The sequence below is a fragment of the Trachinotus anak genome, unplaced genomic scaffold (assembly GCF_046630095.1).
Source record: "Trachinotus anak isolate AG129_WGS33_773 ecotype Australia unplaced genomic scaffold, CSIRO_AGI_Tana_v1 ptg000031l, whole genome shotgun sequence".
NCBI classification, from domain to species: domain Eukaryota; kingdom Metazoa; phylum Chordata; class Actinopteri; order Carangiformes; family Carangidae; genus Trachinotus; species Trachinotus anak.
In genome coordinates, this window is record NW_027273882.1 from 8349084 (window position 1) to 8420193 (window position 71110).

The 71110-nt window shown below is 43.5% G+C and overlaps 4 protein-coding genes and 1 long non-coding RNA gene across 13 annotated transcripts in view; 2 read left to right on the forward strand and 3 right to left on the reverse strand.

The window, feature by feature from the left end:
* Positions 1-15979, reverse strand: part of hivep2a (HIVEP zinc finger 2a) — a 102827-nt gene extending 86848 nt beyond the window's left edge. For 4 of the 5 annotated variants that reach the window (XM_071467240.1, XM_071467242.1, XM_071467237.1 and 1 more), the window contains exons 1-2: positions 15503-15979; positions 5158-5215 (exon numbers count right to left, since the gene is read on the reverse strand). The gene's annotated coding sequence lies outside the window, so the exon portion shown is untranslated. Of the gene's footprint in view, positions 1-5157; positions 5216-15053; positions 15318-15502 lie in introns of those variants that run through there. The other variant, XM_071467238.1, reaches the window with a different exon arrangement.
* Positions 15980-29446: 13467 nt separating this feature from the next.
* aig1 (androgen-induced 1 (H. sapiens)) lies at positions 29447-47618 on the forward strand. The gene is made up of 6 exons (XM_071467368.1): positions 29447-29740; positions 33500-33655; positions 36935-37036; positions 45610-45725; positions 45886-46052; positions 47117-47618. Exons 1-6 carry the CDS (start codon positions 29600-29602, stop codon positions 47134-47136), a joined length of 702 nt encoding a protein of 233 aa, XP_071323469.1. The 5' UTR covers positions 29447-29599; the 3' UTR covers positions 47137-47618.
* Positions 47619-50630: 3012 nt separating this feature from the next.
* adat2 (adenosine deaminase tRNA specific 2) lies at positions 50631-53117 on the reverse strand. Of its 2 annotated transcripts, XM_071467369.1 has the most exons (6): positions 52788-53106; positions 52254-52358; positions 51678-51828; positions 51490-51596; positions 51166-51238; positions 50631-50754 (listed from the first exon to the last, which is right to left on the reverse strand). In XM_071467369.1, exons 1-6 carry the CDS (start codon positions 52881-52883, stop codon positions 50726-50728), a joined length of 561 nt encoding a protein of 186 aa, XP_071323470.1. In that variant the 5' UTR covers positions 52884-53106; the 3' UTR covers positions 50631-50725. The 2 variants fall into 2 exon arrangements, with proteins under 2 accessions (XP_071323470.1, XP_071323472.1); XM_071467371.1 differs by lacking the exon at positions 52254-52358 and having other exon boundaries at positions 52788-53117.
* Positions 53118-53526: 409 nt separating this feature from the next.
* pex3 (peroxisomal biogenesis factor 3) lies at positions 53527-60627 on the forward strand. Of its 4 annotated transcripts, none has more exons than XM_071467366.1 (13): positions 53527-53761; positions 54719-54850; positions 54955-55036; positions 55299-55342; positions 55554-55675; positions 56270-56336; positions 56432-56486; positions 56812-56950; positions 57030-57100; positions 57182-57304; positions 57693-57789; positions 58482-58598; positions 58733-60627. In XM_071467366.1, exons 1-12 carry the CDS (start codon positions 53689-53691, stop codon positions 58563-58565), a joined length of 1089 nt encoding a protein of 362 aa, XP_071323467.1. In that variant the 5' UTR covers positions 53527-53688; the 3' UTR covers positions 58566-58598; positions 58733-60627. The 4 variants fall into 4 exon arrangements, with proteins under 4 accessions (XP_071323467.1, XP_071323466.1, XP_071323465.1 ...); XM_071467365.1 differs by having other exon boundaries at positions 58736-60627; XM_071467367.1 differs by adding an exon at positions 54184-54322 and having other exon boundaries at positions 53539-53761; positions 58482-60627.
* Positions 60628-70594: 9967 nt separating this feature from the next.
* LOC139612135 (uncharacterized) overlaps positions 70595-71110 on the reverse strand; it is a 1207-nt gene continuing 691 nt past the window's right edge. The window contains exon 2 of the long non-coding RNA XR_011686445.1: positions 70595-71110. This exon is cut by the window's right edge and continues 188 nt beyond it. This is a non-coding gene — a long non-coding RNA (uncharacterized lncRNA).

Consider the following 71110-nt stretch of genomic DNA (forward strand, 5'->3'; position numbering starts at 1 on the left):
CATTATGAACATGTTTGCATGATGGCCTCACAGAACTGTTAGCACACAGCTGTAGACTCTGTTATTACTGTTTATTACTGTGGTTTATTACTGTTGTTGTGACCGTGTGGAAACTGTGGCTGACTAGAGAAGCAGGTAAACCACTAAGCACTGGAAACAACACTCATCAAACAACCCTGTGCAGAGAACACAGACACGGATCGATACAAAGCAGACACACAAAACCATGTACACACTCTTACCACTGACAAAGAAACATGCACTGACCAATGCACACACAGAACCACTTGTGCAGAATGTGCACTCCCTCAGACACACACACGCAGACTTACACACACACATATAGAGCATGTACAGGAAGTGTGCAGGCTGCAGAAGCAACAAAGCTGTCATTTGCATGACGAATGATGCGGAAGCGAAACCAAAGCTCCTTATTGTGCTGCACGGTACTCTGACACGGTTCTTCACTCTCTCTGTCTCTGCCTGTGTCTTGCACACGCACACGTACACGCACACACACACACACACACACACACACACACACACGTTTGTCTGTCTTGGGAGGACACTCACCCATTCGTTCCCTGGCCTCTCACTCTGACCTCTAACCTGAACCCTAAAACTAAGACTTAACCCTCTCACACACACACATACACACACAAACACACACACACACACACACACACTGCTTTCCCTGCGATTTGAATGAACAAACAAAGAGGCCACTGGACTTCTGGGTACCTGGAGGAAGTGGGAACCAAACTAACTGCAGTTGTCGCAGCAACAGTCATATCCCATAATGCTATTCAAATTCTGCTGCTCTGTTATCTCTCTCTCACACACACACATACACACACACACACATGAAACACACACATGTTTAGAGGGAGGGGGAGGGGGTAGGGGAGAGAAGATGCTCACCCAAAGGCCATTCATTTGTACACAGCTGTTCGTCAATACACATGATCATCATCATTTGCCCCGTGTGTGTGTGTGTGTGTGTGTGTGCCCGCGTGTGTGTGTACAACAACTCTCTCTCCATGTGATGCTGTCAAGGGCACAGCTTGCATCTGCCGTACCAAGCCGTGGTCACCATGGAAACAGAACATACACTTCTTCCACTTTACCTCCAGCCTTTTTTTTGTTTTACACACACTGTGTGTGTGAGAGTGTGTATGTGTGTGTCTGTGTGTCAGTGTGTGTCAAATGTGAGTCAGTCACTTCCTGGTTGGTTTTAGCCAATGAGTGAACAGACACTGATGTCAGGCTCTCATTGGTTTTCTGTCCACTACTGTTTTTTTTTATTTTCAGTGTACTTCTCAATGTACCAACTCTGTGGTTACCATGGCGCCCGCATCCATTTGGTCCCCCATCACTCTCTCTCTCTCTCTGTCTCTTTTCTCTTTTTTCCTTTTTGTTATTTCACTTCATTCACTGGCATTTTCAGCTGTTTTTTTTAGTTGGCCTTTAAATCTGGTTGCTGCTCAGCTGTTGGGCTGTTTCTGTTTCCCTCTCTCTTGATTTATTTATCCATCTAACAAAACTGTCCTTCGGTCTCTTTTGCATGTGCAGAGTGATGATGAATTAAAAAAAACCTGAATAAATGAGCTGAGGATGGCGACTGCTTCGCTGAATGGTGTGATGAGTAGAGAGTGTGACTCTTACACTGTGGCCTTCACAGTCACAGGACTCAACCCTGTTTATACCAACGTGACATCTACAGTCCAGTAAAAACACAGCAGATTTCAGGTAAACACTCAGAGAAACCAAATCCTGTAAGGTTGGATGGTGGGTCCAGGTGGGCGGGGCTTGGGGCGTGAGTGAGAGCAGTGACCGCTTTGTTGTGACATCACAAAGTTCCAGAAGTCCTGACGGCTGGTTTTAAGGCTCAGTTTCTGAATACAGGCTGTGTGCATTTCTCTGTGGACTGAGGCTTTGATACTTTCACAGTATTAATATAGAACCTAGGCCTGCTTTATAATCACAAACACATGGACATCTACCTTTAGACTGTGTGGAGCTTTAATGTTGGTTTTTACTTGAATTTGTCACAGATCTGGAGCTTTCCTGCTGCATGTGATCTGTGTAAAAGTGCCCAGAAACACTAACTCCCTAAAGAAATATAGTCGGAGTGATTACGTTAATTTGACATTGTCTACATGTCTTTGTCTTTTCTTTAAGTACATTCATATATAAATCGTCAGCTATGATGTGTTTCTACTGCTGGAAATGAAAACTAAGAAGAAGAAGAAGTGGAGGCAGATAGGTGGATGGATACGACTCTTCAGCCTTATCTGTCCCAGTAGCCAAGCGCAGTATTGGAACAAAAGAGTCCATGTCATAATCATCATAATGACAGAGATGTGAAGAAGTGTCCAGCTACACAGAGGGAAGCTCCTCAGACTCTGTTTTCACCCATGAAGCTCTGTATTTGTAAAACCCTCCTCATGAGAAGGGAGAGAAGGTCGCACAACAGCCTTCATCACATGTTCCCTGTATCAATACTCATCTTCATCACACTGATCAATCACCAATGTTCCAATATTTCTACTCTCTCTCTCTCTCTCTGCTACAGTTTGGAGCAGCCGTTGACATTTGTCGTATTTGATGCCCTCATAACCAACCCAACACACACACACACACGTGCGCACACACACACGCACAAAATGTGGATTTTACAGCATGTGCACAGTTTGCAAGCACTGACGCACATCCTGTGTGTGTGTGTGTGTGTGTGTGTGTGTGTGTGTTTTACTGAGATGACACTACATGAAGTCTGAAGGCCCACACATTTGTGCTTTCAGGTGCAGATAGTAATCTCTGCTTTGCATGATCTATTTCTGTGTGCTGTCGGACTCAACCACACACACACACACACACACACACACACACACATACGGAGTGGTGGGTGAGAACACTTACAGAGGAGGGAGTGATGTGAGAGTGAGGGGGGAGATAGTTTGGATGACACAGTTCATCTCCTCCTTGATATGAAGCCGTCTGTGGCACAGGAAGAGGAAGTGACACACGCACACACACGCACACACACACACACACACACACACTGTATCTGGTTATGGAGGACTGTCTCTCACAGGGATCCGGCACCATTCTTCCACTTACTGTCTTGCTCTGTTATTCAGAGTACAAACTTGGTCCCTCCTCACCTTCTTTTCAAAACACTGAGCCCTCGTGACCTTTGACCTCCCCATCAGTGCTTGTAGTAATGATGATGTACATAGAGGATGAAGCTTATTGTGCAGCTTTTTGGATGTGAAACACGACCTAAACACCTGAACTTTTACTTCACTGTTTTGTTGCCGAGATTTTCATGTGATTCAGGTGATTTCATTAAAATCACTGCAGTTGCTCGACAGTCCGTCCGGTAAATACAACAAGGTGCTGACATAAAATATGTACTTTTGAATAATCAAGTATTTTTAAAAGCAAGTATTGCAGTACTTTGACTCAATTTAAAGTCTGACTGAACAACTTTCCCTTGTATTGGAGTCATACTGTATCTGAGCTTTTAACATGGACAGGATCTGCTCACAACAACACCTTTTCTTCTTGTAACTAGAAACTGAGCAATTATTCATTTTAATTTTGTTTCCTGTCCTCGTTGTTAAAGTAGTGAGCAGTGCTGTGTGTACTGTCACATTCAGTGTCTCCTCTCTCTGCTTTACATCACAGTCTCTTCATCTATTCACTGAAAAAGAAATTATTATAGGTGGGGCTGCACAAGAATCGCAACACGGCCAAGAGCAGTGTCCAAATCACAGGAGCTGCAATTTTTCAAGAGTAAAATGTATCAGAGCACTGTTGTGCAGAGACGCCCCGGCCCACATCATATTCTCCAGATGTAAAGGAACATGTCTGTTTGGTACAAGCCCTGACAAAAATCACATCATCATCATTTTTTCATGTTTTTTCAGTGAAATGAAAAACATTTTTTCCAACTGAAATCATGAGTCATAACACAATATGATTTATTTTAATGATAAATGACGTCTGCTGACGCCGTCACTGCAGAGTCAGACTCCTGCACGTACAGAAACTTTACATGTCGTCAGGCAGCGGGACCGTTAAAGTGAGCTTTTTCATTTACACTCCCGGCTGAGGTGACACCTCCTGTAACGAAGCTGGCTGGTTGCCGCGGCAACCAGCCAGGAAAAAACAGCAAGAGTAATTCTGGTTAAATGAATACAGCTCAACTCTCTGCTTGTCCGACCGTCTGTTTCTCTGTGTGAGCCTCTCTCTCCCTCCCTCTCTCTCTCTCTCATGACAAAGGCATCAGCCATTTTAAATCATAACGGTTATTTTTACAAAGAAAGTCTCTTCCCACCATTTTCTCCTTGTTTCTCAGGCACTCTCACTTCCTGTCAGGAGATTTCACCTTAAATGACGACATAAACTACATTTGTTTCATCTGTTTAAATTGACCATATGGTGAATTTTCTCTATATTGAAACCATAGTTTAAACAAACTTTCCCTCCATTTTAATAGGATTGACTTTAGATTATTTTACTAATATTAACATATTGAATCTGATTTAAAACATTTTGTCAGCTGTTTCCACAGGAATCATGTCAAATATGTTAATTAATATTCTGTGTAGCTTTCACCTTGTCCACCTACTGACTACTACATCCATCCTCATACTCAACCTCACAGCAACAACTTTTGGTGCATAAATCACTTCACCTTCACTGATTTTACCTGCTGTAATCAAGACTTAAAGCTCCACCCAGTCTACAGGTAGATGTCCATGTGTTTGTGATTATAAAGCAGGTCTAGGTTCTATATTAATACTGTGAAAGTATCGAAGCCTCAGTCCACAGAGAAATGCACACAGCCTGTATTCAGACACTGAGCCTTAAAACCAGCCGTCAGGACTTCTGGAACTTTGTGATGTCACTACAAAGCAGTCAGAAGGGAGGCTCAGATCCTCTCTTCTAATTGGCTGACTGACCTGTTGTTACTACAGCTCCAGACAGAAGCCTGAGAGGAGATGTACCTTCTGAGTGTCTTTATTTCAATTCTTTCTGCCTGTGTTAAGCTCATTTTTGACTGTAAGCTACATCCACCACACACACACACACACACACACACACACACACACACACACACACTGTTATCAGTCTTACTGATCCTACCTGGTGTAAATGTTTGCTCCCTGGTCCAGTTTAGCAAGTCCACAGCTGGTCACAGCCCCTGGGGGACAAAGAGATGGACAGCATTATGAGGACGTGTGTGTGTATAAATCCACCTGCTGGAAACACACTGTGTAATATTATGAGACCATGTGTTAAACTGTGCAAAAAAACATAATGAACCACCATGACAATGCATGATAGTGCAGGGTGGTGTGGGGGGTCCCACCCCATGGCCCAGAGCTATACGTGGACACCCTTGTTTATATTTGTTTTGCCTCTGGTTCAAATTAAGAGAAACCTTAAAGCAATAGTCAACATTTAGGGAAACATGCATATTTGTTTGTTAGCCACACAGTTAGATGAGATCCTATATGTCTGGTTAGCTTAGCTTAATTCAAAGACAGGAAACAAGGGAAACAGGTTCCCTGGCTCTGCCTGAAGCTAACAAACCAGCACCAGTAAAGCTAGCTAAATACCATTATACTGTGTTTTTTAATTCACACAAAACTGAAGTGCCCCTGTGCACGTAGCCAGCTGCACGGTGTGGAAAACCTCTACTCGCCTGCGCAGAGCCGTGACCTCAACCCCATCCAACACCTCTGGGATAAAGTGGATCTCTGACTGTGAGCCAGAGCTAATCACCCAGCATCAGTGTCGGGCCTCACTAATGCCCTAATGCCCCGTGTCTGAATGGGACAGCCTGCAGACAGGCTCCAAAGCCTGGTGGGAAAGGTGCATTGTTTGTCCGCATACTTTTGGCCATGTAGTGCAATAAAATGAAAGCACAAATTGTGAGCAGATTCTGAAAAGTTTTAAAGGTCAAAAAGGTCATGAGACTCTGGCAGCATATAAATGTCAACATAATATTAAATCTATCGGGAAAATGTAAAAACAGCCATGTTGTGTTTGTGAGATCTCCCCGACAACAGCGGTGACACGCTGATCCGGTGGTTTGTAATCATAAATTTCTAAAAACACTCTCCACTCCCCAAAGTCTCAGTTGTTTTCTTAGTGTTTGACACTGACATTTCAAACCCTTCGATGAATCCAACAATAAACAAATAAAAACAGATGACAGGCTGTTTTAGCGTTTCGGATCACGCGTGTCGTCCGTTTGTCATCTTGATTTTCAGTTTTCTTTTGTCACTTTTTACTTTTGAGCATTTTCTTTTTTTAAGCCCGTTGGGGTTTCTGTTCTGTCTCACTTGCTGAGACTGGATTTCTTTTCATCTGCTGATATTTTTCAAAGTGTTTTTATCTTTTGTATGGATATGCAAATAAGTCAACCTACACCAACAGCAGTAAGTGTGTTTTCATTGTACCACTGCTAACACTCAGCCTGGGCAGAAAAGCCAGAGAGCAGCAAACCAACCTGGGTCAGTTGGTTCATCATAGGGATGTATGTATGTTTGAGGTTTACTATTTTATATTGATTTTAATACAAAAACACTGATTTCACTACTTTTAGCTCCTCAATTAATTTTAAAAAGCTAAATCAATAAAATTTTGTACTACAAAATTATTCATAATTTTATCTTACTTACAATAATTTATAATTTTATAATGCAATTATTATACAATTTTCTTTATCATTTATTTAAAACTTATTTATCTTATACATTATATATAGATTTACATTGAATTTTGACATATTCTCATTGAGAAAGCACCACAGATGCATTTTGAGATGTCACTTACTGTAAATAAATAAATCCCCCTCAGATACACTTACCCTTCTCCTCCAGACGTCATCATTCTGCTCATTCCAGGAATCAATTAACAATGAGGTCTTGTAATGTTGTTTTTTTTGTTTACCTGCTTTACCCAAACCTGCCTCAGGCACGTCATGTAGACTTCCTACATTTCCCAAAATGCCTTTGGACATCCCCGAGAGAAATGCCAGCACTTGGCAGGGTTTTACGTGCACACAGAGAAGGTGAAGCATGAAAGTGAGAGTTTCACACAACTCAAAACTCAACAACCAAGTTGTATCATTGCAGCGAGATCTGGTTCTGGTTTCATGTCTGTGGGGGCGACACTGAAAATTTCTCGCCGTATGAGTGTGAGCAGTCGTTCAAAAGATAGCGGCTGTAGGGTGACTGATATCAAACGCTGATGGTTACTGGAGATTTACATTAGTGAAACTTTTTTTAAATCGTACTAAACTGAAGCTGTGGGATAATGAAGTCATGTCATCTATATTTGATCAGTTTTCTATCTATGAATGAGCAACGAACCCGAACGATGACATGGTTTGATAATAACTTGATATTTAAGAGCTAAAGTCATAAGGATTGAAAGTCAAAGACCAGGAAGTAAAGATTTGTTATTTGTCTACCTGAATGCTTTGTAAATTGTTCTTTGATAATGTGAGATTTCTTTTCTTTAAGGATATTCCAGGATCATTTTGTTAAATAAACGTGTCTGTTTTCTCACCAGCAGCCGAATCTCTGTGCTTGTTGGGTTACTAAGTGTTTAGCATGATACAAATATGGAAATCAAGGGGAAACTACAAGCAGAGCTCTGTCAAAGGTGTGTTTACAAGTTAGATCTCATCTATTTCACACTTAAACAAATAGAAATCAAAGACACTGGGTTTTTCCAAGCAGTTAGCAAAGTAGCTATACAGCTAACATTAGCTTAAACAGCAGGACCCTGTTTCTTCTCTTCAGGGTCATATTGCAATTTTTTTTTTTTTTTTGGGTCAAAAATCCAAAGTGAGTCTTGTGGCTAACTTGCCAGCTAATGTGATACAGTGTCAGAGGCTAGCTGCTTCACTCTGCTTCCACCTTTTGTGCTAAGCTAGGATAACATGTCCTGTGCCTATAAAGTTAAAGACAGCACCAAGCATACTGTATGTGCATTTAACCTACAGACCGTTTCATCAAAAGGGAAAATGATCAAATATAGAGCCAGCAAGCAGAACCCAGCCCTAACTAGCAGGCTACAGGCTAGCTGCTGTGTCAGTTTATTTCTGATGCAAACCAGAGAGTTTCTGCTGCTGCTTCACATGATCAGCTTTCCACTGAACATCAGAGAGGGTTACATCTGCGAGCAGCTACAGGGAAATGCACTGTATCTCTGATGCTGTAATTCAACTAAAATCAATTTACACAACAAAATAAAGACAAGCTGAGTGGCTGCAGGTCAACGCTGTCTCAGCAGTAATCAGCATGATCGCAGACTGGATGCTCAAAGGCAGCGTATTGTCTGACTGAACGAAGCCACGTTTATTAACAGCAGCAGAGTCACCAGGAGGTGGTTGTGGTGGATAATCGTGTACAAAGTGCACAACTGTACAACTTTTACTGCAACATCAGCTATTTTGGCGAAATATAAAATCAACACGTCTGTTAACATTTTACTGATTTGTTCTGGATCAACATATTGCAACTTGCCAAATACATCATAAATCAAACGTTGCAGTTCATTTGGTCTAGGTTCTATATTAATACTGTGAAAGTATCAAAGCCTCAGTCCACAGAGAAATGCACACAGCCTGTATTCAGAAACTGAGCCTTAAAACCAGCCGTCAGGACTTCTGCAACTTTGTGATGTCACAACAAAGCAGTCCCAAGCCACGCCCACCTGAACCCACATGCAATCTTACAGGATTTGGAGTGTTTACCTGAAATCTGCTATATTTTTACTGGATCAGTCAGAAAACAGTCAGCCAATCAGAGGAGAGGCTCAGATCCTCTCCTCTGATTGGCTGACTGACCTGTTGTTACTAGAGCTCCAGAGAGAAGCCTGAGAGAGGAGATGTGAAACTACACTGAGATGGTTTTTGGTTCTTAAACCACAGATATATCTTCTGATGGAGATCAACACTTCAGATAAAACACAGGAGAAGAGTAAAATATGGAGCTTTAAATATTCCAGGAATTAAATGTACAAGAAGAATCAGAGTTAGACGAAGGCCACAGGCTTTTACTGCTCTCACACCTTTAACATATCATCAAGGGAAACATCACCTTTCACAGTGTTATTCAAATGGTATGAGAGTTTTTCTGTGGTGTTCAGAGCTGCTCACAGCTCAGCTCGGTACAAGCAGCCCCACCCGTAGGGAGAACCACTATATGTAGTGTTCTCTGCGTACAGTACACTGATACCGCACAGGATTTATAATCCATCCACAGTATATTGGCCGTGTACAGGGAAGGGGAAAGAGGATAATGGCAGCTGGGATTTTCTGATTACAAAACACTGATTTAGCTCCACTGTCTGATGCATAAATGTATGAAGTGAAGCTAATTACCAGCTGATGAGAAAGTAGGCCAGTTTGGATAAAGGTCTCTCTCTCTCCCTATCTCTCCATCATCATCCTCTTGTCCATTTAAAAAGCCACACACACACACACACACACACACAGCCCACCTGACAGCCCATCCAGTCCCCCCTTTGAGTAAAGAGAGGTCCAGTTACAATATCAGCCTCTTTCCCTATCGCACAAACAAACACACACATAAACACACACACACGCTTTCTAGGCAGACAAACGCAGGAGAATTATCATGTTTCCCCTCTCGTAAAAAAACTGCCGAGTTTGCTCGTGTGGAGCGACAGACCTGTCAATCAAAAGCGAGGGGATGGAAACTGTCCTCAGCTCTCACACACACACGCTCACACACACACACACACTCTCACACACACACACACACACACGCTCACACACACACACACACACACACGCTCACACACACACACACACACACACGCTCACACGCACTCTCACACACACACACACACACGCTCACACACACACACACACACTCACACACACACACACACACTCACACACACACACACACACACTCACACACACACACACACACACACACACACACGCTCACACACACACACACACACACACACACTCACACACACACACACGCTCACACACTCACACACACACACACACACACACTCACACACACACACACACACTCACACACACACACACACACACTCACACACACACACACACACACACACACACACACACACACACTCACACACACACACACCGAGCCACTGCTTCAGATGAAAAGTGTGTCAGCAGCTGACAGAACAGACACACTCCTCTGTTGGTGCAGCTTGGAAACCTCTCATCCTTTCTCCGCCCCTCTTCCTGCTCTCTGTTGCCCCTCATCTTCCTCTTTTCCTCCTCCTCCCTCATCTTCCTCCCATCTCCTTTTTTCTGCATTTGTTTCCTCTCCTTTCCTCTTCCCTCCTCACCTCCTTTCCTCTCCTCTTATTTGCTTTCTTCACCTCTTTTCTCCTGTTTTTGTTTCCTTACTTGACTCCTTTTCTTTTGTCCTCTCTTCCTCTCCTTTTGTTTCCTCTCTTCTCCTTGATCCCTCTCCCTTGTTTCCTTTCCTCTCCTTGTTTCCTTTCCTTTTCCCTCCTCCTGTTTCCTCTCTTCTCCTTTCCTTTTCCTTGTTTCCTCTAATCTCCCACCTTTTTCTTCTTTCTTTTTTCCTCGTGTTCTCCTCTAGCTCCTTTCTCCTCTTCTTTCCTCCTCTTACTTCCTCGTCTCCTTCAACCTTCTCTCATCTTCCTTCCTCCTCCTCTTCCCTCATCCCCTCTCTCCTTTTCCTCTTCTTCTTCTACTGTAGGTTACTCTCACCTGCTCTCTACTTCTCTTCTTCTTCCCTTCAACTCCTCCTCTCTTCCGGGTGTAATAGTGTGTGTGTGTGTATATGTGTGTGCGTATGTGTGTGTGTCTTAATAATTTAGCCATCGCTGTCAGGACCTCGGTCACCGGAGCGCTCTCAGGTTCCTCTACAGCTCTCAGGTGATCACACACACACACACACACATATCAAAAGCAGTGAGACAAACTGTGTGTCGCTCAGTGTGAAGCTTGAAATCCTCTTTAAATGCTCTGAATTCACTGCTGTGTGGAGGAATCCTGGAGAATCATTACTCACCGTGTCACTGTGTATTTGTGTCTGTTCCAGTAACAACCTGGGTGAGACAGAAACTGCTGCAGAGCAACGTCTCTTCTGTTAAATCTTGTAGGTTAAAGGTCACACTCTTCATACCTGATGAACCTTTCTTTTCTCACTAACTCACAGACTGTACACATATTTTATTTTGTTGATAAAATGTCAAAGATTTCAACAAACTAAGAGACCAAATCTGTCCATAAATGAATCAATTAATTAATTATGTGACAAACCATCAAAAAAGAAACCTAAGTATTCCAATTAATCTGAAGGGAGATGGCAGGAGTGAACAGATGTGAAGGTTTGTGAAGCTGTAATGAGTGTGTGTGTGCGTGTGTGTGTGTGCGTGAGTGTGTGTGTGAGTGTGTGTGTGAGTGTGTCACTTCATCACACCATGCCATACATCTGAAGTCATTTCAAATTCTCCAGCTATGATGTGTGTGTGTTAATTGGCAGCAAATGCAACCATATCACATCTGCAGTGAGCTAACACACACACACACACACACACACGTTTGTTTCTGAATACAGGCTGTGTGCATTTCTCTGTGGACTGAGGCTTTGATACTTTCACAGTATTAATATAGAACCTAGACCTGCTTTATAATCACAAACACATGGACATCTACCTTTAGACTGGAGGGAGCTTTAACATCTCGATAACGTTCAATATTATCAAATATTGGCCAAAGTCTCTTTAGGACAAAAGCACTGACCATGTTAATGTAATATTTCATGGACTCCTCTCACATTCACATTCGACCCGGGGCTGAAGCAGAGATAATGGTTAAAATATCAGAATAAACAATGTTATCACATGACGACAACAACTAAGCCACCTCCATCCTCTGAGAAAGACCATGAGATCTGGTTGAGAGCTTTGTAAATGGACTAAACCTTTTGTAAAACTAATGTAATGTGATATCTGAGTGCTGTTTGAGAGGTGTTATAAACTGGACCACTGTTCCTGACAAACAACATCCCACAAACAGTCATTTAGAAATGCCAAACCATCCTGTTCTGTTTCTGTTTCCTACACCAGTGATCATCTCGCGACAGCTTGTCTGGTCCCAGTCCCCAGGTTGGAAACCACTGACTTGCTCTAATATATTAGTGGTAGCTGTTAAAGCAGCAGCTTGTTGATGTTTTTTTTCCTTCCACTCTCCTTTCTGCTCTTTTGCCCTCCGTCTATTTTCAACCACAACCTCTGTTTCCCTTTCACACAGGTCGATACACGTTGCAGCTTTGGATCTGCTGCAGCAGTGATTTCTGTCCGTGATGAAATAAATCCTCAAGGAGTGTTAGGACTCAAATAACGTCAGGAATCGTTTCAGCGCGACAGGCAGATACTTGTACAACTGTAGTGTTCTTCACACACACATGCATGCACACACATAGAGTCCCCACAAGGCCTAGGTAATAAATTAATTGAACGTTTAGAGCAGAAAATCAACTCACACCTCGTGCACATTCTCTATACGCCTATCCACCCTGGTAACAGTGTGTGTGTGTGTGTGCGTGGACACTCGCTCCTACGCAGTACACCACAACGGCCATCTGAGGTGGCAGTGAGACAGATGGTACGTAGGTCGGCCCCGTGCACACGCTCTCTCACACACGTGCACGCACACACACTCATGAGCGTGCGTCTCTGTGACCTCACCATCACCACCACAGACAGACAGTCAGGGCAGGTTTGCCGTTGCTGTTTTCCTTCTGCGGCTTCATTTCATCTGTGCTCGTTTTCTCTTTAAGTCATTGTTTCTCTCGTTTCTGCAGCTGAAGCTCAGCTCTTCACTGTTTCTAAAAATACGATCTTTACAGTGTCAATCCTTGTTTAAAATTAGCTGCTTTCCCTCCGAACAAAGACTGTGAAACAACATCGATGTGACAGTAAAGTTTGTGAAAAAATAAACCCAATTTATTTCCTGCTGCAATCATATTTATTTATCTATACTGAACAAGCGCTTCTGTCTTTACTCCCATTTTTTCTATAAACACACACACGCAGATACACCATGGTGAGATCCTGAGGCCCATCATCACCTGCAGCTGTCATGTTGCAGCATCATGCACACAGCCCCTGGAAGATGAAAACATCCCCACTGTTTCATGACCTGCGTTGTCACCAGTCATGTGACCCACTGAGCACGTGTGAGACGATCTGGATCTGTGTGTACGACAGCGTGAACCACTTCCTGTCAATATCCAGCAACTTCACACTGAAGAGGAGCAGTCCAGCAATCAACAGCCTGATCAGCTCTGTACAGAGGGGGGTCACAGCAGATACCGACTCGTCTCCTGATCCACAACCCCCCCCCTCACACATCTGTCCCTCTGTTCAGTTTCTAATAAAAGTCTTTCTTCAAAATAAAACTGCACATTTTCAACTGGCCTTTTAATGTGACCAGCCTGAGGCACATCTGTGTAATCAACATCTGGATGTACCACACCTGTCAGGGGGATGATGATCTTAGCTGTGTCACAGTTCAGGGGTCTCATCCTTCAGAGGCTGCGACTAGACTGTCCCATCTCAAAGGCTCCTTTAAATGTGTCCTTCTTTTCCTGGGCCATGAAGGATCCAACAGGTGGATCCTTCATGGCCCAACATATCCCAAGATTCATTGCACGTCAATAATACAAATTATATGTCAGCAAACACCACCGACAGAGAGCCTGAGGGTTATACTTTTACATGTAAGTATTGTGTTTCAGCTCAGTTCAACAGCTAACAGTACAACTTATAAAACTAAAGGCCTTCAACCCTCAAGTTTCTATGAAAAGAAAAAGATTTGTGTTGTCCAGGTTGCTAGGTTTCAGCAGCTGTGCTTTGTGACGCAACTGTAACGGTGGGTGCAGCTGGTGACACAAAGCAAAAATCCTCCGTAGACCAGACCATTTCATTTCAGTTCAGCCTTCCCGGTGCAGGACGGCTACGAAGGGCCACACCTTCGTAGACCACATCCTCCGAAGGATGCGGCCTGAAGTGAATAACACAGCTCTTCACAAAGAACAAAATGCTCACTAACATGGGTTTAATGCTCACAGATCTTTAAATTCAACTCATGGAAAATGGGAGTTAAAAACAAAAGCGCTGCGTTTACATCTCTGCTCAGCGTATTTACTTACTCCAAGCACTGGTGCAGAAGTTGATGCTTGATCTTCAGCTTCCTGTGACAGATTAAACATCAAAGACACAAACTGAGAACCACACACTCATGTTGGCAGCAGCTGGGCAGCACCGTGTCCCTTCAGACCTGCAGCTCACATCCACCCTGATGTAGATCCTCCCTACACCTCCTGTTGCATACAGCAGTGTTTGAGTCTGACCTTTGACCCCTGACCTCTCTGTGCAAGGGTGGAGAAAGAGTGAGAGCTGCCCTCCAGAGATCACAGGATTATGACTCACTGTAAATCTCTTCTCTGAAAATGCAGTGAAGGAACACTGAGATATTTTCCAGCACAAGAGGCTTGTTAAAGAGAGAGCGAGAGAGAGGGAGAGAGAGAGGGAGAGCGGGAAGGGCCGGGCCGTGAGTCGGAGTCTCCCCGGCCGGGGCCCCTCTCTAGACGGCAACACGTCATGGAACATTCCCGGAACCAGCCAGCGCACCACCCACCATCTCTCTCTCTCTCTCTCTCTCTCTCTCTCTCTCTCTCACACACACATACACACACACACACACACACACACACACACACACAAAGAGGAAACAAACGATGAGCATATGAGATAAAGTGAAAAAGAACTCGCCTTTAAAACAGTTTTCATCTTTGGAGACAAACTGTACAACAACAACAGCAGCGGCAGCAGCGGCGGCAGCAGCGGCGGCGGCACACCGCTGTAGCGACGGGCCTGTTTCCTCTGAGGAATGCCACCCTGCTCACACTGTAGCAGCAACAAGGAAATACCACAGCGAGTGCGCTCAGGTCACAACTGAGACTCACTTTCTGAGCAGCCCCCGGCGCGGGGCGCGCACTGCACGGTTGTCATGGAGATCGTTTTCAGGGGCTTTGCAGGTGAACTTCCTCCGCCGAGGTGCGGGCCGCTGGGCTGGTTGGTCGCTGCAGCAACAATCACACCATCACAGCCTCATCCCCCGTCTCTCTCCCTCCCTCTCGTCCTCCCTCTGTCTCTCCCCGGCCCTGCAGCCACCCTGGCCGTGCAGGCTACTGCAAATTCCTCAGGATATTACGCAACCCGGGTAATCTGCATGCAATGCAATGCGTGCCCGGGGTATTCCCCCTGCATAGCCTTGCCCTTATAAGCTAAACAAAAGATCAAGTGCCATGAAAACAGCCCATATTGTCCGACATGGCGCAGAAAAGCCCACTGTCACTGTGATATGTGTGAGAATATGTCCGGGGAGGTTTCGCTTTTCCCTCCCTGCTCTTACCTTCAGCCTGCGCTCCGGCTGCGCGTCTCCGTCTCCGTGAGAAAATGACAACAAGCAAACCCCGGTGACAGGAGATCCGATTCCGGGCGGGCTTGACACCCGCTGGCTGTCCGTTAGAAACAGCCGGGAGGCGGTTGTTAGAAATCCACACGAGCCGAGCAGCAGCAGCCGTGGAAGCGTCGCGGCGCGGCGGCCAACGGCGGAAAAGTTACGCGTAAAAATGGAAGGAATCCTTTCCGACCGGGTTTGTGCCGCCGGAGCTCCACTGCTGCAGTCAGACAGGCAGTAAATGTGTGCGTCTCACTGTGCTGTGAGTGTGTATGTGTGCGTGTGTGAGGGTGAAATCAGGAGACACATACACACGCACACACACATTCATACGCACACGGGGGTTATTCCAAGCGCCACTTCCCAGAATAGCAGCATAGAGGAGCGGGAGAGAGAGAGAGAGTGAGAGAGACGGAGTGGCAGAGAGAGAGAGAGAGAGGGCGTGTGTGTGTGTGTGTGTGTGTGTGTGTGTGTGTGAGCGCGCGCGCGCGTGTGCGCGCGTGTGCTTGTGTGACGTCGTCGGATCCCCCAGCGCGCAACCAGGGCAGAGGGAGGGGAGGGGAGGAGGAGCAGTGGCCGAGGAGGAGGCTCTGTCTGCAGGCACGGAGAGAGCAGGATTCCCCGGTCACCTCTGGAGCGACCTGTCTGTCTGACTGACTGAATGTCTTACTGCCTTGTTGTTGCCTGTCTGTCGGTGTATTCAGCTATGCGTTAAGACCGGAAGTGAATGCATGTAGGCCTGCTGCTGCATTGCAAAACGGGCATCATATCATATCATATCATATCATATCATATTTGAAATTATATTAGTATTGTATTATATATTATATTATATATTATCATATGAAAAATCTTAGTACTAGTATAAATAAAAGTCTTTAGCATCATTATTATTGTTAAATAATAATCTGTCCAGTATAACATGAACCGAACTCTTCATTACAACCTTGAAATCCACACTAGTATTAACCTTTTAGCCACCACCCAGACTCTTGCAGATATTTTGAACTTAAAGGATTCATTAGTGTTTGACTGACAGACACTTTGAAGGTAGAGAGCAGGGCCGGATGAATCTGCTGAGGGGCCCCAGGGTGATAAATCATTTTGACACAAGGACCGTCCTGATGACAGGGTATTCAGAATTACCTTAAAGGCCTTTATGATGCCAGATGATATCGTGGTTTATCATTCCTTAAAGCTCTTACCTGAAAGCTGCTCTACTTTTACTGGATCACTCAGAAAACAGTCAACAGCCAATCAGAAGAGGGGCTCACTTTAAATCTCACTTTATACAGTTTGGGACCTTCGAGAATCGTGGAACATTTGGTAAAGAGACCTGATATTTTTAAGGGTGGAATTGCACTTGGACTGTTTTTACAACAAGGTTCTTTTTGAAAATGACCACAACAACCAAAAAGGTCACGTCCTGTGTATCACCACATATTTTACATGTTCATATTCATTTAACTTATATCAGTGCTAGAGCACCAAGGTGGTTCTACATGGACCAGTATCTGAATGGTGGGAAAGTGAATGGTAAAAACCAAATATATGAACTATGGTTTCAGTAGCGTTTATTCATGACTGTAGTTGGACTGTTGCCTTTGTGAGCAACAAACACAACGGTAGGACTCCAGCTTTTCTGCCTGCTGCCACATTTTGAGGTGGATCCTCAGTATTCAAAGAACACACCCACTCCAGTCCGAGTCCTTTCATCTGTGAAACACATTTAGGAGTACAGAGGACCTCATCTAGGCGGCCCTCCTGCTAACTAATTATATCAGGCTTGATGAAGTCCTTTTGTCCTCTGCACAGGTTTTTAGCGACAGGTGGCAGGTTTAATAACTGACTGGACACAGCGTCCTGTACCTGAGGCATCACAGGTTTGATTCCTCCAACAGGAACAGCATCGACCTGCCTGAAATGTGAAATGCAGCGTGACGTAACCATCCACTGTGATAATAAACCAGTCAGACTTCTGCACAGCCTTTAGATGTCAGCCTACCTTAAATAGCTCTCATTGTACCTGGGAACAGATAATGACACATAATGGTCTGATAATTGTCTCAATGCCATCTGCCCATTTACAGCGCTGTTAGAAGAGAGAAGAAGAAGGTGGAAGAAGACAGTGCTCAGCAGCCATTGATGGAGCAATTAGAAATACGGTGACCTTTTGTTGTTGAGTTTTCACAGATGTCACGGTTTTGAACATAATTTAGTTTTATCTCAAAGGGTCTTAATGCGGTGTTAGTCTCAGGAGAAGAACCAGCAAACATCCCGGGTCAGATTTGAACCACTTCACCTGAGCTCATGAAGCCTCCAGGAGGAACGTGTCATTTCTTCATCATGTGTTTCTCGATGTTCCAGCGCGCACTGTTTGCCAGGAGGAGTGGTGTGATTTCGCAGGGTGTGAATCCCACCTTCCTCTCACAGCTCTGATACCAGTTGATCTGACAGTTTATCTGTAATTCCAGCTCTTTAAAATCCCTTCAGCTCCCAACACATGATCTGAGTGTCAACAACACAGCTGAAATTTATACGATTCATAACCAAGATCTGTTGAATACCATCCAACCATTTTCAACCACTTTAGCCAAGGGGGGGGGGGGGGGGGGGGGGTCATGGTGGCAGCAGGCCAAGCAAGGTAGTCCGGACGTCCCTCTCCCCAGCCATGTTTTCCAGCTCCCCAGGCCAGAAGAGACATATGATCCCTCCTACGTGTTCTGGGTCTACCCAACAGTCTCCTACCAGTTGGACGAGCCCAGAAGACCTCCACTGGGCGGCACCCAGGACAAATCCTAATCAGACTCCCAGACCACCTCAACTGGCTCCTTACGACGTGAAGGAGCTCCCTCCGGATGCCTGAGCTCCTCACTCTATTTCAGGCTGAGCTCTGACACCATACGGAGGAAACTCAATTTGGTTGCTTGTATCCATGATCTAATTCTTTCAGTCACTCCTCAAAGATTGACTGGTAAATTGAAAGTTTAGCCCTCTGGCTTTGCTCTCTCTTCACCACCAACAATCCAGCACAACTCCCACTTTACTGCCCTGATCCACCTGCCGATCTCCCGCTCCAGCCTGCCCTCACTTAAGACCCCGAGAAACTTAAACTCCTTCACTTGGAGCAACAACTCACCCCCAACACTGTTAAACATAAAAATAGTTTGTAGAAAGAAATACAGCAAAAGTTATTTGGAAAGCTTTAGGTAGCGTTCCCTCAGAGTTTCCTGAATCTCTATATCAAAGGTCACAAGTGCAAAGTCAGCATGACACACAGTCAAAGATTAAGTCGGAAAAATACCAGAAAATTTATTGCAAATCTACTCACAATAACGAGTGCAGCTGCAAGGTTTTATCCACGCTTGTTGTTATTTCTCTTTTGGTTTTTTTATGCACATCAGGAGGTAGAGATAAGATCATGTATGGATGTATTATAAGAACTGGATACCCGACTCCAAGATGGTGCCTGGTCATTGAAATGAAAATTGCTCATCCAGGCCTTGAGCCAAAAAAGTTTTCCCTGGTCTGCTTCCAAGTTGTGCAGCACAGTGCACATGAGTGTTAGTGTTTCTTTCCCCTGGCCCTGGCCTGCACTTTAGAGAGGGATGATGACATGCACATAAAAACGGCTTTTCTAGTCTCTGGGAAACTTCAGCAAATGTAAAACCTTCATGGTTTAAAAATTTGGAAGATGAAGAGTAATAATAGGCGTTATTTGTAGAGGCATCCTGTCACCAGTTAAACAGATGACTTTCATAGTATTATATAGTATATATATAGTATATAGTACTATTTATAGTAGTCTATGGGGTGAAATGCTTTTTGAATGTGTTCGAACCACAGGTGGCCGAGTGACGGCGTCAGACCCAGCTCTCTTACTGTGATACACCCCTGAAAAGATGTCTCATATCTTAAAGGAGCTATTTGTAAGTTTTCCTATTGCTGCATAGCCAACGTTAGCATGGACAGCCATTTACTTACCTGTGTAGAGGAAAAGTTGCAAGTTCAGCATCAAACTTCATTCCTGGAAAGCAACCCTCGTTTTTCTTAAATTTCTATCACTTCTACTGAAGTTAGCATGCTAACCAGCTAGCCCGAGCCCAGTCGGACTGTCACTTTCCAATACCACTGGCCACTGTAGCGTCCAGTCTGCCCTGAAGAAGCAGCACTGGTCAGAAAACGTCTTATAATGCTAATGCTAACAGTAGCTGTGTAGCAATAGCAAAACTTAGAAATGACTGCTCATCATCTAAAAATATGTTAATGACTAAAAGGGATAAGGGATAGACAGATAGATAGATAGATAGATAGATAGATAGATAGACAGATAGAAGTGGTCAGATCTCTGACCTCCAGCAGCAACACGTCTCAGTGAAAGTCTTCTCTCTTGGCCCATATACTTGCTTATCTCTGGTGTGTGTGCGTGTTTGTGTGTATGTGTATGTGTATGTGTGTGTGTGTGTGTGTGTGTGTGTGTGTGTGTGTGTGTGTTTGTTTGTCTGTGTGTGTGTGTGTGCTGGCCAGTGTGATAAGTGGATTAAGGCCTGCCATCTCCCATAAGAGGCTCATCGGGATGTGATCTCATCACCGGTGACCCCGGAGTCCCCATGGCGACGCCGTGGCAACACAGCACCATGGCGACAGAGAGCTGCTGCTGCAGCTTCTAATGCAGAAATTTGCATCTGCTTTTAATAGGAAGCCGAGCAGGAAGGTGTAAGCAGGAGACTGCACACTGACTCTCTCTTCAGATGTGTACACTGCAGATACTGTATAGAAGTAAGTAAATATCTACAGGCTCCCACTCAACAAAGCTGCACACTCTTGAACGTCATTATTCCACCTCTGAAAAATGATTTTAGCTTCACGAATGGAACTATTTTACCAGTAAATGTCTTCAGATGACTCATAACTTTAATAGTTTGCTTGAAATCGCTTTCAGTCCAGCTGTCATTTTGATGAGGTAGGTGTTAGAGTTTTTTTATACATGCCATTTCACTTTTATGAAACTCCATGGATTTCTTCTTGTTAAATGTTGTTCAGTGTGTTATTAACGTTAAAGTGTCTCTTTGGATAGTTAAGATAAAAATAAGTGCAGTGAGAAAACATCATCCATCATATAAAATCCATCCATTGTTTGGTTGAAATTCTAATGAGAAATGTTAACAGACACTTTGGTTGAGACACAGGATCTGGACCAGAGGCTTCCTGACACTGGGATCCTGGCCCGAGCACCGGTCAGTCATGACTGTATACTCAGCAGAGGAAGTAGATTTTCTGTGACACGAGGTCAGAGGTCATCTGTCAGCAGGTTACTATGACCCAGAGTCAGGTTTTGTTGCTAGGCGACATCTAGTGGTCGTAGTGATGATGACAGGAGCAAAGGGAAAAGTGCGGTGACGTAGTTTATAGAGCAACAAAGTCCACATCGGGAGGAGGTTGGGGTGGATGGATGAATATGACAGAGGAGAGCGGTGTTCGATTCCCAAATCACCATCTTTTCCTGAACCTAACCAAGACATGACTGTTATTATAGTAACCATGACGACAAAGGTAGGTATGCCATTCTCTCCCAAGGTCTGGCTGCCATGGAAACACTATTTGAAGAGACAATCATATGGGTTGTGTCAGAGGGTTGTTGGTTGTTGAGGTTGGAGATCTTGGATTTCTCTGCCACAGACGAGGTTCAGCCTTGTGACTGAGCGTAATTTCATAGCTTCATTGACTGATTTTTGGCCACAGTGGGGAAGACACAAAGACACAAAGACACAAAGACACAAAGACACAGAGTTCGGAAATATTATCTCTCTACTAAGCCGTCAGGGTTAGCAAACAGCGTCCTTACACATCAGCAGACACAGAGCAACATTAGCACTGATTTAGGAGCTGTGTTTCCATCCACCTCATGAATGTGAGTCCAGTGTTCACTCTCTTTTTTAGCTGTTTTTGTTCTCCAACATCAGCTGCCTGTCGCTGCCAGAAACACAGACGTTGAGATGTTGCCCCATAAAACCAAAACAAGAGCTAAACGAGGCTAAAGAGCTCAGTAGAGCTGCAGATTTGTTGATCTCTGTGGGTTTTGCACTTTGAGCAACACTGCACACAGTCATTTGATTTAATTTGTTGATTTATGACTCTTTGAGGAGAACAAACTCGTTACGTGGATGACTCAAAGATAATGGTAGCTGTCCACAGCTCCTTAGCATTAGCAGCCACAGAGCTCTCTATGACACAGCCGTGATTTTGTTGCCAATCCTCTCACCAGACTGGGTGTCGGGTAAAGTAACAAGTGTGGCCACAATCCCAGGATGTGAGTCATGTGTTGCACTCTGATGTACTGGTCTAAGTCCCAGACTGGAACCCTAAATCCTCTCTATTCATGGTTTGCATTGACTGTAGAGTTTAAAGAAAAACAACCATGAACAAGGAACCTGCCGAGTAGTTACGGGAAGTTATGAATAATCCATTACATAAGAGAGGTGGACACACACACACACACACACACACACACAGCTGGGCAGTGGCCTCAGGCTCTTGTCCCAGAGTCAAACTGTAACGCTCTGCAAGACAAAGCACTCCTGTGACAGCTGACTGATTACTAATGCTTATTCATACACACTCACACTCTCACACACACACACACACAGACCGCTCCTCTTAGCTACCACTCCTAGTTTCCCACAGATTGACAAGTGAGCAAGCTATGTTCACCTGACACACACTTTTTTAGACACACACACACACACACACACACACACACACACACTATTGTTGCGTATCTTTCCATCTTCTGGTCTTTGATTCTCTTCCCGCAGCCACATTAATCCCTGTCACTGTGTCTTTCCCCCTCCATTACACACACAAATACAGAAACACACACAAATACAGACACACACACACACACACACACACACACACACACACACACACACACACACACACACTGTCATCAGTGTGTTGAGGTGTGGCCAAACTGTTACATAAAGGCTTCAGGGTAAAGGTCAAACTACCTGGGAGATAACAGTCTCAAGAGGACATCTTCAGAGGGAGTGTGTGTGTGTGTGTGTGTGTGTGTGTGTGTGTGTGTGTGTGTGTGAGAAAAAGAGAGAGAAACACACAGGTACACTCAGTACAACCATCAGCCTCGTCATTAGACGGCTTTTTGGGGCTAAACATCGCCCCTTACTGGTCAGCATCAGTACTGACACTGAATATCATGAACTAGATCATCATATGAACAGTTAACGTTCCCACTCAGGATCTGTTTCATTGGTCTCCTCTCCACTGCAGCTACCTTTACAGTAAGAGCCTTATTTTAGATCATTGCTATACAAATTTTGGTTGTGTTTGTTAAGTTTTTTAAGATCTGTGCCTTCAACCCTTCACATAAAGGCTGTAAAGGGAATTCAGTTTGACGTGTTCACAGCTTGGAAAAATGACCTCAACAGCAAAATGTCTTTGCAGAGACAGTTGATGAAATATAATATATAAAATACATTATTTGATGCTTTTATATCCTGAACCTTTTCAGACTTCATGGCCTCAGCTCATTTCAGCAGCACCGTAAATATTTTGCATTGTTGTGGATTGATACTGTAGAAACTGTGGTAAAGAAATGGTGCAGTAATTAAGGAAGCTGAGGCGGGGAGGGTACATCTGACTGATTGTTTATGTGAGTGTCCTGCACATTTCTGGTGCCCAGCACATATGGGCTTACAAGACACTGAACCATGATGGCAACATGACAAATCACCATTTATGCTTCCACCTTTTCCAAAAAGTGACAAATCAAGTCATTCAGTTGTATTTATACACTGTCCCCTGTCTCAACTGCCAAGCTTCTCCTGTAAACCTCCTCAAAACAAAAGTCTCCTCATTAAAAAGCCAACTCAACACTTGACGGTCAAAACAGATCAGGATTCTTCAACCGGGTCTTGTCAAACAAATATTTCCCTGAGTTGGTATACAGAGGGCAATGGAATACAAAATGAAGTTCATCCTCAGGAACCCTGAGCTCACACAACACACACAAACATAGATCTCCAGGATCACCTTTATATCTGCCAGAGGTAAAGTACCAGCTCTTATCTGAGCACACAGAGACCTTTGCATTCTCCGCCACTTTCATTTGATACAGTAGATGGTTCTGTGCAGTTTCACCTTTAATAAGGATGTGATGTCTAAGCTTTGGTTTCTCACATATTCTTCTTTATAAACCTTTAATAATTATTTAGTAAAACTGTTAATTATTATATTGTGTAACATGTACGGTTACTTTCTCTCTCTGTCTCTGCATCAGTCATCACACTGTAGTGTACTGGAGGAGGAGGAGGAGGAGGAAATGTGTTGCTGCCAACTGTTCAGAGACCCCACAGAGATAGCAGTGTGTGTAAGTGTGTGTGAGTGTGTGCGTCCCTCTGTGAAGTGGGAAACTGACATCCTGGTATAGAGGGGCTTATTTCCACAATGGGAAACTTTTCACACATGCCATCACACACACACACATGCACACACACACACATGCACACACACACACATGCACACACACACATGCACGCACTCCATTGCATTTTCCACCATACTCTTCCAAACCCCTTTCTCTCACTGTCTCTCACAACGACCAGGCCAGAGGTCACTAGAGGTTATTAGTTTGAACTGCTCAAGGAACTGTTGTCACTCACTCAGCAACCACAGCTGAGGTGCCCTTTAGCAAGGCACTCAATCCCTTAAACATCTCCAGTGGAGCTGCTACGTTAGTAACGACAGAAGCAGCGTGCACTGAAAGATGTTTTCAACATAGTTCATCACAATAGTCTCTATGGTCTCTTTCAACCAAGAAGACAATGTAATCTAATCTTAACTGAGCAGTTTAAGTTGCCTGAGGGTAACCAAACCAGATCAGACCAGAGAGTGAACCTCAGGTATGAGGACTGGTTTTGTCACTGATTGGTTAGGAAAAGAAAACAGGCCATTAGTGAGGCAGAGCTGGAGGTACCACGATGGAGATTCACCCTGCTGAGACCAAATGGGGTGTGTTCAGCCGTCTTTGTCAAACCAGTCTGACCACTGTCCTCACCAGATGGTGGAGGTCCTGCACCATTTCATGGTTGGCAAACAGTCATACATTTAAAAGGATTCATTTTTACTGGTTATGACTTGTGCAGGGACCAAACTAAATGTTTTTAGTAGGTTTAAATACAATATTCTGTATGTGTGTGAGATTAAAGGTATAACCCAGGCTTGTACACTAAAACTGGTTTAATCACAACAGTTCCTAACTACACAGTAAAGATTATAGTTGAAGTCATTCACATGTAGGTGATAGCAAAATGAAATTTCTGACCCAACATAAGCCTTGGTCCTCGGTCTGAGTCTGGCCTATATACTTCCACATCTGGGCAGATTCTCTGTGTGTTTGCCAACACTGGTCCAGATGTGGAAGTAATATCTAGAAGTAATAGTAGGGCCAGATGCGGGTTGTGGAACCGGGCACATACTGGGCCAGAGGTAAACAAACATGTGGCCCTACTGTGGGCCTGATTTATATGTGTTTGCTGTCTTTCCAGTAAGCAACAGCATGCAACATGCCGTGTGTTCGGTGACCCTTTTTACATAGGCAAGCACCAACTCAGCAATTCAGCTATGTACTACTCTAACCATGAAAATATTGACCAGACTGAAACTTACCTTGTGCTGTCTGTCTTTCCTGCTCTCTGTCTGGACATCCTCACCTTTCTCCTTCCTGTCTGAACAAGTTCTAGGATTATTCTTCTGAACTGACACTAAGCATATCAAATGTGCAGTATAGAGGAAAAATATCTAAAATCTCTTCTATGTTAATCTTCAACATATTTACCATTAACTGACAATGACACATTGACAATGTAGAATCCTGTATTTTCCCACCTCAGTGTTGTTAATCTTCCTGGTTCCTCCTCTGGACTGTAGCTGAAGCTCAGAGATGCAGGAACTTCAGTCTGAAGAGCCGTAACTTTTATTTACTGACAAACAGCCTAAAGTGAACAAATATTACGCTGCTACATTCACAGCTGCACTGCTAACTGCTAACTAACAAGCTAACTCTCTGCTGCCTCACCCCTCTCTCTCTCTCTCTCTCTCACACACACACACATAACCTCTGTCCTGATCTCTTCCTGAAAGCAGCTGTTCTCCTCCTGTAACAATATTCTGTCTCAAACTTCTCAAACTCACAGCAGATCTCACACACAGATGACAAATCTGTGTCATTTGTTCGTTTTCTTGCTGCTGCTGCCTCTTAACAGTTAATGCGCAGGTTCAGTTTCTACACACGTCTGCCTGGGTGTAATATCATTCAGCTGATGTCAGTACAGTAGAAGCTGAGCCAAGGACAGCTTGCCGAGCACACTTTGGTTCTAGCTGATCACCAGTCAGATCACAGGATTATCCTCAATGCGCATGCGCAGGCTTCCAAATTAAGCTGCTCTCCTCTTTGTTTGCCAGCTCCAGCCTTTGTTAACGGGACACGGTCAGTGGTGCAGGTACAGGTACAGCGGCTGGAGGGTAACCTGGATCGCTTCAACTTCAGTATCAATCTATCTGATGTCTATTTTTAGCTTTAACTGGGCGAGCACTGCTTGTCTTGCTGCCCTGACGGCATACCACTGACGTGAACGCTGCACCACAGATATGACTTAAACCTACCTAATGAAGATGAAAATAGGTGATGGTGCAGGGGTCATGCATTTGAATCGCAGAAACATATATCTAACATTTCTATATAACTGAGAGGACACTGAGGTGTAGCAGTGTGTGTCTCCTTTTAGTCAAACAGATGGTTCTGGACCCCTGGGGAACAACATGCATGTAACACTGAAATAGTACTAAACTCATTAGGGCAGAGAGGACTTGTATCTATAGAGGCTTTTTGTCACTCTGGCAAAAATCTGGCTGTAATTTGTTGTCATCTGCAAGAGTGGTCATGTGTGTAGACATCAGAAGTGGTGATCCCCTCTCCCCAGCTGACAGATGTTACACCATGAGGAAGTTACACCCAGCCAAACAAGATCCGAAACTGGTCGGTTTCACCTGCAATAACTCTTTTTAGCCACTTGGGGGCAGTGGAAACAAATTGTGAACACGACACTGACATCGCATCAGTTCTAGGTTGATGTGGCAAATATTTGTATATTTACACATCCAGCAGTTATAAACCAATGTTCTAATTGATTAGGAGTTATATTTATATTTATGTCCCTCTGGTTTGCTCCCTCACTTTTAGCTCTGTGTTTGGTCTCCACCAGCCCCTGAGGAAAACATCTGGCTCTTTCGATGATAAATGCTCCACTATGTTCACCAGCTGCTCTCTGACTGTGTCTGTCTGCTGTTTGCTGCAGAGCAGGTGCAGGACAGTGGGTTGTCAGAGCTGTTTCTCTGAAAAGAGCTGCCTGAGTATTGATTATAGCTGCTTTAAAAATATTTAAAGGGAGACTTATATACGCACCAGTTTACACTCCACTGTATTTTGGACTTGCATGTAGAGGTGACAGATTGGTTACACTCTGTCACAGGTTTGATTCCAGTAGAGGCCATGTATGTAAACACATAGAAACACAATCATGTGAAGGCTGTGTACTCAGTGTGTCACGTTAACGTTCACAACAGACTTGTGTAAGGTGCATCTGTGCATGTGTCTCTCCATCCATCCATAAAGCTGGAAGTGCAGAAACAGCACTACACTTCTGCCTGAGTAGCTACTCAGCGTTGCCGTGGCAACAGCATCACCTCTTCTCTCGCCTGCTGAGGCTCTTTTTATAATGTCTCTCGGCATCCTCTCCTTCTCTCAGTTTAATTCACTTCCTTTTAGTTTGAATGGCTGCTTTCTTGGCACAAACCAGGCGACATGATAAAACGACATCATTCTATTCAGAACAGTTTGGAAAATAATACTTTATTTTTTCTCATTTCGTATTTCAGCAACATAAAGCTCTCTGGTCAACACATGACAAACATTTGAAGACGTGCCACCATCATGCAGGAAAAACCAAAAAAATAAGAACTGAATCAAAAACTGCAGGAATGGTCCTTTAAATTTACGTTTACTGCCAAAACAGCCCACAGACCCTTTTAGAAAAATATTCTGTTAGCTTTAGTATCAACATAATAATCATACATAAAGGTGTAATTTTTCAAATTTCTATATTCTTACATGACATCTTTGTTAATGTTGCGTTTACTGTCTGAACTGGTCCTCAGCTGTCATGTAAAGCAACAAAATCTATCAATATAATTATTATTTATAATCAGGAATTACATCCTTTGTGAGCCAGTCTCAGAGGGCAAATAAAATCATTTATTGGAATAAGTGTTGAATTAGCATGAGATAAGAGCTGAACAGAAAATATAAATAAATAAGTAACAGCCTTTTACTGTGAGTTACCAGTGAAGTGAGTCAGGAGTCAGCTGTCACATTGGGTAAATACCTGTTAATCACCTTATTTATGTAGATGACATATGGATTATCTGCCCCTCAGCAGCGTCTTTCCATCTGAGCAGATTTAAATCATTTAAATGATATTTAGCTCAGTGAAACCAAAATTCATTGCTTTCATTTTCTGCATCGTGGTTTTACCTTTCCTGGACCACAGCCTCTTATCACACAAGGTTAATGGTAATTTGCAATAAGTCGATTCCACTAACTACCCCGGTGATGTAATTATGAATGTGATGACAGCTCAATCCAGAACACCAGACTCCTTCCCTGTACATCAGAGGGCTGTTAACCCGACAGACTTGTGAGGGAAGCTGCTCTTCTCAGGGCCTGTTGCTCCCTGACCTCATCTCTGGTGTTGATACACAAAACCTGCTCTAGGCAACAATGTGTTTAAAGCTCCACATTTTAACTTCTCCTGTGGTTTATTTAAAGCGTTGATCTCCATCAGAAGATATATCTGTGGTTTTAAGAACCAAAAACCATCTCAGTGTAGTTTTACATCTCCTCTCTCAGGCTTCTCTCTGGTCAGTGACTTCTTCCAGGTAATCAGATATAAATATAGCAGATTTCAGGTAGAGAAACCAAATCCTGCAAGGTTGGATGTTGGGTCCAGGTGGGCGGGGATTGGGGCGTGACTGAGAGCAGTGACTGCTTTGTTGTGACATCACAAAGTTCCAGAAGTCCTGACGGCTGGTTTTAAGGCTCAGTTTCTGAATACAGGCTGTGTGCATTTCTCTGTGGACTGAGGCTTTGATACTTTCACAGTATTAATACAGAACCTAGACCTGCTTTATAATCACAAACACATGGACATCTGCCTTTAGACTATGTGGAGCTTTAATGTTCACCTGGCCTGCCTGGTGTAAAACTACTGAGCTGTTTGTTGTCAGATGCAGATGCTTCTGCTGCTTTAATGAGAAAGTCCTGTCACAGATTAGTGCAGAATAAAATCATGCAGCTGTTATGCAGCTGCTCCATGAGGCAATACACATGATGTTTTTATGGTTTATCTTATCTCGTCTGTACACATGTATTGTTTGTATTTGGCTACTGTTGTAGATTGTGTATAATCTATGCAATCACTGCAAATCTATTTTGTTGCTCTGTTCACATCTATTGCACGTCTCCTTGAGGTCTTCCCTGTCTGACTGAAGGCTCAGCGACAGAGTAGCTGCTTCTCACACTTGTGATCCTTTGTCATATAAATGAAGTTTGGCTTGACTGCTGTTGGTTCTATGGGCCAGACGTGCCTTTAATAATGTATTACTATTATTAGGCAATTATTATTTCACATCATTGTAAAGAAATCATGTTTCATTCATTAGGACAGTCACATCCTCTCCGTGCTCGTCCCGCAGCTCTGTGCAGTGGTGACAGTCAGAGGGACTCCAGGGCTCCTCCCCCTCGCATCGTCATCCTCATCATCATAACACGGAAGCAGCAGACGGACGGAGGGGCCGGGGCAGACACGGGGGGAGGTTCAGACAGGTGAAAACGGGGTAAAAGACAAACGGCGCGGGTATCGGTGGACATCGGTGCGGAGGTAGAGGCGAGCAGGTGAGCGCAGACGCAGCATCATGGCGCTGATCCCGTCGCAGGTCCTCCGGGTCGCCATCCTGCTCTCCTACTGCTCCATCCTCTGCCACTACAAGGCTCTGGACATGCCGGCGCACCAGACCTACGGCGGCAGCTGGAAGTTCCTCACCTTCATCGACCTGGTAAGACCTCCCGCTCCCCGGGGGCCGGGCCCGGTCCCGGTCCCGGGGGCCGGTCCCGGTCCCGCTCCCGGTCCCGGTCCCGGCCCCCCCGGTGAGTTAGCTTAGCCGCACGAGCTGCAGAGTCGTTATATTGAAGCGCTCGTTCGTCGCTTCCGCTTCCTCGCGCTCTTTGTTCCGGAGGAAACCGCGGACCGTGGACCGGGACCGGTACCGGGGGGGGCCGTGTCTGGAGCCCCGGGGGGCTGCGTGGGGCGCCCGGTGCACCGGAACAGGTGTCGTGGTTCAAACTGCTCCTCTGCGCGGGGGCGCGCCGCGCGTACACCGCTGCAGCCAGCTGGGGCCTGGAGGGAAGTTGTCAGGAGGGGGGAGCGTTGAGGGTTTAAATATTTTAGGCATTTTGCTAAAGAGAGGTTTATGTTTTCCCACTCCTCCGGATTTAAGCCTGTTGTTGCAGGATTTGCTGTTTTAAAGACAAAACTACGGTGGCCCGGAGATCTCAATGCAACTTAAAACACACAGACAAAACACAAACAGGTTCAGAAAACACTGTCATAACACATGTGCTGCAAATTGTGACAACAACCAAATACACAAACACACTGCAGATACTCACAACACCACGGAAGTGTTTCCATGACAACAAAAAGTGAGGAACCTGGCTCCGAAGCACGTGTTGTTCAATTCTTTGTGCACTGACATCCATGAAGTGCATCTCAGCCAGGTTCATCACTCTTTAGTGTCCCCTGGAAACACTTTCATTGTGCTGTAGTATGCCACAACAACAACAATGATAATAAAGAAATCTCCATGAAAAGTGCTTTCTTACTATGTGGGATTATTTATTCCAGCACTCCTGGTTCAGGAGGTATAATCCCATACATTCTCCCATAGACAATGTAAAGTGACTCACAGTTGAGGCTCTTCTGCAGCTTGGATCCTCATGAACCTGTCCCGGTTAAATCGTTAGGAAAAAATGTAAGAACTGCGTCAGAAAGTATCTGGTTCTTTGACAGAGAGTTGAAGGTTTAAGCTTGTGCACATGGTCGACGTTAACTATGACTGTGACATAAACATCATACTGAGGTTTAGAAAATAAACAGTGCAGAAGCTTGTAACATTGATTCTGACGTGAAATTAAATTAAGGAGTTTACACAAAAACTGGGAGAAGACACAAACGCACACAGCTCCCATTCACACAAAACAATGCATTCATGCAAACGTTCACAAAGAGGCTGTTCTGTTAGCATGTGAGCTTTAGCAACGACCTCACAGGGAGCGTTAGCCATGAGACGGCTGGGACAACACACCAAAGCACCGTTAATGGGAATTTCTTTTGTTTTCAGCAGTTATTTCTCCTTGGGGTATTTTTCTTTCAGCATTATGAGGCGTTCAGAGTTATTAAACGTTACCACAAGCAGCCTGGTGTACAGTTCCCCGTATTTTCTTCAGCCTGTAGGTGGCTGGACATGAGGGCTAACGGCTCTGATCCTGGTCAGCTGCTCGACCTTCACAACGTTTGATTACAGCACAGCTGGCCAGTAAGTGCTAACGCTAGCCATTAGCAGAAATACAAGTAAATGATAACCTGCTGCTGCTGACAGTCGACTGTGGGGATAACGGACAGAATACATGTCTTTTGGAGAAGACTTGATTATTCTTCACCCTGTGATAGAAACACAAGGATCTGGTTTTTGGTCCAGAAAAGTTTTTGTTGAAGGCTGTAAAGTGCAAAAAAACCCAAAAAACAAAACAAAACAAAAACCCACAAATAGCAACAGTAACAATAACAATAACAATAGTTGTACATAATACAACTGTTGTACTTGTATATTTATTAGTAGTAATGACAGTACCTCATATGTATCTAATAAAATATTGATTAATAATTGGCCCAAAAGGCTAATAAACATCATTATAGTTTACTAAGCAGTGTTTCAGTTAAGGCCTTTTTAAAGGAAAAATAATCCCCACTCAAATGCATACCTGTGTGTGTGTGTGTGTGTGTGTGAGCGTGAGAAATAGCTGTGTCATATTTTCCACATTAGACCTCTCCTCCTGGTTAACTGTGCTTTTAATGACCTGTACACACCAGCAGCCAGGAAACACACACGCCTACAACATCTGGCTCTTAATCGTGCGTGTGTGTGTGTTAGTGCATGTGCAACATGAAACCCTGCATATTGTTGCTGCACTGACACGATTGCTTTTAGATCCATTTCACAAATAGTTGGGAGAAGAGACAGAGTGTTGTTAGCGTTCAGAGCCTCATCGCTAGCCAAGTTCTCATAGAGAGCCATTATCTAAGTAGCAGGCAAGCTACGTTAGACAAGGTAGCAGGGTTAATTTTGATGATAGGATGAAGCATAGCATGAAACACACACACACACACACACACACACACACACACACACACAATTGAATGTGAACTGGCATCTGATAGCTTTAAAATGCCTCCAACATCCACCCATTCCTTCACCCACTGGGTTTCACTGGATACTCCCACAGGGAAAGGAGGGGTGGAGAGGAGGAGAGATGGGTGTGTGCATCCTCTCCATCTTGCTCTGGAAAAGAAGGTCAGATCCATCACTGTGAGCATATTGATAGGAGTGTTTCATTACGCAGAGATGGAGGTGAAAACACTGAGCTGGTTTCCCTCTCACCACAGTCCACTCAACGCCCTGCAGCCCCCCTCAGAGTCTTATCTTAGTGCAGTGTGGAACAGATTGAACTCCTGAGGTAGGAGCTTAATCGTCCAATATTTAAATCTCCACCCAGTCTAAAGGTAGATGTCCATGTGTTTGTGATTATAAAGCAGGTCTAGGTTCTATATTAATACTGTGAAAGTATCAAAGCCTCAGTCCACAGAGAAATGCACACAGCCTGTATTCAGAAACTGAGCCTTAAAACCAGCCGTCTGGACTTCTGGAACTTTGTGATGTCACAACAAGACAACATGGCTCAGATCCTCTCCTCTGATTGGCTGACTGACCTGTTGTTACTAGAGCTCCAGAGAGAAGCCTGAGAGAGGAGATGTAAAACTACACTGAGATGGTTTTTGGTTCTTAAAACCACAAATATATCTTCTGATGGAGATCAACACTTCAGATAAAACACTGGAGAAGTTAAAATATGGAGCTTTAAACACATTGTTGCTGCATGTGGAGCTTAAGAGTTGACTACAGAACAGTATTGTATTCGGACAGAAGTCTTCTCATCTATCTGCACACGAACACACAGTGGTGGTTATATTTCCACTCAGCTCATCAACAGGTTTGATTATATGAGCAGCAATCATAATTAGAGATATTTGACGGTAACTTTTCAGTTGATTCTTTAAAATATGAGTCTTTTTTAGTCATCCTTACATCTCATTAAAATACAGTTTAAAAGAAAAGTAACACTGGTGCCACTGGTGATGACCCCCGAGTCTCTTCCCCTTTTATTCAAACGTGGATGAGGTTATGTGTTCGTGACATTTACAGCAGCTACAATATGTGCAGCCTTCAGACAGAAGTGCTGGTTTAACACGAGAAGTCAAGTACAGGATGTGTTTGGCATTCAAGTGCTTTAAGTTTGAGATCGCTGTTGCTAGGTGATGGGCGATAAAATGGAAACTGCCTTGCTCCCTTGTAAAGGTGGCAGAGGTTTTTGTGTTTGTTAGATTTCAGCATTAAAGGTCCCATATTCTCTCTCTCTCTCTCTCTCTCTCTCTCTCTCTCTCTCTCTCTCTCTCTCTCTCTGTGTGTGTGTGTCTGCAGGTGATCCAGGCGGTGTTTTTCGGAGTGTGCGTCCTGATCGATGTGTCCAGTCTGCTGACTAAAGGAGGCGACAGCAGGGAGCAGGAGCGGCAGCTGAGGAAGCTGATTGGCCTGAGGGACTGGATGATGGCTGTGCTGGCCTTCCCTGTCGGAGCGGTGAGCTGGATGGATGCATACAACCAAACACACACACACACACCTAGACACACAATAGCCTGGGGAAGGATGAGCCTGGCTTGCAGGAATCAAAGGCTTGAGTAATATGTTTGCAGTATAATCAGCTCTCTCTCTCTCTCTCTCTCTCTCTCTCTCTCACCTTGTCCTACCACCTCTCCAGCTCTCCTTTCCTCTGAGGGACGCTGACAGCAGTTTTCTACAACCCCCTACTTATGCAAACATTTAGGGTCAAATGGCCTAAATGTTGCTTTGAGATGGCAGAAGTCCCAAAAACACAGTCAGTTTTGAAAATCCTCGTCCTCTCCCTGATTAAATCATGATACATTAGACAAGCAGCTTTTTATTTAGACTTTTTTCAAGTTCATCACACGGTGCAGTTAGCCAGAGGCTGTCTCTGAGAGCTTTACTTAACAACAATAAACTATTCAACGGCATCTCTGAGTTACATAAAAGGTCAGTCGAGGGGCCGTCCACAAACAAACATGCTGCTCTATTAATCTAGTCATTTCATAGTCTAAACAGATCATTGGTTATTGGAAGAAAACATTAGACAGATTCATTAGAAATGATAATAATCACCAATAAAACTGGACCTTCTCAACACTGGACACATTTGAGCTGTGTAGTTCAGATCTGATAAACTTGCAGCTGTTTACACTGATTATGCAACAACTTAACTCCCCAGATAGTAAAATAAATCCGGCCCAGACCTGGGCCACATGCTGGTTTTCTTCTGGCCCAGTTTACACCTGGTTCCACGGCCCCAGTCTGGCCCATATACTGCACAGTTGTAAGATGCTACTTCCACATCTGGACTAGTTCTGGTGCACACACAGCCAGAATGGAGACGTAGTGCCAACACAGTGTCTGAGTGTGGACCTCCAGCAGCTCAGTTCAGTTTCACTGTGAATGAACACGGTGGAGGAAAAGGTGTGGAGTCCTCCTCTGTGGCTTCAGACGGCCAGACAGTGACCTCTGCTGCTCAGGCTGTTCTCACAACGTTGGCAGGCTCTGCTCACATGGTCTTTAATACACACACACACACACACACACACACACACACACACACACACACACACACACACACACACACACTCTTTTCTTCAAGATTTCAGTTGGCGAGCTGCCCTGTAGCTCCGGCACTGAGGAACCTGTCTGACAGCAACCATATCCTAAGTTTCCAGACACACACACACACACACACACACATACACACTCACACACACACACAGTCATGAATATGCATACTCTACACCCACAGACACTAATCACACACAGTTGATAGCTAACCGCCCCGAGCAACCTCAGTGCCAGTTAGCTCGCTGGCACGGTGGATGCTACGACACACATCCTCTCTGTTTGACACACACACACCTACAGACGCACTCAGCTGGCATGGTGCCGTGGGTTGGACACAGAGTTCAGTTTACACACAGTACAATGGACATGATTATCACCACAGCTAATGTCTGGAAACCTAGTCTGACTGATATGGACAGAGTGTGTGTGTGTGTGTGTGTGTGTGTGTGTGTGTCTCTGTGTGTGTGTGTGTTTGCCTGCATATGTGTGTAGCTCAGCTTGTTTGTGCATGAGAGTGCAGGTGCATATATTACACTTTTATATGTGCGTGCATGTCCATATGGGCATCTGCTTTAATGCATAGCAGGGTGGAAAATAGAGAGTGTGTGTGTGTGTGTGTGTGTGTGTGTGTGTGTGTTTCCTGCCACCACTGGCCTGTTGAAAGCAGAGAACATGCTGGTCAGGGTACAATGGGGGGACAGGTTGGTTCAGATGCCTCTAACTGGAACCCAGATGACGGGCAGGTAATTCCACCCCCGTCCTGCATAACATGGTCTGGCCCGGGTCCAGACCACCTGCTGGAGATACATTAGACCAAAGTTTGTTAGCTTATGGTGCATTCAGGATATGTGGGACAGACTGTCAACCGTCAGGATGTTCTGGGTGAACACCGGGGGCTCAAAATACTGTTTGTCCTTAAAAACGAGAATAAATGTCAGTAGCCATGCTAGTGGGTTTGTGATGCTATAATGGTCTTTACATAAAGAAACAACATTATTGGATGATTTTAAAATAGAGAGACGACTTTGATCTTTGCTGCTGGTGGAGGGAAGATCTACTTAAATTAGACACATTTTCAAGCTTTGGTTTGTTAACTTTAGTTTGAGATTAATGTCAATATTAGCATTAAATGAGCTTCATGTAAGGTTTGCTGTTGCTACATAGCTAATGTTAGCACAAATAGCTGTTTACTTATCAGTCCAGAAGAAATGTTGTGAGTTCAGTATCTGAGTATCATTCTCTCCATCACGTCTTTTCTTCTACTGAAGTTAGCATGCTAACCAGCTAGCCCTGACCTGTCTCTTCACTTTCCGATACCGAGTCACTGTAGCCTCCAATCTGCCCTGTAGACATAGCTGCTCAGAGTATTAAAACCTCTTGTATAATAAAGACAATGATGGCTGAAGCACTTGTCAAGTGACAGTCACCACCACCTGCTCCTAGCAAGAAACCATGTTTGGCGGCAGAGAGAGCTCCTTGAATGTCTTATGTTAACATGCTAACATTTAGGACTGCCCCCTTGACATCAATGATTCTCATCCTCAGTTGAATTTCATTTTGTAAGTCGACTCGCTGCAGATTTTGATCTGAATATTAATATTGTCTGAATATTACTGAATATTTTCTGAGCATTAAGAAAAATGAAAATGTAATTGTGCACAATAAAAAGCAAGAACCAGAAGCATGCAACAAATTAAAAGTCAAATATTTGGTAAAAACTGTCGACTTAGACCTGACAGGTTCAGGGCCAGTCCCACTAATGTTAGCACATCACATGCTAAATGTTAGCTTGTTTTCATACAAATCTTAAGGATATAACATTTAGCATGTTGCCGTGATGAGACTTGATAACATTTTGTTAGCATGTTAGCTTTACATTTTGTCACAGACTAAAGTGTATGACAAGCAGATATTCTGACCTGCTGAAGACTAGATTACACACGGAGCTGACAAAGTGAGAAGTATTCAGCCAGTATCATTTAATATGACAAATAAAATACTGTGTGCAAAACTGTCTGTAGAAATTTTCCTTTTTGTATAATTTCACTTGGTTTTGTTGATTCACCACAGTTGTGTATTTCAGTGTTTTTGTGCAGCTGCATTAATATGTGTTGTATGAAGACTGATGTGCACTGTTTGCTGACTTTGTGTTTTTGTTTTTTCTGTCTGTCTCTTAAGTTTGTGGTCTTCACATTCTGGACTCTGTACCTGTACGACAGAGAACTGGTCTACCCCAAACTACTGGACAACTTCATTCCTCAGTGGCTCAACCACGGCATGGTGAGTTGATTTTTCTGTTTAATTCACTGATCAGAGAACATGAACTCGCTGCCCGAGGATGGTTTCAACACAGGCGTCGTCTCCACTGATGTAATGGCCTCACTGACCCGTCATCAGGAGAAACTGGTCACTGCCTGACTTCTGTGCAGCATGCAGGTTGGTGCAGTGATGAAGAGTGAGCTGAGGCTGAAGGCAGAGCTCTTGATTTACCAGTCGATGTATGTTCCTACCCTCACTGCCCTGCAGTTGGTAGGGACAGACAGAATTAGAGTGCAAATATAATATAATAATTAACTTTAATTTGAGGATCATGCCTCATTGTGATTAAAAATCTCTTTTCCATGAATCTCTTGGCCAAGATACGAGCGTCAACACGGAGCACTGACATTACAAAACATGTAGGTCAGACTTATACAAAATGACATAATGATGTGGTTGAAATCAGAAGCATAATGTAAACTTGATAAACTAACAGCAGCTAGAACAGCATTTTAAAACAGATACGCAACAAATACATTAAAGCTCCATGTTTTAACTTCTCCTGTGTTTTATCTGAAGTGTTGATCTCCATCAGAAGAAATATTTGTGGTTTAAGAACCAAAAACCATCTCAGTGTAGTTTTACATCTCCTCTCTCAGGCTTCTCTCTGGAGCTCTAGTAACAACAGGTCAGTCAGCCAATCAGAAGAGAGGATCTGAGCCTCTCTTCTGATTGGCTGACTGTTTTCTGAGTGATCCAATGAAAATATAGCAGATTTCAGGAAAACACTCAGAGAAACCAAATCCTGCAAGGTTGGATGGTGGGTCCAGGTGGGCGGGACATGGGGCGTGGCTTAGGGTGGTGACTGCTTTGTTGTGACATCACAAAGTTCCAGAAGTCCTGACGGCTGGTTTTAAGGCTCAGTGTCTGAATACAGGCTGTGTGCATTTCTCTGTGGACTGAGGCTTTGATACTTTCACAGTATTAATATAGAACCTAGACCTGCTTTATAATCAAAAATACATGGACATCTACCTTTAGACTTTTAAAAGCTTTAAAAGTCCTTTTATGAATACAAACTGGGAGGAGACCCTGGGGCAGACCCACTGTTGGGGATTATATTGTATAGTCCTGCACTGGTTCAGTTTTGCAGAACCTCAGCATCTGAAGCTACTCAGTATTTATCAGTCCCAGATGTGACATTATTTTCATCTCTTTTCTTAATTTTTAGTTTTTTTTCTCCTGTTTTTCACTCATGAGTTTTCTGCATCTAATTAAATTTGACCTGCATTAATAAATATACATATATGTACACATTACATGCAGTTGGTCAGGTCATGGATCGTACAGTAATATAATACAGATATAACATAATACAGTCTGTTGTTGGATCAGTGGCACTAAACTGACTGATGGATTCTTATATTAGAGTTCAACATGGCAGGACATGTCCTGCTTGGATCATTACTCGTATCAGTGGATCATAAACTCCATAAATCACTTATCTTATCAGTGGTCAGAGTCGGTGCTGGTGAACCTCTGGATTTGAATAGAGCCATTCGCGGGTCGTTGGCTTTGATTTGCCATCTAGAGGAAGTCGGTTTAATCTAATGTTTAGACAGTGACTGACACACACTGCACGCCGTGTCGCCTGACTGATAACGCCATCAGCCGTGTGTGCGTTTGAATCAGCCGGTGAGATAATCTGAACATGTTCCAGTGCACTGGCTGCAGTATGCAAAACCTCCTCATCAAACTTCCTTGAGCCAGAGCGCCGTCCACAGAGCAGTGTGAGGTGAGGAGGTGTGTGTGTGTCATGTTTTTAAAAAATGATCACTCCCACAACTCTACTTTGAAATTGAAAGAGACAAAGACAGCTTGTGTGTCTGTTTGGTGTCTCTCCTTGTGCTCCAGGAGGTGATGTAATAGCTGAGTGGTTGCTATGGCGCTGTCGCCAAGGACCAAAACAACCAGAACACCACCAACGACCATTTGTGTGTGTGTGTGTGTGAGCAAGAGAGGCAGAAAACGTGAGGAGCTTTGTGCATGTGTGCCTATGATACTGTGTGTGTGATGGGAGAGACACAGAGTGTGTGTGTGTGTGTGTGTGTGTGTGTGTGTGTGTCCAGTGGTTGTAAATATTTTGCGGTATTCCATGGTATCGCTGTTGTTTGTTTATACTGGCTGCCACGGCAACCATGTTGCCATTCCCATTGGAGGAGGGAGGGGTCGAGTGATGCAGAGCGAATGAGGAGAAAGATGCAGTACTTTAATAATGTGTTGAGCAGTGCTGCCAGTGGAGTAATTGAAGTGCACAAGCAGAAGATTGACTGCAGACTTGTTGCTCTGCTATTATCTACTTATGCACTTGATTTAATTCATTCACACAAATAGAAAATGTATTAACTCGCATTCTTTATTTCCTCAAACAGCTGCTGTCCCTTTAGTTGTTTGGTTATGCAGCTAATCAGACCAAAGCAGGTCTAGGTTCTATATTAACACTGTGAAAGTATCAAAGCCTCAGTCCACAGAGAAATGCACACAGCCTGTATTCAGAAACTGAGCCTTAAAACCAGCCGTCAGGACTTCTGGAACTTTGTGATGTCACAACAAGAGGCTCAGAGCCTCTCTTCTGATTGGCTGACAGACCTGTTGTTGCCTGAGAGAGGAGATGTAATGTGTGATGGATATCAACACGTCAAATAAAACACTGAAGAGGTTAAAATATGGAGCTTTAAAAGCTTTTCAGCCTCCATTGTAGCAGTGAAGTGCTTTAAGGTGCAGCACCAATGATGGCCACTAGATGGCCCCTTTAAGATCCACCGAAACAGTCTCAAGTCTCAACAAACTTCCAAAACTTCCAAAAAGTCACACAAAATCATTGTGAAAGAGCAAGAAACAATGAGGCGGAGCGGGCTACAGTAAATGACAGAGCTTTATCTGGTCACCCAGTGATTCCCAACCTTTTCTCTGAGAGGCCTTTAAACACACAGCGATATATTCTGCCCTTTGCACCTCCGTCACAGCTTATCTATGAATCTGAGCAGTGTTTATTTTAGTTTATTCAACAGGGACAATGCAATTTAACATAGTTCCAATACAAAGCATGAAACAGAGAGTTTATAGCTGCTGCCAGTTTTCAACTCTGTCCCTAGTTGGTCTTTTACATGTACAGTGTTACAGATTCATCATCATAAAACCACAGCACATTACAAACTTGAAAGTAGAGTAACAAACTATATTAAAATGCATTGTGATGTGCAGTCTGAGAAGAGACGACAACAACAGCAGAAACAACGCCGAGCTGAGAGGTGAATATACAGTATGTCTGTTTCCCAGGATGGAATCAAAGATCATGGAAAAGTCTGAAAAATGAACATTAATTCCAGGTAGAAAATAGTTTATTAATTCATGTGATGACGGTCATCATCCCTTCAGATGTCGTATTGTTGGTGTTTGTACTTGAGTCTAAAGCCTCTTTGTCGAAGCTGTCTCTGGTTCTGTGAGACTCAGGGGTGGGGTTCCCTTCTGTTCAGAGTTGGTTACCAAGAGAAAAACACTGGTCAAAACAAAAACGCAACTTTGACCATTTGTATTTTTGTAGTTACACAAACTGAATGAGTTATCGTCTCGTCTCGTCCTCACAAGTACAACAGATCGTTTCTGTTTGTGTGTCTGTATCACTGTCTGTGAGCGTGTGTGTGTTGGTTAGTCTGACGCCAGTGACCTGTGAGACACACTCACACACACACACACACACACACACACACACACACACACACACACAAAGTCTCTCTTTTCTCTGTAGTTTTGTTATTAAAGCTCTGCTGGCTGATTATCAGCTGTTCGTTCACATCTGGTGAATCACTGTTGGGTTTGAGTACATTCTCACACACACACACACACACACACACACACACACACACACACACACACACACACACACACACACTCACACTCACTCACTCTCACACACACACCCATCAGCATCCTCACTTAACCTTCATCTCTTCTTCTATATGTATTGTCATCACTCTGTGTTTGTGCCAATGTGACAACTTGTAATTTTTATTTATATTATTATTATTATGGTATTTATTTATTTATGTTTTTATGTGATGTGCTTAACACTTAACATGAACATTTTTAACCAGGATCCCTCACATGTGTGACCATGATGCTCAGTCGTCTCCAGTGGACAAACTTTTCACTGTTTCTGAATCTTTTCTGTCCTGACGTATCTTGTTACACATCAGTCGACATATATGCAGATATACTGTTTTATATTATGGCCCATTTTTATCAGTTTTTGCTCTAAGCAACATGTACAGTTAAGATTTCCAAGTATAATTGTTGTTAGTGCTGTACAAACAAAAACTAATGATGACAGGCCTGTGTCTCTCTCATGTTAAATGGCTTTAGTGCTCAGGGTTACTCAAGTTCACACTCCGGGGGTGTTCTCTGCAGAAAGTGGAGCAGGACTGTCCCTCTGTGACATGATAATCTCCTTAAGTCAGAAAACCGTTGAGAAAAATGTCAACAGGAGACTTTTCATTTGATTTTCAGGGTTCAAGTGGAGGTCACTTTAAAAAGCTGTATCAGTGCAGTGGTGCAGGACAGAGCGACAAGTTCTGTATTAAACCCTGAAGCACCCACCACTGGAGGCGTCTTTATAATCTTGTGTAAAAACCACAGAAGTTTATTTCTGATTCTAGTGAAGATACAAACGTTTCCAAAGATGGAAATGTCACAATGACACGCCTCTGCAGAAAGCTTTTAATTTGAAACTGGAGACAGAAGAGTCCGGTGGTAGATTTAGCAGTCACTCTGCTTGCCCGCCTGTAATGGGGGCTCACCACCACGACAAATCCCAGAGGGCTGCTGCACCCGTGGACCATCAAAAATCCGTAAAGTCTTTACCAGCCGGTCAGTCTGTCCACCGAGCCCCCGTGTGCCTGTCAGCACGCCTGTTCTGGACTGAGCTCACTGCACTGAGCCGACCTGAGTCCTGATTCAACGTACTGAAAATTAAAAACCATAGTCCCTTGGTTAGCTTCTATTTTATTTTTTGTAACTGTATTTTCTTTGACCAGGTTTCGGGATTTTTCTGTGGTAGACCGATTAATGATAAAACGATAACCTAGAGTTCAGTAGCGGGGGTAAACTTTGAGCAGAACGACCAACATAAATAAGGTTTGTGACGACACATGACGTTTCGACACAGACACAAGCCCTGGACCTGCGTTCATGTCATGAGGGTGATGAAGATGAAGATGAAGGTGTGTGTGTGGTAAACGAGTTAATCCTGTGAGGGTTTAAAATACTGTAGCACATAGGACATTATATCATGACAATAGTGCGTTATCACGTTGAACGCTGGACTTTGGCTGATGTCAGGCGTCCGTGTTTGATTTGATCTCAGTCAGCTGTTTCGGAGCTTCCCAGCTGGAGTTACGACACTTTGACGTCAACGTTATTTATGAGTCAGAGCCTCATAATAATGATAACTGCGACAGGACATGAAAGCCCTGTCAAAGTCCAGTGGGAGCAGGGCTGTATTACCTCAGTCAGCTGTTTCCATAGGTCTGATCAGCCGACCAGCTGACCAGCATCAGGAGCCTCTGGGGTGAGTTTAGTCAGGAAGAGCTGATGCAGCCGACGGTGGCTCAGATTCTCTTTCCTCAGTTAATTGTTTTAATAAGATTTAGAGTAAAGCAACGTTCAGGTCAGTTCCACTGCGTCCGTAAGTCTGCTTCTGATGCATCAGTTTCAGTTGTTAGATCGACAGTGGAAAATGTTTGACCCCGTGACCCCACCCTCAGCCATATGACCCCACCCACCCCCAGCTATGTATCTCTGCGTGAAAGAGTTTGTCCCGTTTTTAGCCCCAGACCACAGGATCAAACCACCACTGTTAGCTGAAGAGGGGGGATTTTCCACAGAGGCAGAAAGCTGGCTGCTGGAGCGAAACCGCAAACCTCGGGCTGGGGGGGGACAACAGAGAGAGAGACCTAGAAACAGAAATAGAGAGAGAGAGGGACAGCGAGAATAAAGGGAGTATTATTTACGAGCGGCAAGTCCTCTCAACAGAGACTAAACTTAAACACGACCAGGAGACTGGAATTCCACTGAGGCACTCTGGGTAAAACTGCAGCGTCAGGACGTGTGTGTGTGTGTGTGCGTGTGTGTGTGTGTGTGTGTGTGTGCGTGTGTGTGTGTGTGTGCGCAGTGTAATGATGGGAGGGAAACCTAGAATTTAAGACCCCAGGGGAGAGAGCTATTCTGTCCTGATGTTGTTTGCTCGTACTCGGCCTCTTCTCTCGGATTTTTTCAAACAAGCTGATCACTCACAGTCACACAATGGCCGCCTCCCGTTGTGGAAAGATTTCAGTGTTTTCCTGCAGATTTTCTTCTTCTGACACAAAATTTAAACCCAACATTGGACACAGAATCTCTGCTCAGAGACCAAGACAAGTGAAATCCTTTTAAAGCTCCACCCAGTCTAAAGGTAGATGTCCATGTGTTTGTGATTATACAGCAGGTCTAGGTTCTATATTAATACTGTGACAGTATGAAAGCCTCAGTCCACAGAGAAATGCACACAGCCTGTATTCAGACACTGAGCCTTAAAACCAGCCGTCAGGACTTCTGGAACTTTGTGATGTCACAACAAAGCAGTCACTGCCCTCAGCCACGCCCCAAGCCCCGCCCACCTGGATCCAAAACACAGGAGAAGTTGAAATATGGACTAATATCTATTCGACAAAAGGGTCAAATTCTTGAGGAGTTGTTTGAAGCTGTGGTCATCAGCTGGTTTACATGAGAACCACAGTTTGATGTAAAACAGCCTGAGCTTCGCCGTGTCTCCTCGGTGTCGTCACCTCTGACTCCTCCTCCTCCAGCTGACTGCTGTGAGGTCACGTCTCAGGAAGGAACAACAGGAAAGTCAGTTTGAGCCACGTTAGCCCACTGATGTTAACGAGTCAGTGGAGACTCAGTGGAACATGCTGAACGCTCTGTGAGTGCAGCTCCTCAGGTGTGAGGCTGATCTTCTCTGTGATAGGTCGTTGGAGAGTGGAGATGGTTCAGGTCTGAACTGCAGGTCGGGACGGTCACTTGTCCTTTCCTGTGTCTCTACACACATGTAGCCCGTCACAGCTGCAGCTCTATGCCTCTCTCTCTCTCTCTCTGACTGAGTGACAGCTGGTCTGCATTAGTGTGTTAAACCCACAGACGGGCCTTTCACCACCTGCTCGTATTATGTGTTGGACGATGTTGAGGAGACGATGTCACAGTGGAAGCAAATGAGCTGAATCTAGTTTCTTTGTCTGAGGTCTAATAGAAGAAAACCCTGGATTATAACCAGCACTGACCCAAACCATTTACACCTCCTGTAGCCCACAGCATCAAACCATACAGTTTCCATCATCATCATCATCATCATCATCATCATCATCATCATCATCATCATCATCGGTCTGGGATCAATTAAAGGATGGAAGAATCCCAGTCGTTGTTTTCCTCTCTGGTACAGAACAAGGCTGAGCTGCAGACTAAAGAGTTCAGCAGCCTGACTTCACCCAGGGTGAACAGCCTGACACACACACACACACACACACACACACACACACACACACACACACACACACACTGATCTACAGCTGTGCTCCTGAGAGTGCAAATGAGGTAAGAGGTCTCAACTCTGCTGAGACAATTATGCCTGTTGTGTGTGTGTGTGTGTGTGTGTGTGTGTGTGTGTTGGTATGTGTGTTGGTGTGTATCGGTATTTTGTATGTGAGTGCCCCCCAGTGGACAAGGACAGTAGTTTATGTAAAGGCAGATGAGTTAAATGTTGTGTGCATCAGCAGCAGAAGACGGATCCATTGAACTCCTGATGTTTGACAGGAGACAGATGTTGAAGGTGCACAGAGGACGTGACTGGTCGAGGATGTATGCAGGGGTGTGGCTTCAGAAGTGCGTGCGTGTGTGTGTGTGTGTGAGAGAGAGAAAGAGCTTCACAGAAAATAGCAACACAGGCCATGACCTCCATCAGATGTGTTAGTGTGTTTAGATGCGCTCCACAGATGCTTCAAGACACACACACACACACACACACACACTCTCCTACACACACGGATATCAACACTTCAAATGAAACACAGGAAAAGCGTAATATATGGGACCTTTAAAAGCCTCTCAGCTTCCACTGTGCTTTAAGGTGCAGCACCAGAACCGACCACTAGATGGCTCCTTTAAGCTCCACACAAAAGTCTCAGCTTCTGTCTTTAAATGACACAGTTTCCCCCCGAGACCATTAAAGTTTTAACAGTGTCTCTTCTTTTAATGTGTCCTAATGAAAACCTCCATAGACTCTAATGACAGGAACATCTCTGCTTGTAAAAATTCACTTTCCCTGACCCAGAATCCAGGATCCAAACAGTTCAGAAACCAGTGGGCGGCCACAGTGTGCAACACGGATTTTTACCTTGTTTTCAAATTTATGCAGAATTTTCAGACTCATCAAACACAACACATCATGATGATATTTAATCTTTTCAACCACCTCCCTCTTCGTCTCTTTTTTCTGTCCTCAGCACACCACTGTTCTGCCCTTCATCATCATCGAGATGCGGACCACCCACCACCGGTATCCCAGCAGGTCGTGGGGTCTGGTTGCGGTGTGCTGCTTCGGCGTAGGATACATCCTCTGGTGCCTGATGCTTCCTCTTTTAAACACCACATACACTCCACTCATAGTGAACTAAATAATTATGTCAGGTTCATGTAATAAGGAAGGTGTAGTTTGGTGTAGGCGGTTCTGGTGTTCAGTTCAGTCTTTGCTAACGGTTTCTGTGGCCCCGCCCACCCAGGACGTGTTGGGTGCACCAGGTGACAGGTGTGTGGGTGTACCCGGTGCTGGAGCGCATCACCCCGCTGGCTCGAGTCGTCTTCTTCAGCGCGATGACGGCGGTGATCTGTGTCTTCTACGTGCTCGGGGAAATCCTCAACAGCTACATCTGGGACCAGCCACAGACAGGTACACAACTACACAAATACTACACATCATTTTATTCTGCATCAGATGTCTTTAACGCTGATAAATATGTAACATCTAATAATCACATCTAATGATATTTAATATCCTCTCACTGGTCGCTCCTTCTGTTTGTCATGGCAACGACAAACGTCCTTACCCCACCCCCTCCCCACTGGAGCACCCCAAGGATCGGTACTGGGGCTCCTCCTCTTTGTAATATACACCACCTCCTTGGGTCCAGTAATCCACTTGCATGGTTTCTCATTTCACTGCTGTGCAGACAACACCCAGCTGTACCTGCGGTTCCCGCCAGGAACCAACTACACCTCTGAGACTGAAATCTTCGATCAGTCTCTTCATCATGATATTGTCTGGTCTTCAATCAGCCCAAAAGGTCACAGGTCACTCTGCTATTCATCCACCTCCAGTAACTCCCCTTGACCCCGACCCAGATCCAGTCTCTGATGCTCCCTTCAGAGAGACTTCTGGGTCTGAACTCAGTCCTTCCACTGTGCTCCTCTGTCATCACCGTCCCTGCACACAGACTCTCAGTCCAGTCTGTTCTGGTCTGTGGTTCCCTGAAGGAGGATCAGAGCAGGGCCATCCCTCTCTCTCCTTAGAGAGCACCTCCTCTCCTCACTCCTCTAACACCCTGACATGTCTAACCACCTCTGACCCTGACTCTCAGGTCACTTCTGTACCTGATCTCTCTCACGTATTAAACAGATGTAGAACTGAGTCCTGAGACCAAGCTGAAGCTTCAGTGATGGTCCCTCACCTGTGAGTCGCTTTGGATAAAAGTGTCTGACAGATGAGTAAATGTAAATACGTCCTCTCTCATTCCTCTGTCAGACCGTGTGGGAAACATGGAGAGAGCAGCTGAAAAAAGTTTGGATCTCAAAGTTCGTCCATGTGTCGGTCAGTTAGAGCAGAAGAGACAAACAGAAGCAGATGAAGCATCTGTCGACCAGCCTCCTCCCTTTTCCTCACACACACACACACACAGTCTGCTGACTTTTTAAAGTTCACTCTCCCTCCTTTTTCTCTCTGTCTCTTTCTCCCAGAAAAGGTCAAAGGTGAGTGACGCTCCCTCGGCTGTGCGGGCATCACAGCCGGCTTCGGTCGGACAGAGGAGGACGAGTCGTGCCCCGCCCACCCAGGACAGCACAAGAACGAAAACAAGCGACCTCTCTGGAATTAACTTTGAACTGTATCTATAACAATAACCATAAAAACAACCGAAACATCATCAGTTAAATGTGAATAGAGAAAAAAGTGACAAATGAAGCTGAGTCATCTCTTTTTTTTTTTTTTGCTTTATGTCAAGGACAGTGATCAAAATGCACAAATATACATCTACGCAAAATAAAACAGAAACACTAACAAACTGCACACAACACACACACACAGACGCACACACACAGTGTTTGTTATATGAACTATGTAACGAAGTGAATGAATTTCTTCATGAATAATATGAACATGGTTGTTCTTCATCCTCCGGGTCACTACAAGGCCGTCACGTGTATGTCAGTACAATAATGAATAAAGTTTGAGTGGAAAGTCGTTCCTGTCAGTCAGTCAGTCCGCTCTGGATTCTGAGTGAAATCTTGACTCATAAAAACCAGAGGATCCTACGTGAGACAGGTCCACTCCAGTGTAAGGCAGGTAGGCTACACCTACCTTCATCGCCATGGTTACTATAGTAACAGTCATGTCTTGGTTAGATTTAGGAAAAGATGGTGATTTTGGTTAAAATAAGTAGCTTCCTCTTTGTTGTCATGGTTACACCAATAACAATGAACGGTCATGGATAATAGAAACAACATCAACTGCTCCTGTCACATGGGAATCGAACACCGCTCTCCTGTGTCATATTCATCCATCCACCCCAACCTCCTCCTGACGTGGACTTTGTCGCTCTATAAACTACGTCACCGCACTTTTCCCTTTGCTCCTGTCATCATTACTACGACCACTAGATGTCGCCTAGCAACAGAACCTAACTGTGGGTCATAACAACCTGCTGACAGACGACCTCTGACCTTGTTCGTTACAGAACAGTCTCTGCACCTGATAAAGAGTCTGATTAGATGAGCGTCTTCATTAGTTTGACACGTTGTGATTCTTCTGATGCTCAGTGACTCTAGAGCAGGAAATATAGCAGATTTCAGGTAAATACTCAGAAACCAAATCCTGCAAGGTTGGATGGTGGGTCCAGGTGGGCGGGGCTTGGGGTGTGGCTGAGAGCGGTGACTGCTTTGTTGTGACATCACAAAGTTCCAGAAGTCCTGACGGCTGGTTTTAAGGCTCAGTTTCTGAATACAGGCTGTGTGCATTTCTCTGTGGACTGAGGCTTTGATACTTTCACAGTATTAATATAGAACCTAGACCTGCTTTATAATCACAAACACATGGACATCTACCTTTAGACTGTGTGGAGCTTTAAAGGAACAAGAGAATGACATGAACAGTAAAATGAAGCAAAAGAAGAAACTGAGGCTTCACTGGGCATCACATCCCTCTCCGGGGATGAGCAGATGTGACTGTGAAGGTTGACAGAGTGAACCAAAAAATGTCAACACAACTTCCTGTTAAGACAAACCAAACTTATCTAAACTAATCTCCTTGTCTGCTTCCTCCTTGAACACAAGCACAGCCCTGATAAAAACAGTCAAAAGAGCTTCATTCGTCTGGCACTGTTCTCTCACCGTCACACAACGTGACATCTGATGTTACACCCCTGTTTCTAAATGTTCGGCCGTGTGTGTCTGTGTCTGTGTGACTCCTCTCACTGACGGTTCAGAGAGGAGAGTTTGACACAACACACACTGTTCATTAGCACTTAACAGCTAATTCTGCAGCGCTGTGTGTGTGTGTGTGGTCTCTTCATTAACACGTCAACTCTTCCTCTATGAGGTGACACATTAAAACATTCAGGAATTTTCTGCTCTGCATTAATTAGCATAGATCTACATGCTAACGAGCAGAGAGGAGCCGGACCACAGCACGAGGCTCAGACAGAGAACACAACACTTGTAGTTGTGATGTAACCGTCTGGGTGACACGTATGTGCTGAAGCACATGTGACCGCGTGTGTCTCCTGTTTCACATGTGATGAATTCATGTTTATTTGACTTGATTGTGTTTGGCTGTAGAAAGAGGAAGGTAAACGACAGAGTGGAAAAAAGGTTCAAACAAGAAACTGATGTGGTGAAGGAGGAAGGAAGGGAAAATAACTTGATGATGGGGAAATTAAAAGAACAAAGGAATGTTAAAAAAAGGAGGGAAAGAAAGTGAAGAACCAGTGATGTAGCACAGGAAATACAGAAGGATGTATGATGAGATGAGAAAAGAAGGAAGAAAGGATAAAAGGAGGAGGACAGGGAGGGATGATGGGGAAAAAAAAACAAGGAAAGGAAAGAAAGATGATAAAGCAAGTAAAACAGGAACAAAGGAGAAAACCAGAAAGGAAACAATGGTGTAAAAATGTAGAGAAGGACGGAGGGAAGGAAAGAAGATGAGAAATGATGGATCAAGGAAGGAAGTAAGCAGGAACAAAGAAAAGGAAGGAGGGAGGGAAGAATGAAAGACATGAAATGGGCCACTAAACGAGAGAAAGGGATGAAGAAAAAATAAACAGAAAAGGATGAAAGGTGAAGGAAGGAAGGAAATGGATGGAAGTTCTAAAACAATATGAAAGGAGGGAGGAAAGGAAACAAGTAAGAAAGAAAGGATACAGAGGGAAAGCTTGAAAAGAAAAACATTGTAAAGGAAAGAAGGAAGGAAAGGATGAAAGTGAAAAATGAACAAAGGAAGGAAGCAGGAAGGAAGTGGTGGAGGAAGGAAGGAAGGAAGGAAGGAAGGAAGTTGTCAGCTGCGAAAAGAAGGATGGGAGGAAAGAGAGAGAGAGAGAGACAGAGGGAAAGAGTTTAAAAATCCCTCTATCACTTTCTCTGAAAAACAGCAGGACCCCTGAAACACACACACACACACACACACACTCACACACACACACACTCAGCAGCTGCAAATACACACACACATGCCACAATACATGTGTGTGTGTCTGACAGGAAGTGAAACAACAGATCTGACTTGCGTCAGCGTCTGTGTGTGTGTGTTACATGAGCAGATCACTATTGTTGAGAAGCGCACGTACATACGTACGTACACACACACACACACACACACACACACACACGCTTCATTGCAGACAGGAAGTGGTGCGGTGCACTTTATATTTCCAGGTGAAGAAGAACCGAGGCCTGCGGTCATGAAGAGCCAAGATGGGCGTGACGACAACAGAGAAAACAACACAAACATCCAACGATCATCGACCTCCTGCTGAACATCTGGATCCTCTGACCTTCATCGTTTTCATGTTTTGGTTTCAATTCTTCGTCTGTCAGACGATAAAATCGTGTCGTTGTTCCTGATGTTCAGGGATCATGACAAGTTTCATTTCTCCTGTGTGAACCTTCAGTGTGTTAGTGGTGATGTTAGCTGAGCCACTGCTCCCCCTGCAGGCAGACCCACTGTAAGGCAGCGCATCTTCACTACACAGCACACAACAGATGATTTACATTTCATTTATTAAATTACAACAAATATAAAAAGGTCAATACAAACAATATAAGAAAAGTTAATGTACAACTCGTGTCTGAACAGTCTCAGTCCTTCCTTGTTTTGGGTTTTGGGGCTGAAACAGACAAAGTACAGGAGTGTTAGAGAAGAGAAGACAAAAAGAAGAGAAGAACAGAAAGGAAGAAAAAAAGAAGAAAACTACAGAAAAATAGGAAAGAAAAGGAAAAAAAGTGTAAAAGTAAAAAAACCTGATGAACCTGAGAAGAAAAGATGATGGAGAAGAACAGATGAGAAGAGGTCTGATTAAAAGGAGACAATGAAGAGAGAGGGAGAGGAGAAGATGAGAGAAAAGATAACAAATAAGAAACAAAACTGATCAAATTCAAGAAGAGATCAAATAAGATGAGGAGAGATGAGATGAGAGAGGATGAAAGAGCGGGAAGAAGAAAGCAGAAAAAAAGAAATAAAGGAGGAAGAGAGGAAAGAGAGAAAAAGAAGAGGAGAAGAAGAGATCGTCTCTATTCACCGTTTGGATTCTCCTGTTTGTAGAAAGTCTTCAGCATCTCTACAGCTTCTTCTGCTCTGTGACCTGAAACGCACTGAACACACAGGACAGTCACACACCACGTGGCCAGAAGTATGTGGACACCAGAACATTACATCCATGTGATTGATGGGCTTTGATCTGCTGCTGTAGCAGCCTCCTCTGCTCTGGAAAGGCTTCAGCAGATTTTACAGCCTGGCTGCAGGAACTGAAAACGTCCATGAGCACAGTGTAGTGCTTTGCAAGGACAAAGATGTACACAAATAAAATCAGACAATCATAAAAACACAACAGGAACAAGCAGACCTTCAGTGTGGTCCCAGTGTGAGGTAAGTTTGCAGAGGAAACGTCCAGAACTGAACCGCAGCCTCCGAACCGTTCGTTCCTGCAGCCGTACACGACCACGGGGATGTCTGACAGACGGTGAAGGCACAACGCTCGTACACTCAACACACACGCACACACAAACGCACACACGCTGGCCGAGAGGATACTGAGCAGGCGCAGAGCCGCAGCACACATGATGCACGGCTCCACGGTGACATACAGCGCAGTTCGCTCGCACACACTCCTCACATCCAGGTTGCTATGGCGACACCAGTCCAGGAGCTGGTCCAGAGCGACCATCTCAGCGTGACGAGTCGCCTGGAAAAACACCACACATGAACACAAACACACAGCACATGCAGAGAAACGTTTGTGATGTGAGGTGTCGAGTTCTCTTTGAGCTGGAGGAAACCTAAAACCACATTCAGGATTTAAGAGGTGGATGTCTGCACTGTTTGGAAATACTGATTACTGGACCTTCAAATCCCAAAAGCTTTCATGGTGCCATTAGAAATTATTACCTATTCAATGCAAAGAACTTTGATTTTACCTGTAATTAAATATGTAATATAAGTAAAACTGCCCAAGATTTGTTAGTCCAAATATTAATTTGATGTAGCTGTTGTTGCTAAGTATTTGGAGACTATACAGTCGCATTTGTTTAATACATAAGGGGGAAAAAAACAACATAATTAGATTATAATTAGATTATAATTAGGGAACATGTTCTTCATTTTTCCTACATTTTTGGTCTCGTTGACTTCATTCCGTCCTTTGCCCACGACTTCATTGTTATGGACCATCAGACATCCAACAGGCACCTCTCCATTCTCCAGAGCATCTGTGGCCTGCAGCAACACATTCACACCCCGCTGTGTTTACATTCATTTATATCCCTGTTTACATGCTGTTTACATGCTTCCACCGGTGTCCAGGTCTCTGATGGTCTGTGTGGAGCCGGGTCTGTGCCAACACAGCCTGTGAATGTTCAGACAGCAGGATCAGGTGTTTACAGGCCTCAGAGTCCTGGTTTCTATTGGAGTTCTGCTGGTCGCATGTGCACGACTCTGTAACTGGGATCGCTGGGATAAAACCAGGACACTAGTGCACAAACACGCTCACTGATGACAGCGACTGAAATATTTTTGAAAACAATGGTTTGTATTTTATAGACTAAAGACACGTGAAGACACTTCTGACCTCTTGTTTTGACGTGTGTTTTCGTTAGTGCGTGACGTGATACAGATATCGGGTTCTGACTGTGTATCTTTACCCACCATGTCCAACGCGTCGGACATCCACTTCTCAGTCTCTTCATTGGGCGGGAAAAAGCTCCCCGCTGACGCAGCTGTGTTTTCTCCCTGCGTTCCCATGGCAACTACACTTCTACAACTACCACCTCACTTACATTAAACTCGTATCGACCTCATTCCGTGAGTTCGTACTTCATCTGCTCACTTCGAGTCGCCTCCGTAACGGATGTACCATGCGATCACGGCGGAGGGGGAAGAGAATACTGGAGGGACCACTTCCAGACATGAGCAGTCGATCCCCCTGCGGGCAGAGTGCCGATGCTCTCGATGCGTCAAGCTGAGCACAGGTGACCGGATGCGGACCGAACGTAATGAATGTTACCTACAAAATAAAAGCATCATTTGTGACGGTTGTTGTAGAGTTTGATATGGATCAAACTTTCTGGTGAAACATTGCCACAGTGGCATTTATGAGCAGTTTGTAAACTTGAATTCTTAATAACAGACCATATTGTAGTTGTAAGCAGATATATTTGTCCTTATATCTGCTCATCATTACATTCACTCAGCTCCCCAGCACGACTTTGTTTACATCTGCATCACCTCATTTATTTAGTAGTAACATTTTATTTCATTATGCGAGGTATAATCGGTACTTTTCGGACAAACACTTCATTCAGAATGACTGAATTCGACCATCTTATAGCTTAGGTCTATTCGTGTTTTATTCTGAAATTGTCAACCGGAACTTATATTATTTTCTCTGCTTTCTTTGATCGGGCACTTTTTGACAGCTAGCATGTTAGCAAGGGAACGTTAACTAGCCATAACTCTTCAGGTAACATGTCCGTGAAATAGTCCGCACAAAGTTAAAAGTACGGAGAGTTTTTGTAGTTTTACCACGTAAACTCTTCACTGTCTGAGGATGTTTTCGTCTGCCTGGAATTTTGTTAAACGCCACAAAAGGAAATTTATTTTCGCCGGAGCTGTAGTTGGAGGTAACTGGTGTTCCTATTAGCTACTGTGCTAATAGTAGATTGTAGCAACACGCCAGACTGCGCTAAATAATCCTGAAATAGTATTTTTTACTTACCGGTAACAGTCAATGCCTCTTAAAATATATGTCAACGATATTTAAGAATGAAGAGAGTTGCATTTTTTAAATTCGGCTCACATTTTCTCCAACAAGCAGCAGAATTTCCAACATATCTACTGGTCTCATCCGCTTACCGGGTGTTTTTTTACTGGAAAAGAACTGTGGCAAGACCAGATGACAAAAGTTGCATTGTACTAACATTAATATTGTGCAATGATTTGTTTGTATCCCGAATTTTAAAATGACGATTCGATTCGATGAACGTGTTTATTTGCAGTTTGTTTGAGGTTTTTATTCATAAAGCAAGGCATCTTTAATTTCCAGAAAATTGAATGGAATTTGGCGTGACGTTCCACGCATGAGAACAGCACTTATGGATGCTAATTGTTAGCATATTAAGTTATCACTAAGCTGCTTTAATGCAGGGAGAGACTTGATCACTGGCTGACTGACCTGCTGACCAGTAAGTGTTTGGTTTATCTCATGAGGCTTTATAGAAACTGCAGGTTGGATAATCTGTCTTTTCTAAATTGTCAATTATTTTGTAGTGATTGAAATCTCTAATAGAAAGTGGCTGCTGCAGCATTCAGTAGGCACTGGAGTTTGTGGATTTGTTAGATATTAGTAAGGCCTTTTAAAGTTTTTGAAAGGGAAATAATTTTGAAAATAATAGAATTTAAAATTTTAAATGTGCCACTCAAATGTATATTGTTTCCAGCATCTATTCCAAAACATTCTTGGTCTAACCAGTGCAAATCCTTTGTGACTTTATGAGCAATTCAGACTTACCTCAGAGGCTGTTTAAAGTTTTATTATTTATTTCCTGTGCTTGATAATAATTACTGTCTGCCATCCCCAGGGGTGTACGTCCTGGGTAAATATGCCCAGAAGAAGATCAGGGAGCTCCAGGAAAAGGAGGCGACGGAGTACATTGCTCAGGCAAGAAGGCAGTTCCACTTTGAAAGCAACCAGAGGACTTGCAACATGACAGGTAACCACTTTGCACTTCTGAATGATAATCTCCTAGAAATCTGTTCGGGTTAACTTTGCTTCACACGGCACAAAACTTTTTTGATGAATGTTTGTGTGTCACAGTGCTGTCCATGCTCCCTCCACTGAGAGAAGCCATCATCGCTCAACTCAACTCAGAGAACCTCACTGCACTACTCAAGACCAAGTGAGAAGAAGCCTGTTACTGTTAGAATCAGTGGATTCAGTCTGTTTCTAATCCACTTACACACAGTTTTACATTCTCATTAGACTGTATCGATATTGGTTCTGTAGTCTCAGTTTTTACATAAATTAGCCACTTTATCATCCTCTTTAGATGTTTATATTGCAGTAAGCAATCATGTTGAAGGATTCAGTACTGCACAGTGAAATGAAACTGTACTGTACTGTGTGACTCAGTCTTTTTCTTCTTTCCCATCGTCTCTCAGACCAGCCAATAAACTGGAGATCTGGGAAGATTTAAAGATCATCAGTAAGTTCACTTCCTCCCATCAGACATCACTGAAGCACCCTGTACAGTGTGTAAAATCAATGCTCAAATAAAATCATATTAGTTGTAAAAGAAATCCCCTAAATCCCTTTGCTGCACAAAAATAGAGGGATTTCTAACTTAAAATGTTTTAGTGTTTGAGTTGAGATTCTAGACCCAGTATTTGATCTCTACAACGTGTTGTTTTGTTCAGGTTTCACTCGCACCATCGTTGCAGTGTACAGCACCTGCATGCTGGTGGTTTTACTGAGAGTCCAGCTGAACATCATCGGAGGATATCTGTACCTGGACAACTCTGTAGGAAAGAATGGAACGGTGAGGAATTCAGTGAGGGTTTTCATGAGCTGCTCTCACATGTGTAAGATTACAGAGAGAACTGTTGCTGTCTGTTGTTCACATTATTTTTAGTTACCTGTAAAAAATTCTCACATTTTTGTGTATTTTCATGTGTGACACGATAGTCCCTGTAACAGCTGTTCACTTACCAGCATGCAAACCAGCCTGGTAAGTCTGGTCAGACTCTCTCATCCCTGTATCAGATTATTATAACATCTTGTCCTGTAAATGCAACAATGGCTGAAGCTCCTTGCAAGCGACAATCACCACCAAGAAACCAGGTTCAGTGGTAGAGAAACTGTACAAATAGCTCCTTTAAGACACCACCTCTTAATGTTTTTATTAGCTCCTGTGGTTCTCATTCACCTTGTGATGGGACTAACTGATCTTTTCCAGAGAAGCAAAATTAAAGCCTCAGAATTTTATACATTTTGACTTTGGCTTCTGCTCACACTTGACCCTGATGCACTGAATTGATACACAATTGTATTTTACTGTGGAAAAACAGAAAGGTGTAGGACAAGATATCTAATGCTTATTTCCGTGTGTGTGTGTGTGTGCGTGTTCCTCCAGACTCCTATGGCCCCCCCGGACGTCCAGCAGCAGTACCTGTCCAGCATCCAGCATCTCCTGGGAGATGGTAGGATGCACTAAGATCACTGTCTAACCTCGCTCATCCCTGTTTACCTCAGTGTCAGTCCAACGGTAGGAAGACTTGTGTCTGTCTCTGTTCAGGTTTGACAGAGTTGATGACGGTGGTGAAGAAGGCGGTGCAGAACTCACTGGGAGGGTGAGTGTCTGAACACAATCATCATTTTCATTATCCACGTCTCCTCTGATGTTTAATATTTAATCATTTAGTCTGTAAAACATCAGTGAAAAAAAGAGGTAATCATAGAGTCAAAGTTGACGTCGTCAGATTTCAGAACTTTGTTTCACCAACTGTCGAAAAGCCAAAGATGTTTCATTTATAATGAGATGCAACAGAAAAAACAGGAAATCCTCACGTGTGTGTGTGTGTGTGTGTGTGTGTGTGTGTGTGTGTGTGTGTGTGTGTGTGTGTGTGTGTGTGTGTGTGTGTGTGTGTGTGCGCGCACGCGCGCGCGCGCCTCCAGCGTGTCTCTGAAGCAGAGTCTGTCCCTGCTGGAGCTGGAGCAGCAGCTGAGCTGGATCAGGGCGGAGGTGGAGGCGGGCTCAGAGCGCTCGCTCTCCTGGTTCATGCTGGCAGACGACGAGAACGCGCTCGCTGACCAGGTGACTGCTCAGAGTGCGACAGAGAGCAGCGTTGACAAACCTGCTCCACAGTATGTAACAAATGTCGTCCTCTCTCCAGGCGTGTGGGCTGACGGAGAACGACCGTATGACCATCAGACTGTTGAACGAGACCAGAGACATGCTGGACAGGTAAACGCCGTCCTCACTTTAACCCTGTGAATTCACATCTGTCAACTTTGTGACTCTGGTGTTGTGCGTTTGTGGCTGCAGTCCGGACTTCACCACTGTCCTGAACGCCTGCCTCAACCGGGGTTTCTCTCGTCTCCTTGACAACCTGGCCGAGTTCTTCCGCCCACCTCCTGGTGACTCCGCCCCCAGCTCTGCACCTGATAGGTGAGTGTCCCAGTACCATTCCACATGCTAACCCGAACTGTTTATACACAGATGTTTTTATCTAGATTTATCTTCCAGATGAGTGTTTGAGTAAAGAACACAACAGAATATTTTTAGTCACTTTCACTGATGTACATATTGATTTTTGATTGATTGTTGATTACAGTTATGTTGTGGTTGTGTGTTTTGTGACACATTAAAGTGTTTGACATGTTACTTTTTGTGTCAGACATTATCAGTTTTTCAAAACTATGTTTGAGATTATATTAGACATGGGAAATTAAGTCTGAGCAGGAAGTTGTGATTGACCTCAACATGACTCGCCTGTCTCTGTGTGTGTGTGTGTGTGTGTGTGTGTGTGTGTGTGTGTGTGTGTGTGTGTGTCCAGTCTGTCTGCTGTCAGTCTGCCGCTGGCGAAGATCATCCCCATCATCAACGGTCAGATCAACACCATCTGCAGTGAAACTCCCAGTCACTTTGTTCAGGTAAAATCAGGCTTCAGTGTGTCCTCGTTTCATCAGGTAGATCTGCTGCAGAACTCACCTGTTCAGCTGCAGCGATGAGTTCATGGAGAGAAAATTAATGAGCAACTATTTTGTGTTTCAAACATTTGATGTTTTTATTTGTCTCACATTAAAGTCAATGGTTGGTGGGACAGGACAAGACATTTGGTGATGTCACTGAGCTCTTTGTTTATAAACCAAACCACATTTATCGATTTTAATGATTTAAATAATCAGCAGATTAATCAATAATGGAAACACTAAAGCAGAAGTTTCTTAATCCAAATATCATGTTCTGTCAGTGGTACACAGGTCAGTCAGTCACCAAATCCCAGCTGGTCCCACAGTCCCACAGTCCCACAGTCCCACAGTCCCACAGACCCACAGTCCCACAGACCCACAGTCTCACAGACCCACAGACCCACAGACCCACACTGCACTTGATTTTCTGAAAACAGAAGGTTCAGTCTGTTTAGTTTTTGTTTAGTTTTTCTATTCATCAGATTCATCATGACACAGTTTCAATCAGTCAAAAAGAAAACCCTCAGTCTGACTCTCTTCAAGTGTAAAATACACCGTACCAGGAAGTGAACACTGTCATTATCAAAATAAAAGCATGGTTTCATGCATAGAAGCAGCCACAGCAGAATGATCATCAGTCTTTACTTCTGCAGGACCTGCTGCTGAACGACCAGGTGAAGGAATTTGCAGCCAATGTCTATGAGAGCTTCAGCGCGCCGCAGGAGCTGCAGAAATAACCGACCAATCACAAGGAGGAGAAGAAGAGCGAGGTAAAAACAGAAACGTTCACCCCTCCCTCCTCTCTGTGAGACTCTGAGACGGTGAAAACGTCCACAACAAAAACATTGACAGGAGCGTCTGTGTCCCCTCTGTGAACGGACGGCGCCGTGATGGATGACTGAAGCAGCAGAGGAGGGAAAGACCTGCACCGGGGTCGACGTCACAGCTGAGCCTGCGATGAACCCTGGAGACCACCACATCATTTCATTTACCCTGAGAGGCGGGAAACAAGCGGGAAAACACTGAAACTGGTAGAAGGTGTGGTGAAGGATGGGGCGCCAGCGTTCAGAGCTGATCTCCACGGTGATGACAACATGAGTTTAATTAGTTAATTCTCCAGGTTTTAGGAAGACTTTCCTCTTTTCTATCAGCGGTGGTGAGTGTTTTTATGTCTGTTCACATCAGCAGCTGTTGGAGATCAGACGGGTTCACACTGTGTTAGCTTCTTTTTTAAAAGGGTGGACGGACGTGTGCAGGGTCGGACCGACGGGGTGGTGAAAGTCAGTGTTTTTAAATTTAACCTTTTTTTTTTTTTTTGTCATGGTGGAAAAAATCTGCAGCAGGTTGTGAAGTATTACAGCTGATCACAGGTGGATCAGTGCTCAAAATCTTATTTCTAATTTAAAAAATCATTATTAACAAACTTCAGTCCAACCACAGTTGATGTGACGCAGCAGTCGACACGTTTCTTCTCCTCCAGAGACGAGAAAATGATCCAGAAATTTTAAAAAGGCTCCTTCATGAAATCAGGCTGTGAGGTGGTGTTTGTCCAGCAGGGGTCACTCTGCACCTTCCCCCTCACTCCTTGTATGAGGAGCTTCACTCCCACGTTTTTAGTTTGTGAGTCAAATTAAATACAAAACTTCTTTCTGTTGGTGTCACATATTGGTTTTCATCTAAACACCCAGAGTCTGACTTTAATGACAACAGTTACTTTGTAGGAGCGAGCGTCATTATTATTATCATCTCTCTAACGGCTGATGATGATGAAATCCTTCAGTTCTCCTCGTGTGTTTTTTCTGACTCTGGATGAATGTAAGAGCAGAAATGATTTTAATCTTATTTGTTGTAATTACAGGTTGTTGGGTTTTGTTTTTTTTATTTTGATTAATTGTTTTGTCAGAAAATTGTGAAAAATGTTAGTTTCCCACAGACCAAAAATATTTCCTTAAAAAGCTCAGGAGAAGCAAACCAGGCAAACACTTGGGGCCTCAAAGGGGAAAAGGGGCCCCTCATCGCCTCTCATATTGGCACATTTTGCAATGATTAGAAACCCCCTTTAAACCTCCCCTCTACCTGCATGTGAGGCATTTAGGGGGACATCTGTAAATTGTAGCATCTGCCAATAGTCTGCATGTTGATGGACCTATTTGCCTGGGGCCCCAGAGTCTAGGGATGGTCACTGTTGGTTGGTGAGGGGTCACCTGGTGTTTCTCCTTCTCTTATTTCATACAAGTCTTATACAAACTTTTCAGCTATTTAAATTTTGAGCACAGGTACGTTCTGTCACACAGGTAGTCACTGCAGCTCTGACACGTCCGTCCTGGTTTTAAAACCCTGATTTATGTCACCTCAGGTGGGCGTGGCCTCATTCAGAGGTAATGGAAAGTTGCTGCTCATCAGGAACTCCATAATAAAAAGATATGATTTTTTCCAGCCCATGCCAAATCTCTGCTCCCGTTATCAAAGATTAAATAGTAAAAAAAGGAAAATGCTTGTAGAGCTGCGGTGCCTGGTGGGATTCACCTGAAAGCAGCTCCACAGGTGTGTACACATTAACCACAGGAGATTTCAGTCGACAGTTTCCTCCTCAGGAGATGAGAAAACATCAGGTGACAGCTCTGAGGACTTACTTCCTGATTCCCCGCTTTCATAACAAAACACAGTCAGGTGAGACTGTAAACGTCTGTATAATCACTGACTCTCTGAAGCCTCGTGTCCTGAATGATGACAGCTGAAATGTATGTTTGTAGCAGTTTATCAAAGAGATAAATAATAAAGGTAAAACATGATTTCATACACACTGGACGTGTTGTGTTTCCTCTGAACTGTGAGCAGGTTTCACTTCAGCAGGAAGCGATGGTGTCAACAGGCGGCGCCGTCGTGCAGCAGGAACCAGGATAAGACCCAGCACGCTGGGAAAACACCGGTCCTGGAAAATGATCAATGCGTTGTTAAAGCTCTGACTCAGCAGTTTGGAGGATGATGCTGTTTCTTAATGAATGAGCCGAATGTTAGTTTGAACCTCGGTGTGCGATTTGTTTGTGTTGTAGTTTTTATGGAGGAGCTGAACTGGACCTGAATTCCTTTATTTAACAGGATCGTGAGCAGTCTGTAAGTGGACGACTGATGAAACCAGTTTGTCACACAAAGACATAAAAACATAAAAAAATACAAAAACAAGAACACAACCTGTTAGAACTTCAGTGTGTGTGTGTGTGTGTTTGTGTTACTCATGTTGAGGTGACTTCCCTTTGGTTGAAGTTCATGTTAAGGTAATTTCCTGTCTGTCTCTCTGTGTGTGTGTGTGTGTGTTCCTGTAATCTTTTGAGAAAGACAGAATTTGTTTTTGTGAACTTATTTTTGTGTTTTGATGGGATCGACCTCACATCACACAAACTGTGTAACCTGCAGTTTATTTTCCAGACAGACCCACACCTTCACAAAGTGAACTGAGCTTTTGCTCCATGTTGTTGTGCTCTGTCATCCGAGTTGTTTCAGTTATAAAATCTGAAATCTGCTATATTTTTATTGAATCACTCAGAAAACCGTCAGCCAATCAGAGGAGAGGCTCAGATCCTCTCTTCTGATTGGCTGACTGACCTGTTACTAGAGCTCTAGAGAGAACCTGAGAGAGGAGATGTAAAACTACACTGAGATGGTTTTTGGTTCTTAAAACCACAAATAAATCTGATGGAGATCAACACTTCAGATAAAACACAGAAGAAGAGTAAATATTTCAGTATTATGCACATTTATGATAGATATTACATACAAGTTATATCAGAAAGTAAACAGTATTTCAGGAGACACTCGTATCGGAGGGTTGTTGGTTGTTCTGGTTTGATCAATAACTGTGTAAAGATCAGATTTATCAAACTCATGAAATCTGATCTTAAAGTTAGAGTCGAGTTGAGTCACACAGAGTAGCTTGAAACTATAACTATTATTATAACTATTTATTTATCCATGTTTATACCATCACTTTGTATGAGATCTTTTCAGAAATTTTATTCATGAATTTAATGTGACAAATGTCAAATATTTCTCTTTCTATCCAACTCTCTCACTCCTCTCTCTGATTTATACGATGCTCGTGCTCAGTATGTTGTGTTTGTGCCACTTGTTTTCCTTACAGAGCAAATTTTCCCTCAGATTTCCCCCTCAGCCTTTAACACGGCGAGAAATAAATTCCCAACAGAGCTTTTTGAAGACGCCAACAACAAAGCTTCTTATCAGGACAAATGTAGAAACAGTGGAAAAAGCCGGCGACATGAAACATGTCAGCAGCAGAGAACAAGGGTCAACGCAGGAGGAGGAGGAGGCATCACTGCACCAATCAGTCATCACCTTTATTCATTTATGGGGTTTCAGACACATGGAGACGATGCTCAGGAGGTGACTACAGTCTAACTGACTGTAGACGTGTGTGTGTGTGTGTGTTTTCTTGGATACATGATGACATTCATTTTCTTCTTGGTGAAGTGTGACTCAAACGATGACTTCATCCTGTCTCCTGACCCTCTCTGACATTTTCCCTTATAAGGAGGACTGAAGAGGAGCTGCTGGGGCTTTTGGCTGTGTTGTGTTGGGGGTGAAATGGTTAAAAGAATAAAATATTAAATCACACTGGAGTGAGCTGCAGCCGTGTGTAGTGAGAGTTTCAACTTCTTCACATGATTAAAGCTGAATTACTGAGTCATGACCCAATAAACTGTCAGAGCCTCTGATGCGATCAAAGTTTCTTGTGACTAACGGAGAAAAGAAAAATCTGCTGATGTGACATGTAAACAAGCCTTTCTTCAAAGACAGAGCTGTGTTGTGTCTCTTTCTTTGAAAAGATGAGGCGTCACGGGGGAGACCGCTCCTACTGAAATGAGTCTTCTTCTGGTTTCATAATGAATTTTATTGTAAAGCCTTTTCATTCCTGGTGAGAAGAAAAACACTGAAGACTGATGCTGTTTATACGCTGTATTAATAATCTGGACCTTTGGAAAACAAGACACAGGGAGCATTACACCACAGGCATCAAATGAAAAAGCAAAAATAACAATAAGAAAAGACAGAAGTAGAGTTCATAGGTAAAAAAAATCACAAACTGAACCAGATTTTTTTTTTAAAAGCGATTAAAAATGATGGATTCACTAAATTCAGGATCTTTCAGAGCCTTTGGATCCCGACACCACAGGCTCCGCCCCCTGCACTTTTAACCTGGACTCATTCCCAACTCGTCACATTCGGACATTTGTTCAGGACCCACTGTTTAAACGCACCTCTCTAGCATCATTTCTCAAAATGCAGGGGCAACATATTTTTGAACTGATGAAGCAACAAAAGTGTTTTAGAAAAGTGATGTGGGAAAGAATGTGGAGCGGTTTCACTCAGAAAAGGTTCGCTGTGACCTCACACGTCAGCAGACGACGGGCTGTGGAGGTCTACGGGTCGACCCTGCCAGTTGAAAATGATGCTGAAGGAGTAAGAAGGGAGCCTGTCCTTCCTTCACCCTGAAACTACGTCCCAACCCTCCAACATCTATTTGAAGGACCAGATATCCCAGCAGCCACTGCACATCAATGTGACGTCAGAAAGACGCTGGACTCTAACGACTTTAACGGGTGGATATTGTGACGTCGGGTTCTGCTCATGTCGTTATAAGTGAAGATGTTGTTGACGTGAGACGTTTGGAAGATGCTGGATTTTGGTCATTAAACAACACAGATGAAAAATATCGTCAGCTGTCGTCAAACTGACGCTGGCGTTAGACGTCACAGCCTACGCTCAACCAACCGGCTGCGAGCCTGCTGGGACAATGTCCCAACTATCCAAACAAGCCGTCACTGTCCTCGCAAAGATACGCTGAAGAGCACACACTCATGTGCTTTGTCAGTCAGATGGTTAATAAACAGCCACATGATGAGAAATGCCGTGTGGTTTGAGATGAGTCTGACCTCCAGTAAGTTTGGGAGTTTCAACACAGAGCTGCCAGTCAGCTGCAGCCTCGTGACCCCGTGACCCGCTCTGACCAACCGAGGCGGGGAACTGACAACGCTCCTCTGATGGCTGTCTGATGGTCGGGTATGGGATGTGCCACTGGGCCTGTTGTGCTGATGAAATAATTTTTTGCGTCCTAAAATAGAGCGCGAGCCTCTCAGAAACATGCCACATCATGCAGAGCGGCAGAATGGAGGCTTTGTTCCACAGAAAAAGGCCGTTATTTGCTGAGTAATAGTTTGCGGTGAGGCAGTTTCCATGAAAGTGCTGCTGGACAGAGGCACGTTCAACACAGCCAAAACAGGTTCAGCTCAAATTAGCCTGCACCACATGACGGCGTGTCACAGTGTGAACTTGGTGCTGTTTGCTCTTGCTCCACAGTGAGTGAGTCTTTGCTCGGCTTGAGGCACAGAGCTGGAAATCCCCTGTCGATGAGCCGAGTCTGAGCTGCTGGTGCTTTTCAGCGCTGCCTGGCTGCATGATGCTGTTCACGTCTGAACCACTGACCGGTTTTGCAAAAGTGGAAACATGTGATGGACGAGAACAGGTACTTCCTATCTGTCAGGGACTTTGACAAACATGTTGTGCTGCAGGATTATGTTGAAACTCTGTTAAAATCCCAGAGGGTAAATATTTTAAATCATCCGTCATCTTTATTAGCTGTTCTGATGTTTAAGAAACAGTTTTAAAGAATTTTGTTTGTCTCAACACAGACTCATTTTAAAATCTGTTTTTTAGGATCACACCAGGGCGTGAGTTGAAAGGCTGTTTGACATTAATAAAAAACCAGCCCAGAAAAACACATCTAGTCAACAGGAGCGTATGTATTCTAGAAATCCTGAGTCAAATACCCCAACACAACCCAACGCCTGCAAACACTGTGGTTTTTCAAGCTTCCTGTTGTTTTCTGAAGTCTGTTTGAACGCACTCTGCACGTTGCCAGGGATATAATTCCAAACACTTTGATTCTCTACTCTGTGATTTACACATTTTATTCTTATTCTATTCTATTATTCGAATTTTTCTAACCTGAAACAGTCAAATTTAAAGAAGTAAAAAAAAAATCAAAATCTCAAAAAATGAAAATCACCTCATTTTCATCACAGACTCATGTTCATCTGTTATTATGAAGAAACCATCAGGTCTACTCACTGTCTCACTTTCACAAGGTCCTCATTCCTACATTTAACGGTATTTAGACTTACAGTAAAACATCATCAGTATGAGACACAACCAGACATCCTATCAAAGTTCAGCATCTCCGTACATGAGACATTTCCACTGCCCAGTAACCCACAAGCACCATTACAGCTCCTGTTTCCATGGTAACAGTGAATAAATGATTACTTTACTGTTTTTTAGTATAAAGCTCGTTGCTCTTTAGACCTTATTTTTAAAAAAATCTCCCCACCCACTCATATTTGCAGCCGTGCAGTGATGCAGGGAGTTGCACCAAGTGGGCGACAGAGACATTTAGGACTTATTCTCAGGCCCTGAACAGGAAAATACTGAAGGGTTTGACTCTTCACTGGGAGTGGATTTAGTGTCTGAAACCTGCGTGGGAGAAAAGAGCGTCCAACCCAGCCGCAAGTCAGATCATGTAATTCCAGTTAAATTACTTAAATATCAACTTTAGATTTTGTTCATGCTTGTGAAAAAAATTCAATTGCAGACAGAAAAAAATCAAACCATTGTCTTGGTGACGGGGTTGATCTACAGAGTTACAACATACTGTACGAACAGTCGAAGCACAGTAAATACATGCTTACACAAGACGTGGTGCGTTCCTGGCATATTACAGAGCAGGTTTCTTTAAGAACGTGATCAAAACGTGTATAAGACTCAATTCACTGTGTCAGAAACTTAATAATAATTAACTCAATAATAACTGAGTCACTGGCCACTTGGGGGCAGCAGGAACAAGCTGTGATCACTGATCACTATCATCACCTTTTATGCAGATATGATGATGAGCTTATTAGAAAAGAGTTTCTTATTTACACACTCAGTCGTCACAGAGCAACTTCACATGTTTCTGACACGCTCAATAGTACGGTGGCCCGGAGAGCTCAGTGCACTGAAACCTAAGAAAGCACATGCAAATACAGAAACGCTGCACGTAGCACAGACGGGAACAGAAGTGTTCACAGGGAACACAAAAAAGTGACGCACCCAGCTGGGACGCGCTTGTTCAATACTTTTAACTTCAAAAGTCGCAAAGCATTCAACAAGTGTGTTCCAGATGGGTTCGTCACTTTTTGTGTCCCCTGGAAACCCTTCCGTCGTTGCAGACAATACTAATCTAAAAATAGTGCTGAGCTAAAATCTTTTACACTCAGCATTTTTCAAAATATTTGCTATAATTGGACATCAATCAAATATTAATCCATTAAACTGATTAGACAGTTGCTACAGACTCTTGCTAATGCTAGGCTAACGTTGCCTGGCTAGGCTAGTTTGCAGCCTAGTTTCGACACCAGCTCACGTGGAGCTGATGACTTTGGCAGAAATACGTTTATAGACATTTAAAGCTGATGATACAAATGGAACAAATGAAGTTTTTTTTTTTACATCATGCGGCTGAAACAAGACGATAGTTTGCTGTCGGTGGAGAGATGAGAGGCTTTCAACAACTTCACTGAAACTTCAGGGGAAACTTTATACGAGGAGCAGAATTAAACAACTTTTCTCTCATATCTGACCAGTTTGATGTTTTGAGGAAACGCTGGAGTTTTTCAGTGTAAACTGACTGAGAAGCTGAATATTAAACTAAGGACAGTGAAGGACGGTGCTCTTTCTAATAAAGATACACGATTAATCATTTGGCGTCAGATCGCTGTCAACATACACTAAGTGTGATCTCAGGCTAAGTTAGATTAGTGTATTGATAATGTGGCATTTTAAAGAGCATTTCAGTTTTTTTTATTTAGTTTTTTTAATAGCTGAACATCATGGGAAGCATGATGACATGATATGCTAATTTCTAGATTAATGTACATGTATAAAATGTAGGAAACACTCTTTGATCTTTTTATTATTTTTAAGAACTCATGACTCGATCAAATAAAGTTTGGAATTATGCAATAAAACGTGAAACAGAGCAGCAGCCACACAGAGAAGAAAAGCTCCTTTCAGATCTGTTTATTTAATCCTGTGTGATATTCTGTCAGTATCAGTGCAACCAGGACATCAGACAAACAAAGCTTCGGTTCCTCTCTGTGAAACCTGCTGAGTGACACGGTGACTCAGGTCACGTGATCCTGAGCTGGCATCAGCCTGGGACAGAATCAGTGTTGAACGCCACCGAGTGCACGAGTCAGTGTTTGAGATTCCTCTGCGTTCCCTCAGAGAGACAGGATCTGTGCCGACCATGTGTGGGCTGTTTCAAAACTTCCCATCATCACACAATGACTCAGCAGCTTCAGCTTCACCTTTGTGTTTCAGGTTCATTCAAGGTCATGAGGCGTTCAGGTCCAGGAAAACTCAGCTTCACCACAGTCAAACATGAGACATTTATTCCACACAACTGAAGATAAAACCTTCCTCAGATATTTATACCTCTGATACTACATCTAGTACCTCTAGTACAAATACTACTGACAATTACTATTACTATTGCTGCTACTTCTACCACTGCTGTTATGTCTACGACTGCAGCTATTGTTACTACAGCCATTACTACAAATACACCCAAAAAAACTGCTTGTACTACTCTTCTGTTACTTTTTACTCTAAAGTAGAAACAAACTAATAATACTTACTTCTTGTACTAATACTACTGCAGTTTTCCAGTTACTATTTCTACACACAGAAAACAATTTAAACTACTACTACAGTTACTGAGATTATTAGTCTTACTTCTATTACTTGTATTGCTACCAGTACTACAGATTCTGTAACAGCTAAATACAACTTATAGCACTTTAATTACTACTGTAATCATCACTACTACTACTACTACTACTACTACTAGTGCTACTATACACCTACTACCACATCAGAGGAAAATATAATACTCCTACTATAAAAATTACTGTGACTACTGCTAGTTTTACTACAAGGAGAACCACTACTAACACTACTACTAGAGCCTCTACTATTCCTACTACTACTACTACTACTACAACTGCTGGTATCACTATTACTTTCACTATGAATACTGCTGTTGTTGCTGTAGCTATACTATCAATTCTACTCATCACTACTACCCCAGCTTCTACTATTACTACTACAACAAATACTAATACTCTTAATGCTGTTACCTGCTACTCCTACTGTCCCTATAAGTACTGAACTACTGCTAAAACTACAGTTACAACTATTATGAGTACTGCTACCATTACTATAGACCCTTATCCGGTACCACTATTAAAGGTAAAACTACTCTTGGTACTACCACATCAACTACTACTGTTACTAGAAAATAATACTTTGACTACTGTGAGTACTACTCCAAAGAAAACACTACTTCCATTACTACCAAGCATACTACCTAGTACATATTACTACACGGACCTGACCATTACTACTACTGACAGCTACTACTGCTAAAACAGACAATACTACAAGTATTCCTACTCCCAATACTAACTCTACTACTACTACTACTATCCCTGACTACTGCGATGCGTCCGTGTACACATATGTATACTATCACTACTATTATTGCTACTATTACAACCACTACTACTACTATACACGCAGTATTACATCTAGTACTGCGGCTAAAGGAAAAACCTAGTACTACTACCTTTATTGCTACGACTTAGCATTACAGTGACATCACTACTTCTGCAACTAGCTACTACTACTGTTACTTTTAGAGCCACTGTGATTACTACTAATATTACTACTACTACTGCTACTACTTCTGCCTCTGCCTCCACAAGAACTAATACAAGTATTCATTTCTTTGTTACTGATCGTAGGAAATCTTATCAATAAAGATCATTTAAACAGGCCTCAGTTCACATTAAGATATTTCTCTGTTAGCTGCTCCTGCTCCCTCTGGTCCTATAATATTTATTGGTCGTATTACTACTAGCACTTCTACTGCAAACTGAACCAAACCTTCAGGAGTGTGTGAACAGCTGTTTGGCCGGAGAGGAACTACACGCTCGGTGAGAGCTGAGGCAGCAGTTTGTGGCATCAACACAGCTGATGAGAGAATGACAGGTAAACAATAACTGGGTCTGAATCTGACTCCATCACTTTTAAATGGAGCTGTTCGAGCAGTGACTCACAGCTACTGGCAGTGAATCATGCATAAAACACTGAGCTCATCCGGCCCTCTGTGATTTCTCCCTCTACTCTCACTTGTCTTTATTTCTTTATTTCCCCTCCTGTGTTTCCGTCGGTCCGTCCCTCCTTTTCTCTGGTACACTATCTGCCTCTCAGCCTCCTCATTTACTGTAACGGTAGTAAGGGCAGGCTCAGGGCATCTGTGTGTGTGTGTGTGTGTTTCTACATTATTGATTCCCCCTGAGCCCCAGCCAGGCAGTAATCTGTGTGCTGGAATCTGATTGGCTGGCTGCCGTCAGGCCTCATTACCTGATAATCCAGGCTTCTGCTGATTGGTTGCTGTAAGATCCTTCGTTAGGAATTCATGATGATACAGACTGAGGTCACACTACTGATTGGAGAGGTGATGTCACCTCACCTGAGCAACGTGATTGGCTTAAACTGACCCACTGAGATAGATAGATAGATAGATAGATAGATAGATAGATAGATAGATAGATAGATAGAAAGATGATGTTGGATGAGATGAGGTTTGAAAACATGACATAAAATGAGAAAGTGTGACAAGATGAAGAGATGAGAGAAGAAGATGAGAGAAGGTGAGAGAGGATGATGTTTGCGCCATGAGACGAGCCGGTCAGATGAGAGGAGGTGGAGAAGACGAGGTGACGAATGAGAAAAAGAGAAAAAAACAAATCAAGACCAGGTGAACAGTGAGATGAGAAGAAATGAGATGAAGTCAAATGAAGTGGGATGAGATTAAGTGAGAAGAGCAAAGAAAAATCGATGAGAAGAGACCTGACCAGACAAGGCGAGATGAGATGAGGTGAAACGAAGGAATTTAAATGAACTTTTTGAGATAAAATATGAGATCAGATCAGATCATAAGAGGTGAGATGAAATAAGAAAAATTAAATGCAGTGAAATAAATTAAGACACATTTAACTATTAAGTGAAACAAGCTGTAGGAAGGTGAAGAAACAAGATAAGGACCCTTCAAATATTTTGATTATGTGGCATCAAAGGCACAATCTGTTATTCAATTACAGCACTGTCACAATGCTAGAATGAAAAACAAGGACTAGATCTGCTTTTCAGACTAAAACTAAGACCAAGATTATACAACCATTGAATCTTAAACAGTGAAGTGAGGCGAGATTATTAAACTACGACGAGACATTAAACCTGATGTGAAACGATATGAGATGAGATGACTCATGGTTACATGAGAGGAGCTGAGGTGACACAGTGTCATGAAACAAGGGTAAAGATAATGTAAACTGGGTCACATGTTGCCTCGCCCTCGAAACCTGCTGTGTCATGCAGCCTGTGAGAGCAGAGGAGGAAAAAGTGAACCAACAAAATCACAGTGAAACTGTTGGAAAAAACACAAACACTAACAAACACGCTGACTCATGAGCCACTGTGAGAGGGAAACAGACCAAACCAAAACAGGGCTGTTATTTATGTGTTGGATCTGCTATGGAGACAGGAACCAGGGGGTAGATTCATTCAAGAGAAACGAGTGGAAAACTTCTGTTAAAGTTTAACTTTAATGGGGAAACAGCAGCGTCAGAGGGAAGAGGAGCGATTCCTGTTTGAATGAGATCCCACTACACGTCACTGTGGTCTAAAGATTAAACTATATGTAAAATATGAACCTTTTATATCAATTTTACTGAATTTTATATCTTTAGGCCTTAAAACCAACTTCCTAATGTCATTTCTGTGTCCTCACTTCCTTCATTATTTTGTCCTTATCTCTCTTTAAACTGAATAGTAATGTATAAAAATAAAGTATTCAGATGCTAATATTAGCTAGTAGCCCAGAAATGTCATCTATGGCTACGAGTCTATTTACACACTAACATATTACCCTTCACATTAGCCCCACAGTGATGTAATGTCTTTTTACATCAAAGCTGTGCACCTCCTGTATGAGACAAATAAAGATCAGTAGTGTTTTAACGTCACTGACTCTTAAAACAGGGTGTGTGTGTGTGTGTGTGTGTGTACGTCTGTTATTGCGTGTTGCAGCTGCCAAGGCCAC

What these genes read in the sequence shown, in the direction of transcription:
- aig1 (XM_071467368.1), top strand. Translation starts at nt 29,600, where the DNA reads ATGGCGCTGATCCCGTCGCAGGTCCTCCGGGTCGCCATCCTGCTCTCC. An exon ending in TCCTCACCTTCATCGACCTG is followed by an intron (nt 29,741 to 33,499) that starts GTAAGACCTCCC and finishes GTGTGTCTGCAG; the next exon opens with GTGATCCAGGCGGTGTTTTT. An exon ending in AGTGGCTCAACCACGGCATG is followed by an intron (nt 37,037 to 45,609) that starts GTGAGTTGATTT and finishes TTCTGTCCTCAG; the next exon opens with CACACCACTGTTCTGCCCTT.
- pex3 (XM_071467364.1), top strand. Translation starts at nt 53,689, where the DNA reads ATGTTTTCGTCTGCCTGGAATTTTGTTAAACGCCACAAAAGGAAATTT. An exon ending in GAGGACTTGCAACATGACAG is followed by an intron (nt 54,851 to 54,954) that starts GTAACCACTTTG and finishes TGTGTGTCACAG; the next exon opens with TGCTGTCCATGCTCCCTCCA. An exon ending in CTGTAGGAAAGAATGGAACG is followed by an intron (nt 55,676 to 56,269) that starts GTGAGGAATTCA and finishes GTGTTCCTCCAG; the next exon opens with ACTCCTATGGCCCCCCCGGA.
- adat2 (XM_071467369.1), bottom strand. Translation starts at nt 52,883, where the DNA reads ATGGGAACGCAGGGAGAAAACACAGCTGCGTCAGCGGGGAGCTTTTTC. An exon ending in AAGTCAACGAGACCAAAAAT is followed by an intron (nt 51,829 to 52,253) that starts GTAGGAAAAATG and finishes GTGTTTTTCCAG; the next exon opens with GCGACTCGTCACGCTGAGAT. An exon ending in CAAACAGGAGAATCCAAACG is followed by an intron (nt 50,755 to 51,165) that starts GTGAATAGAGAC and finishes TGTCTGTTTCAG; the next exon opens with CCCCAAAACCCAAAACAAGG.